General features: G+C 37.8%; 2 protein-coding genes across 5 annotated transcripts; both read right to left on the bottom strand.

Moving 5' to 3' along the window:
* Positions 1-29,138: 29,138 nt before the first annotated feature.
* Positions 29,139-55,751, bottom strand: LOC115988118 (putative disease resistance protein RGA4). Of its 4 annotated transcripts, none has more exons than XM_031111758.1 (7): positions 51,880-55,751; positions 51,660-51,793; positions 51,475-51,541; positions 51,097-51,258; positions 34,932-35,004; positions 33,238-33,318; positions 29,139-29,708 (listed from the first exon to the last, which is right to left on the bottom strand). In XM_031111758.1, exon 1 carries the CDS (start codon positions 55,591-55,593, stop codon positions 51,883-51,885), a length of 3,711 nt encoding a protein of 1,236 aa, XP_030967618.1. In that variant the 5' UTR covers positions 55,594-55,751; the 3' UTR covers positions 29,139-29,708; positions 33,238-33,318; positions 34,932-35,004; positions 51,097-51,258; positions 51,475-51,541; positions 51,660-51,793; positions 51,880-51,882. The 4 variants fall into 4 exon arrangements, with proteins under 4 accessions (XP_030967618.1, XP_030967617.1, XP_030967620.1 ...); XM_031111757.1 differs by lacking the exon at positions 29,139-29,708 and adding an exon at positions 31,723-31,889; XM_031111760.1 differs by lacking the exon at positions 29,139-29,708 and adding an exon at positions 31,723-31,889 and having other exon boundaries at positions 33,238-33,300.
* Positions 47,318-49,494, bottom strand: LOC115985621. Its single transcript, XM_031108547.1, has 3 exons — positions 48,702-49,494; positions 47,971-48,623; positions 47,318-47,884 (listed from the first exon to the last, which is right to left on the bottom strand). Exons 1-3 carry the CDS (start codon positions 49,492-49,494, stop codon positions 47,318-47,320), a joined length of 2,013 nt encoding a protein of 670 aa, XP_030964407.1.
* Positions 55,752-72,089: the final 16,338 nt, after the last annotated feature.

The raw sequence follows: 72,089 nt of genomic DNA, 5'->3' as shown, positions 1-72,089 counted from the left end.
AACCTGTGGATGTTTGATGACAGTAGAGGTGGCCAAGAAATGGTGGAGCTAACAACAACGATGGAGGATTATAGGGAAAAAAAAAAAACAAAAACTTAGGTGAAGTCGGTGATGGGTAGCACCAGCAGAGGGAAGAGTCGGTGATGGGTGGGAGAGAAGGACTGTGGTGGACTAAGTTTTGAAGAAAATACTGATAGTGTGAGAGTGAGAGAGATAGGTAGAGCATCGGGCTGAGAGACATGACAAAATGTAAAATGTTTTACCAATATTTCAAGTGTAAAATATTTTACACAAATTTGCCTTGGTTATTTTGTTGACTGAAAGTATTTTATTGCAAAACAAACACTGTAAAATGTGAAAATATTTTACTTCAAAACAAATGGAGCGTTAATTGCACTAACTTCAACTTAAAGAGGGAAGGTGGTGTTTACCTTTTGGGAGCAAGCAAACACTAACTCACTTCTCCAATTCCCAGCTATTATAGCCATAGAAGAATAATAAGGGCCAACAATGCCATCCACATTGATTTTAATAGATAAACAATTTGGAGGGACCCAATTTTGAGGACCACGCACCAACAAGGAAGCTGGGAAATCCTAATTCTTGTTAAGGATAAGTCATCAATAACGAAATCATTGATATTTATTTGTTGTGTGTAACCAAACGATAGTGGGTTATTATGCTTAATAAAAATTGAAAAACAGAAAAGACAATTGTGGTGGGCCTTTTGTGTTGTTGGGCTTTGATCTCTTCTATTGTACCACGACCGTGATTTTGAGGTAGTAGAGTTGGGACCGGCCTAAGTGAAACACACCTTAGGCCAATTTGCACACAAGTTGAGCCATCCTAGTATAGACGTGCCTTGGCAGGAGTCTTGAGTGTATGGTGTGCCCATGGTAGAAGCAATTGTTACAGACATTATAGCAAGGAATACAATATGGCAGAATAACTATAACACTTGACAAATGATACTGGCACCTAAATAAAAGGACAAAGAAATCTAGTAAGGTTATGGCAGAATAATACAACTGCAAATAACAATGTTATAGCAAGTAGTTCAATAATAAGGTAACAAGCTAATCGTTTAGCAATCACAAGAGTAAAACTCGTCTGCTAGAGAAATGGGCTTAGCTTCTCAGCAAATACAAGTCCAAAATGGGAGCCAATCTCCAATGTAAGTAACCTCAAAGTAGGCTTCTGCCATAGAGATTACACACTTTGGAAAAAGGACCAAGATGGCTTGAACTTTAACTCTTAAACTCTCAGAAAATGGGTTTGTCAAGAGGGAGAGAAATGGGTAGCGTATTGATGCATGCCTCTATTCCTACCACTCTTGCTTTTCTCTGGTTCTGTGTGTTTTCCTTTTCTTCTCTCTTTTTCTTCCTTGTTCTACCTCTACTTCTTTTCGTGATGGATCCCCCCTCCCCCCTTTTCACTATTCACAGCTATCACCTTTTATACTATCTTTCATGACAAGATTTACCATTTTTACCCTTCAACGGCTTTTGGCTCATTGTGGGCGTCCTTCCAAGGCTACCCATTGGCTTGTCGGCTACCCAACCACTACTATTGCACTGTGTTGCTTGCACCACTCCTCATTCCTAGACAAAAATGGCTTGTCATGTTTCTTACCTCTCTCTATTTTCACTACTTTCATCTGAATAAGGGTTAAACCTCTCCTTCATCTACCTCTATGGCATGCATCAAGTGGTTCCCACTTATACTTACTTCTTTTAGGTGATATGCCATCCTAGTAGGACACCTCTCCCAAAAGAAGTTTGAGCGGGAACCCCAAGATAGACCCCCCATTTCTCCCTACCACTAGACCACACCCTTTGATACCCTTGACCTGTGACCCACCTCTCATGTATGTGCTTAGGCCCTGTGTGTATGCTTCACTTCCATCTGAATCTGTTCCTTTTCTAGCCTTCACGTCTTTGCTGTTGCCTCTGTGTTTGTCTGATTCTACTATACATTCTGGTGGGTGTTTAACTCTTGTGGCATGAAGGACATATGGGTTTTTGGGCTCATATTCTCTGTCTTTCATCTCTTCTTCAGACTAGGCATTACTTGGGCAAGAGTTATCATCTTCTTGTCGAGCCCATATTCTCCTTTCTTGCGTTTGTGGCCCTCTTGGCCATTGCTCCTACCATGTCATTCCACTGTGCCTGGTATAGCTTTTTCCTCCTTTTGCTTCATGTTCTATCATGGACTCGTGGTCAACACCCTTTCTTGTAAGTTTTCTGCTCAAGGCTTCTCAGGCCTACCTTTCACTTCTTTACCTCTCTTTGGCTTTGTTGGCCAACATTCCTGCTATGCCAACCCATTTCATTACGACATTCTTCAGGCTTCCCCGGCCCATTTACTACCTCTTTATCTCTATTACTCCCATGGGCTTTTTGCTAAATCCTTTGGGCTTCCTCGGTCTAATTACCACATATTCACTTCTCATTACTACTTGGACTTATTGGGTTTTAGGCCAGCCCATTGAGTTTACTAACTCATTTCTTGGGCTTCTTCGGACCATTTATTCTCTCTCTACTTCTTACAAGTCCGATGGGCTTAGTACTTCATTCCTTGGGCTTTCTCGGCCCACTTACTCCATCTTTACCTCTTTTCATTCTTGTGGGCTTGTTGGCCATCAATCCTGCCATTCCCGCCTACTGAGGCTTGCTTTACTATTTTCTCTTCTCACTTTCTTCATATTGTTGGGCTTCTTCTATTGTTGGGTCCTCTGTCAAAAGTGGGCATCAACATTCAGCCCCCTGATCATGTGGATTGCTCTTGCAATTCATATGTGAATGCTTATTATTTGTTTACTATTATCTTCTTCTTCCTTTTCTTCTTTTTTCTTTTCTCTTATTTCGTGGGTTTTTTAAACAGTGGACCCTGCCTTGTTTCCTTTCCCGCCATGAACAGATTTGTCTCTTCGAATTTCCCAATTTAGCAATAATTTTGGAACACTACTTCCGCTTCATTAATATGATGCCTCTTTTGACAGCTGACCCGTTGCTCCCTTTCACGCCACTTTTATTGTCCTTAACCTTTTTATTTTTCTTTTCCTCATCATTCCCTCATAACCTTTTCTTTTCTTTTCCCGTCACCATAAAACCTCGTTACCCATTTTCTCCATTCAAGTCATCTGTCATGTCGTTGGCAAAAGGTGATGGTTATTCACACCATAAAGGGAAATAGGTTGCCGCTAACGATCCGCCTACCAAAATTGTGGGTGCAGTGGCTCCCTATTCCGAATTGGACCACTCCGAAAAGGAGGAAGGGGGTCGCTATCCGGGTAGTAAGTGTCCTCCTTTCATTGACCCATGGTACGGAACTCATATCCATTTCCTCGTAGTACTCGGTGACTATTCGCCTCTACCGTCGGGTCGTATGTGGCTTTCTGTTTACCGTCGTGACATGGAGATTTCTTGGGCCCCTTTGGCTTCCATCATTCCCGACCTTGATATCTGCAAAGGAAGTTCACTACTCATGCCCATTCTCTTCAAATTCGAGTCGAGCACGTCTTTGGGTTGGAAAGAGTGGGTAGACACAGAGTTGTTCGATGTGGGTTTTATGACAGCATTACAGCAGGCCAGTGTGTTGAAGGCCATCATTTCATCCTAGTGTTTGTCCAACTATTGGGATTTTTTCAACCTCCACCATTTAGTCCGCTGGTGGTGTAGCGCCAATCATACCTTCTTCCTTTCTTGCGACGAGATCACTGTAACCTTGGAGGATGTGGCAAATCTACTATTGCTACCCATTCTTGGTGATATGAACCCGAACGATATCGAGCTTTCCGCCAAGGAGGAGGCCGTGGAGGCCAAGTTGAGGAAAGGGATGAGCGGGAATGCAAAGTTGTCTCATAGGGTTAGGGCTTTCTCCAAGGCTCCTACCGCCATCTACCACACAGCCTTCGTCACTATAGACACTCGATTTTGCACCCATAATTTAATCTTAGAAGATGGCTAGAATGACCGTTCATATACTCGAAAAAATTATAGTTGCATTACATGTATTAATTCATTCATTTCATATCAAAAAAATGATCTTGAGATTCTAACAGTTACGACAATATGTCTGATTCCCAAATCAAACCATTGGATTGAAAGATATCACATGATCAAGTTTTCATGGTCTGCATGTATTTTGTTTGAGTGGAACTGATCACATGTGATTAATTTAAATTAATTCTTATTGGTTAAACAATTAAAATTAATTAAATAATTCTGTGATTGGTTGTTGGTTTTTGTCAAAAATAAGCCTACTTGCATGGAAATAAAATAGATAATCAGATAATAAGACATTGTTGATAATTAGGTCTTTTTAGAATATTTATCTATCAGATAATTATTTACTTTAAAGACCTGATTATCAAGAAAAAGGGGTTAATTTTTAGAATATGAATTAAAAATGCATCTAGGTGCAATTCCCAACTAAAAAAAAAAAAAAAAAAAGAGTCAAAATCGAACCAAAATTGAAAAGGGGGCTCACCTAAGAGGGCCAGTCGACACTTCCCAAGTGCCAATTGGCCCAAATTCGTGGTTCAGCCCAGGAACCTTCTGATTAAGATAAAACCTATCTTTTTTGAATTTTTAGAGATAAGAATGCTTTCCAATTCGTATCTGATCTCATTCAGCTGATTTTTTAAGCATCCCAACCTCTATAAATAGAGGAAAAAGATCATAAATGAGGGCCTTCTCTTTTCTGACTTCTTTGCTTCCCTTACGTTCAAGACGTTCTGGAAGTTTTGCCTTTAAGAACTTATTTTTTGTAAGTGAAATGTTTTAGATCTCAAAGAGGTGAAAATTTCTTTGATTTCTAAAATATTCTCCCAATGAAGGTCATATTCATGCAAGTAGGTATTTAATTTCATTCTTGTATTTGTTTTTTTTCTTTTCTCTTAATTGATATGTTGTGTTGTTCATTGCATGGTTTTTGTTTAACATGTGTTTGATTTCATTATGATCTTGTTTACAATTCATATATGCCATGTTCACATGTTTGGTTGGGATTTTCTCTAATTGATTAACATGTTCGTGATTTAATTTTTTTTTTTAAATTCAAGATCTGCAATTAATCACCAAAGCTTTTTCTAAATTAAAAAAAAAAAAAAAAAAAAAAAAACAAAACAATAAAAAAACATATATGTATTTTCATTAAATACAGATCTGAAATTTTTTCTAAAATAGTTTTCTTCTTAAATAAAAACTGCAGATTTTGAATTTTCAAAGAATGAATTAATTGTTAGGTTAAGGTTTATTTTATTTTATTTTATTTTTTTATAAATTTTAAAATGTCATTCCATAAATATGTGATGCATGCATAATAGATTCGAATTATGAATATGGATCCTCTTTTAAAAATCCCATTTTTTTCTCTCTTATAAAATAGATCTAATTTTTATTCAATCAAATCTGATCTTTTTTTTCTCTTATAAAACAGATCTGATTTTTTAATCAATCAAATCTGATTTTTTTTTTCTCTTATAAAATAGATCTGATTTTTATTGACCAAATCTCATCTTTTTCTCTTATAAAACAGATATGATTTTTAATCAATCATATCTCATTTTTTTTTCTCTCCTATAAAAAAGATCTGATTTTAATCAATCAAATATCTTTTTTCTTTTTCTTTTTTCTCTTATAAAACAAATCTAATTTTTATTAACCCAATCACATTTTTATCTCTACAAAACAAATCTAATTTTTATTAATCAAATTTCATTTTTCTTAACCTTCAAAAAACAAATCTGATTTTTCTTTTTCTTTTTTTCTTTGAGAAGAGGGCATATTCATAACACAAATTTGTTTAAATTAATTTTGTCAAGTAAGTGTTTGTTACATGTATTATAGCATATCATTCAATATCATACAAAAGGGTATATGATGGTCATTTAGAGTCTAGAAAACCAGACTCTGTCTGGGCGGAATGGGTGTCTAACACCTTCCCATTCTATAACCTAGCCCCCAAACTTAGGTTTTTGGATAGTAGACTAGTGTTTTATCTTTTGTTTTGGTAGATTGTAACTAGAATCAAAACTTTGTAATTTTTACATAGATTGTATTTAGGACCAAAACCTTGTAAAGTTATTCTACCAAGTTGTGTTCGTATAATCAATTAATAAATTTGAGGTCCAAGTTGTATTTGTATAATCAATTAATAAATTTGAGGTATTTTTGGATATGTAAGTTGCATTTTATTTTTTCTTATTTTTTTATAAAAAAATAAACAGCGACTCCACACAATTACCCCAAAAGAGAGGTGCCCTAAGCACCCGAATCTCTTTTTGAGAGCACCCCTCAAGTAGTGCGGTCTCTCACAATGGCGGCTCCACTGAGGATGTCGAGGGCTAAGCTTCGTGTTAGACTTTAGGTGGCCAATTATATACCCTTGTTTTTTTTTTTTTTTTTTTGGTATGATGTTTTTGTTTGGTTTGTTGTTTGTGTCTTGTAATGTTTGTATGATATTTTGTTTGAACTTGCCATGTTGATTGTTAAAAGCTTTCCCTAACTGTCATAGTGTGTACCATCAAAATAACAAATATGTATGTACCTATCTCAACATGTGGTGGTAATAACCATGGATCACTGGTCTTCATTAGATTCGGGTACTCAGTGGTGAACTCACCAACTCATAGCCCAAAGTCACTGGATCATTTCTTGTTGACTACAAAGGATAGACCATGCCATTTTGACCAACGTAATGTTCATCACATTACAAGTTGGGAGGTGTAACATCCTAGCTATGGGGAACAATGAAACAACAAACCCACCCTACAATGTAATGACTTAGAACCTATCCTTAGGCCAGTCCATGTTAATATTGCATTGCATCTTGTGTGTATTTGTTTGGTTGATAGATTGACATAGATGGGGACTTAACTTTGTTTGAACCAACCAAGCCTTTTCTTAGGGGAGAATTTGGTCAAGATTAGAGGGAAGACACCAAAGAGAATCCAAGAATGACAGTCAAGCTAGCATTTCAAGTTCTAAGCTTATCACGGTACTGAAACCCGTGAGCATAGAAGGCACTCCGCAGTTACAACATCTCAATCCTGTGTTTGACTTATAAGACAGCCTAAGCCACTAGAAGTCAAAAGACTATCACCATGGCAAAAGGGGACGAGCATCCAAACACTGAAGAGTCGATTAACACTCAAGAGTTACTAAACACCATGGTAGTAAGCCAAATTTAGTTGAGAGAAGACATGAACCTTATTGTATAGCAGTTTCAGAACTTGAAAGGTAGCCAAGAAGAGAATAAGACCGATCAAAATCCCCCTATCCTAGAGGGTGAGAAGAAGATTAATGAGAGGATAAATAAGATGGAGGAGATGATCAAAAGGGCCAACAAGATGGAAGACCTCATGGAATACCAATCCCTTTTGCTTTTCCCGGATGTGAAATTACCTCCCAAGTTCAAGATGTCGACCTTGGACAAGTTCAACAGTATAGGCTGCCCCAAATCCCACCTAAAGATGTACATGAGGGCCAGGCAACCCCTAGGGACCACTAAAGAAATTTTAGCACAAATGTTCCAAAACACCTTAACTGGAGCCGCCCTCAATTGGTTCCTCAATGTTGAAGACAATAGAGTAAGGAACTAGAAAGATATTTGCAGGGAATTTCACAATCAATACAATTATAATATAGAAGTGGATGTGACGACAAGAGATTTGGAGACCACTAAACAAGAGTCGAAAGAGTCCTTCTCTACCTTCATTACCAAGTGAAGGTCCAAAGCTACACAGATGATGAATAGGCCGAATGAAGAAGAGCAATTAACATTGGTTGTAAAAAATTGTTACCTATATGCTGTAAATATTTGTTTACTCAGTACTTTCCAAATTTTAAGGCTTTAATTGCTGCTAGTACCCAAATTGAGGATGCAATAAATAATGACACCATAAGAAATAAAGATACACCGAGGTTTAAAAAGAATTTAGGGTCTAGTTCTAAAACTGTAGAAGTCTCTAATATATATAAAAATGATCCCCACCAACTTATTACCCTAGTGAAAATATCACAAGGACCGCCTCCAAAGCCTAGGAGGGAATTTCATGAGCTGTATATGCCAATAAGTCAAGTATTTGAAAAACTAAAAGTAAAGGGGTTACTAAAAATCTTAGACCCAAGACCAATCCCAAACCCATTACCTACAAGATTTGATGTGAGTAAAAGGTGTGCCTACCATCAAGGCCCAGGCCACAACATTGACAAGTGTTTTAGCCTTCGTCATGCAATTCAAGATTTAATAGACACTAAGGTGATTGCATCGCCTACAAGGCCTAGTATCACCAATAATCCCTTAACTAACCACAATTTTGGGAGAGGATCGAGGATTAATTGCTTGATGACTGAAGAGGAAAGAGAAAAGGACCCGTTTGAATTAATTTATGACCTACCCGAGTACTTTATGATGACATAGGAAGAGTTAATGGGTATGACATCCACTGCAGGGTATGATATATGGAGTGAAGACGTTGCAGAAATCCCAAATTACCCAACATCCACATAAGGTGGAAATACTTCAAACCCCAACCTAATTACCCAACATCCATAAATGGGGGGGAGACACTTCAATCCCCAATCAAATTACCCAAAACCCGCAAATAGGGGGAGACACTTTAAACCCCAAATAGACAACCCAACACCCACCAATGGGGGGAGACACTTCAAACCCCAAATAGTCGACCCAACACCCACAAATGGGGGGAGACACTTCAAAACCCTAAGATACTAAATTAAATGACCTTGCTCACAACATAAGAGGGGGGAGACACTTCAAACCCCCACATCTAGAGACTAACAACCCGATAGAGGCCTTGAACAAGTTTACCTTACAAACACCCACTAAAGAGGATGAGGTCCTTAAGTAATTGCAGAAGACTCAAGCCAATATATCTTTATGGGGTTTACTCATGGCCTCATACAAGCATCGCCAAAATCTGGTAGACCTTCTTAATAAAATTCAAGTCCCTACAACCACTACTTCTCAAGATTTGAATGCTATGATTGGGTCTATAAGTATGGAACTCACTATTTCCTACTTTGACAAAGATTTGACGAAGAAAAGGAAGCACCACAATGACCCATTGCACATTACTATAGATGCCAAAGGCAAGAGGATCCCAATGGTCCTAATTGATGGCGGAAGTGCCTTAAATGTGTGTCCTTTAAAGGCCACAAGTTGCCTGGGTCTAAGCATTGAGGATTTTGTGCCAACTAATCATCATGTCAAAGCATACGACAATAGTAAAAGAGAGATCTTGGGAACCGTGATGCTGGAGCTCACTATAGGGCCAATGATCAAGAAAGTAGAATTCCAAGTGTAGAATATAGCTTCGTGCTTTAATATACTCCTTGGGTGACCATGGATCCATGATACAGAGGCCGTACCATCATCCCTATACCAAAAGGTTCGGTTTTCGTATGAAGGAGCCATAGTTACCATATATGGTGATACTTTGATCGTACCAAAGCCCATTTTTGGCATCAATTCTAAGAAGGAGCCATTAACCTTGGATGGCTTTGAGATTGAGAAGCCTGGTTTTGGAAGAAGAGAAGAAGAGGTAGAAAATATTCCCATGGACTTTGCTCCCTACAGCAATAATAATGTGGTTGCAATAATGAGGAAAATGAATTATCTTCCAGGGATGAACTTAGGGAAAACTGTGAAAGAGGCAACTGCTCAAGTTCCAATAATTCCTATTGCCACACCACCTCTTGGGGTAGGTTATAAACCTACTGATGATGACTTGTTAGAAATGGATGTGAGAAGAATGGCCCATGCAAAGGCCAAAGTATGGGGACCTCCTTGTCCCTCAGAACCCCTAAAGCCTTACACTCCCACATTGAACGAAAAATTTGTCAAAGTTGGAGATAGTCAATGCTATTGGAGATTTCCTGAATTGAGATACGATCCTGAGTTAAAGATAATGGAGCTTAGGTTTGAGTTATACTTTGATTGTGACAACAAGCTCCTAGAACCGAAGAAGGAAGACACAAATTAGGTCCCAACTGATTGGGCTAATTACATGGATCCTGATGCAATGACCATGCTTTTAGGAGATGCCATCTGCAATATAGAAGAAGAAGAGTACTAGGAGGCTTGCCAACATGTATTGAAAAGCCCATATGAAGCAAGAACAAATGATGAAGATGAGGAAGGGGAGAAGCCCTAAGTGATGAGGATAAAGGTAGACACAATAAGAGTAACAACAGTGATAATGATAGTGACAACAGTAGTAGTGAAGACTATGATAGCTAATATAGTGGCAATGATAGGGGAGAACCCCCTAGTGATAGAGAGGATGAAGTTGTTGGATCTTTCTATGAAGACCATTTTGATGATGATGTGGGCTACTATGACGGAGATCTGGAGGATGATGCAAAAGCTGAGGATGTAGATATAAAGGATGATGTAGAAGCTGAAGATGAGTATGTAGAAGAATGTATAGATTACGATGAATACCCCTATGGGCGGCCCTTGGATTGGACCTACATTATTGATGTCAATATAAGATCAGGCCCTCAATATGACAAGCATGGTAGAGAGATTCCTGAGTTAGGGTCATTCCATAATTCAGAACTTGGCTCACTGACCCCATACACTGAGGAAGAAGATGACATACATGCTAGGTTGGCAACATTAGATAGAAAGCTAATGATTCACAGTTTCAGAAACTTAACTCTAAAGAACCTTGAAGATGAAGATGAAGATGAAGATGAGAGAATAGAAGGGAATGAATCAAAAGCAAGATCTATTTGGGGAACGAATGGACAGTATAGAGTGCCTAGATGCTTATATGTCTTACAAGCCCATAGATATGGAGGTTGATGATGAAAGCACAGATTATATGGATGAAGACCCCATAGTATTGATGCTAAGGGAAGAAGGAACTCACTGGAAGCCATCTGCCATTATTGAAGCCATAACTGAGTTGAAGAATTGGGCATGGGAGGGAGCCTCCCACCCCATGGAAGACTCTAGAAAGGATCAAGACCGATGAGTTAATCACTCCTACCAAAAAAATTATCTCTATTCCTATTGAGTTTGTTTCTGCTAGTATTGTTGTTCCTGTTGAGTTTATTTGTGATCGTGTGGAGTCAGTTCCTGTTGAGTCTGTTAAGAACTTTATTCTTTATAATGTGATTTCTAATTCTGCTTATTTGTTGGCTTTGAATGTTTTTATTTCAAAAATTGGTAAAGAAACATTTAATAATAAGGAATTAAAACAAGGGCATGTAGAACCTATAAAAGAAGAAACCCAACTTGTTAAACTGGGAACTGATGATGAACCTAAGATGGTACAAATGGGCAACACCTTAACCTCCTCTGAGAAAGATGCATTAGTCACACTACTAAAAGAATTCAAGGGGGTATTTTCATGGTCGTACGAAGATATGCTTGGGATTGATACAAATATAGTGCAACATTGTATTCTAACAGATCCAACCATGAAGCCGATCAAGTAGAAGTTGAGAAGAATGAAGCTAGAGTGGACTCTTGAGATCAAAGAAGAAGTTGAGAAGCAATACAATGTGGGATTTCTAAGGGTGGTCAACTACCCAGAATGGTTAGCTAATGTGGTTTCAGTATCGAAGAAAGATGGGAAGGTGAGAATGTGTGTAGACTTTCGAGATCTTAATAAGGCTAGCCCGAATGATGATTTTCCCTTACCTCATATTGATATCCTGGTTGATAACACAGCAGGACATGCCTTGCTTTCATTTATGGATGGCTTTCCAGGATACAATCAGATAAAGATGGCTCCAGAAGATATGGAGAAAACCTCCTTCATAACTCCATGAGGGATGTATTGCTACGAGGTCATGCCATTCGACCTTAATATTGCTGGTAATACTTACCAACATGTAGCCACTACTCTGTTGCATGATTTGATACACAAAGTAGTGGAAGTGTATGTGGATGACATGATAGTATAGTCCAAAGACTATGAAGGGCACATACCAGCTTTATGGAAGTTCTTTGAAAGAATATGATTTTATAAGTAGCAGTTGAATCCAAATAAGTGCACTTTTGGCTTAACATCTGGAAAATTGTTGGGGTTTATAGTAAGTCAGAGGGGAATTGAAGTAGATCCTAACAAGATCAAGGTGATTGTGGAGATGAAGCCTACAAGGACTGAAAAGGAGATTTGAGAATATTTAGGGAGGATACAATACATCAATGGATTCATAGCCCAACTCACCATGACATGTGAGCCACTTTCTAATTGCTCAAGAAAGAAGTTCCCATAGTATGGAATGAACAATGCCAAGAACCTTTTGAGAAGATTAAAAGTTATTTGATGAAGCCACCAATACTGGTTCCATCGGTACCTAAAAAGTCGTTATTGTTATATCTCACAACTACGGATACAGCAAAAGGGGTTTGGCTTGCTCAATACCTAGAGGAGTCTAGAAAAGAGAATGCGATTTATTATATTAGTAAGAAAATGTTGGCTTATAAAAAGTAGTATTCACCACTTGAGAAAACATATGTAGCACTCGTATGGGCAACTCGAAAACTCAGACATTTCATGCTTGCTTTCAAGGTCTTGTTGATTGCAAGAATGGACCCTTTGAAATATCTAATGGAGAAGCTTGTGCAAGATGAGAAGATAGCTAAATGGGTTCTACTTTTATTAGAAATTGATATTAAATATATGACTCAGAAAGCAGTAAAGGGAAGAGCGATTGCTGATCACTTAGCCCACTATTCTCCTAATTTCTCAAAAAGGGACACGTATCCCATTTTTCGGTAGGCTCAACTTTCCTGCCACTAATAATGCTACTGAATATGAAGCTTGCATTATGAGGTTACAAGCAGCCCTAGGTCTTGGAATAAGAAGAGTTGGAAGTATATGGTGATTCAGCCTTTATAATTTCTCAAATTTAGAATAGATGGAAGATGGAGGAAGAAAAGTTGATGCCTTATCATGAATGTCTTCAGAAGTTGGCATCAAAATTCGATAAGATTCAATACTAGTATGTGCCAAGAATGCAGATCAGATTGTGGATGCTTTAGCAACAATGACATCCATGATGGATGGACCTAACGAAGATGAGGCCCGACCAATAGTGGTGGAACAAAAAGAAGAGCCAACCTATTGTATGTCAATAGAAGGAAATGAGAAAGGGAAAGGTGAATGGTATTCAGGCATCCTACAATATCTCAAGGATGGGACGTACCCAAAGTTTGTAAACAAGAATGACCAATTGACTATCAGAAGGTTGTCAACTAATTACAATATTTGTGGTGAGAGGCTTTACAAAAGATCATATGATGGAATTCATCTCCTTTGCGTGACTGCCAAGGAAGCACAGCAAGTAATTGAGAAGGTTCATAAGTTAAGTTATGGGCCACATATGAATGCACACATGTTGTCACGAAAGATAATGAGACAAGGTTATTACTGGACTACTATGGAAGTAGATTATGTGATTCATGTTTGAAAATGCCATCAGTGCCAAGTCCATGGAGATCTGAAGCACATGCTAGCTATGCCATTACATAACATGACTTCACCCTGGCCGTTCTTTACATGGGGAATAGATATTATTGGGAAGATTCACCCAACAGCAACCAATGGCCATGATTTTATACTTGTTGCTATTGATTATTTCACTAAATGGGTGGAAGCTGCCTCATATAAGGTTTTGAACTAGAAGAAAGTTGCTCAGTTTATTCACACTAATATCATTTGTAGATATGGGGTACCGCATGAAATTATTTCAAACAATGGCCTGCATTTCAAGGGAGAAACAAAAAAGCTACTTCAACAGTTCAACATTCAATACCACAAATCCTCACCCTATTGTCCTCAAACCAATGGAGCAGTTGAGGCTACAAACAAGAAAATAGGGAGAATTTTGAAGAAGAGCAAGAAGAACTACATGGATTGGCATCTACAGTTACCCTATGCACTTTGGGGGTATAGGACATCAATTCGATCCTCCACAGGAGCCACTCCTTACTTATTGGTGTATGGGACGGAAGTAGTCCTTCCCATTGAAATGGATATTAATTCATTGAGAACAGTATTGGAGAGTGAAATCCATGAAGTAGATTGGTTGCAAAGTAGATTTGACCAATTATGCATGATGGATGAGAAGAGACTCAAGGCCTTGTATCACATTCAAGGTTATCAAAGGAGACTTAGGAAAGCTTTTGACAAGATAGTAAGAACTAGAAATTTGAAGTTGGGAGCTTTAGTGCTGAAAGAGATCCGAGCCTCGGTTCAAGAAACAAACGAGAAGTTCAAGCAAAATTAGGTAGGTCCATATATTATCAAGTAGATATACTCTAAGGGAGCAGTAAGGTTGATGGACTTAGATGCAAACCCTTTCATTGAGCCAACCAATATGGATCAATTGAAGAAATACCACATCTGAGGTGGTAGTTTGAAAACACCACATCTGAAGTGGTTGCAAATTATATTACTTCCCTTCCTAGGTTCGACTAAAAACAACAAAAAAAAAAAAAAAAAAAACAAAAAAGCTAGCTAGGCTGAAAACCCAAAAGGGCAATCTAGACAAAATTTAGGGTATTAAAAAAAAAAAAATTAAAGAGGTAGGTTGAAAACCCAAAAGAGTGATCTATGCAAAAGAAGAGTAAAAAAAAGAGAGTGAGAGAGCCTGCTAGGTTGAAAACACGAAAGGGTGGCCTAGACAAAAGTTAAGGCAAATAAAATGAACTATGTGATGACCTGATTCTTCTGCCAATGAGGTACATAGGCAACCATATATTGGTCCAGTCACAATTTCCCCAAACCCACCATTTACCCATCAAGCACAAAAAAAATAATAAATTGTTGCCTAAAATTTAACCATTCCATTAAACCATGCCATTACACAAAATTCAAAACCTAAACCCTAAACTAAACCCTAAAAAGCCAAACCCTAAACAAAACCCTAAACCCGAAAGTTTTAAATAATTCCTAAACCTAAGAGTTTCACATCAACCTTTAAAATAAACATGTTCAAAGCCAAAAAATAAGAAGAACATTTTTTCTTCAATCTTCTCTTCTTTGGCTGTTCTTTGGTTCCATCTGCGGTAGCTACTTTGTCATCTTTGTCCCCCCTTTTGAACTCATAATTGTTAGCCTCGTGTTTCTCTTGGTTGTTTTTAAGAAATATTTTTCTCACAGAAGCCATGTCTACCTCCTTATCTGCAATTTTGTTCACCAGTCAGCTAGAATATTCCATGGTCATCTGTTGAAAGTGAGCCTTAACAAAAGATTGATCCACTCAATCAGCCATGTCCAAGCCTAACTGCATGTTCCTCACAGAAGTAGGATTTGTGTCCACAGGAGTGAAAGGTTTTCGTCCTCTTCCATTAGGCATTCCCTACTTATATTAGAATTTTCTCAAAAGTCTATCAATCTTATAGAAAGTTACCTTCCTTAATCCAATTATGAAGATGTGATCTGATCCCAGGGACCGCAATAAAGGAGGTGGACACTTCCACCAATAACAATTCCACCGAATTGAGACTTTGGATTTATTGTTCAGAAATTTTACCTAATTGCTTTCAGTCTGACACTCCGTTTTAAGAACAACCCTACTGAGAAAATTGCTAGGACCATAATTAGCAACAATAGGTGTAGCAATCATGTCCAGTCTTTCCATTAACCATATCTGCAAAGTTAAGGGACTTCCAAGAAATTGTTGTGACTCTCCACCATGAAATACATAATCCAGTCTTAAAAGAGTTTCTACCAAGATCAGAGAAGAAGGATTGTCACCATCCTTAACTTGACTCACAATGCCTATGACTCGAGCATCCACTTCCAGAGCAAAACAAAAATGCTGCCATGAAGCAAAGAGCTAAGCCAAAATTCTTTTGCATGTTGTCAAACACTCCATAAGTACGCTAGTTAATAAGTCTTGAAACAACTACGTGAAGATTGATCATGTTTCCATCAACCATGCTATTGGTAATTGAAGTAAAGAAAATTCGTGGCTTGGCCCGGGAACCTTCTGATTAAGATAAAACCTATTTCTTTTCTAATTTTTAGAGATAAGGACACGTTCCAATTCGTATCTGATCTCATTCAGCTTATTTTTTAAGCATCCCAACCTCTATAAATAGAGGAAAAAGATCAGAGATAAGGGCCTTCTCTTTTCTGACTTCTTTGCTCCCTTTACGTTAAAGACGTTCTAGAATTTTTGGCTTTAAGAACTTCTTTTTTGTAAGTGAAATATTTTAGATCTCAAAGAGGTGAAAATTTCTTTGATCTCTAAAATATTCTCCCATTGAAGGTCACATTCATGCAAGTAGGTATTTGATTTTGTTCTTGTATTTGTTTTTCTTTTCTCTTAATTGATATGTTGTGTTGTTCATTGGATGGTTTTTGTTTAACATGTGTTTGATTTCATTATGATCATGTTTACAATTCATATATGCCATTTTCACATGTTTGGTTGGGATTTTCTCTAATTGATTACATGTTCGTGATTTAATTTTTCTTTAAATTCAAGATCTGCAATTAATCACCAAAGCTTTTTCTAAAAAATAAGGAAAAAAAAAATAGATCTATATTTCCATTAAATACAGATCTGAAATTTTTTTTTTGAAATAGTTTTCTTCTTAAATAAAAACTGCAGATTTTTAATTTTCAAAGAATGAATTAATAGTTAGGTTAAGGTTTTGATTTTGTTTGTTTGTTTTTTATTTTATTTTATTTTATTTTATGTCATTTCATAAATATGTGATGCATGCATAAAAGATTCGAATTATGAATATGGATCCTCTTTTAAAAATCCCATTTTTTTTCTCTCTTATAAAACAGATTTGATTTTTAATTAATCAAATCTCATTTTTCTTCTCTTATAAAATAGATTTGATTTTTACTAACCAAATCTCATGTTTTTCTCTTATAAAACAAATCTTATTTTTAATCAATCAAATCTCATTTTTATCTCTTATAAAACAGATTTGATTTTTAATCAATCAAATCTCTCTCTCTCTCTCTCTCTCTCTCTCTTTATTTTTATTTTTATTTTTTTTATCTCTTATAAAACAGATTCAATTTTTATTAACCCAATCCCATTTTTATCCCTACAAAACGAATCTGATTTTTATTAATCAAATTTCATTTTTCTTAACCTTCAAAAAACAGATCTGATTTTTCTTTTCTTTTTTCTTTAAGAAGAGGGCATATTCATAAGACGAATTTGTTTAAAATAGTTTTGTCAAGTGTTTGTTACATGTATTATAGCATATCATTCAACATCATACAAAAGGGTATATAATGTTCATTTGGAGTCTAGAAGACCAAACTTCTTTTGGATGGAATGGGTGCTTAACACCTTCCTATTTCATAACCTAGCCCCTAAACTTAGGTTTTTGGATAGTAGACTAGTGTTTTATCTTTTGTTTTGGTAGATTGTAACTAGGATCAAAACTTTGTAATTTTTACATAGATTGTATTAAGGACCAAGGCCATGTAAATTTATTTTTCCAAGTTGTATTTGTATAATCAATTAATAAATTTGAGGTATTTTTGGACATGTAAGTTGCATTTTTTTTTTTTTTTTTTTTTTTAAGTAAGGTGGCGATTCCACAATTACCCCAAAAGAGGGGAGCCCTAAGCACCCAAATCTCTTTTTGAGAGCACCCCTCAAGCAATGCAGTCTCTCACAGTCGCGTTTTGGCTTTGTAAGTTCATCTTTGGTTCTCATCCCCATTTTGCTGTGAAAACTCTTTACTTTCAGTTAGCCATAAAGGTTTCTGCTGAAGTGAGTCTGCCATTGGCTCCTATGTTTCTGAGTCATTTGTATGTATAGCTAGATATTCTACAAGGTGATGAGAGGCAGGCAGGTCCTTACCATTTAGTTACTACCTCCGCCCACAACACCATATTGCAGCACCTACTGTAGGATTGTTGTACTAGGCATTTGGCTAAATGCAAGTCAGTTCGTTTTGCCAAAGAGAAGTACCAGTCTTGTTCAAAAGTGATTACTGATTTCTATGGCCGTTTTGCTTCTGATTTTCCATTGGCTTACTATTGGGTTGGGATGAAATCGTTTGGGTATCTTGCTGTTGAGTTCTTTGATAAGGGAGTTGGCTTTTCTTAGAGAGCTTATAGGAATTTGGACAGTGGATTCACTTGTGCTAATTCGGCCATGGACACTTTTACGGCCTTTGTTGGGACCACCATCTCGTTGATTGCTTTTGATGAGGAGGGGATCACATAGTTGTCAACCACCAATGCTGGGTGGTTGCCTTACCTAGTTGATGAGGGAATCCATTATGTTCATTATTCTACCAACAGAGTGAGGAGGCAGCTTCCAATGCTAGGTGGGTTGCCTTACCTAGTTGATGAGGGAATCCACTATGTTCATTATTCTGCCAACAGAGTGAGGAGGCAGTTTGGGCTTGATTAGGACATACCCGATGATTTTACTGCCATCTTAGAGTCTACCACCTCTGTTCAGCTTTTCTTGCACCCTAGTGCTTTTGAATTTTAGAGCAAGCATTTCACAGCAGTCACTATTTCGAGCTCTTAGAGAAAGGGTCTTTGTACTGCTCAGATGCACAGATATTGGTAGGTTGTGATGACTTTTTTGGCCTAGAGTTGCTTGGCGACCGTGGGTTTTCCCTCATCCCTCCTAAAGGTCTTCATGTTGTTATTTCTGCCAACCCGCAATTGTTACTTCCCACCAAGTCTATGGTGGCATATGCTAGGAAGCAGAGTAGGTCTACTATATTTGAGTGGCAAGAGAAGGAGAAGGGATGGTACTTTTATGCTGGTGAGTTTCCCCTGGGTTGGGAGAAGAAGGTGAAGGTGGTGAACCTTCCTAAACCTGTGAAGAAAGGCTCGATGTCTCGGACCGCTAAGTCTAAGTCTGCCAAGAAAAGTGATGACTCTTCTGAGACTTGTTCTGATCTTGTTCCATATAAGGAAGGCATTCCCCCTATTGGCAACATAATTCTTAAGAGCTCTCCTCCTCCTTCTACTCGTACCCATTCTAGTAGGTATTCTACTGCAGGCAAGCCCAAGCCTTCTGCTCCAAGGCCATCCGTGGATGCTCCTCCTTCTAGTAGGACCTATGGCAGTAAAAGAAAAACATCTCCACCAGCACCATCTGCCACTACCGAGTAAGTATGTCATCTATAAATTCTATCCCTTCTTCATCTCAGTTATTTATAGGGCTTTCCTGTGGCTAACTCTTCATACGTATATTTATTAGATATTTTCTTTTTTCTCCTCCATTGGCAGTCTAAGAAAAATGAGGACACTTCGGCCACTTACCCTATACTACTTGATGAGCTCGGGTTTGAGGTATACTCCTTTCATTTTGCCTTATTTGCACATGCATCTTCATTTTCAGTCATTATCACATATTGTCTTATACTTTCTCTCTCTCCCTTTTCTTTTTTTGCATGTTTATTTATTCCTTATCTGCTTTAACACTCTTCCTTTAGGTTGAACTCGAACCCCTCTATATTATCACCCTACAAGTGAGGAGGTTCCTGCTTCTACTAGCACACCCATTGAGGGTTTCTTTGATGGGGCAGATGTTATGGCTAAGGCCATGGATTTTGCTTCTACTATGGCTGCACAGGGAGCTCCTGTTGAGGCTCTAGTCCCTCCATCTGAGCCCATTCCTACCGAGGAGAGTACCAGGCTGAGGGGGTTGTTAGTGGTGAGTCCGCTCCCATTCCTACTGAGATCCCTACTCCTAAAAAGGAAGTTACTCTCACAAGCACATCCCAAACTGAAAGTACTTCTCCTGCTACTCCTCTTGTCAAATCTGCCAATGATCCCTTCGTTGCCCTTTCCCAAGCCGTGAATGATGGTTCTTCTTTGGTGGTCACCCCATCTTCTATCCCTAGCTCTGCCACCCGAGGACTTGATACAGACTTGTCTTCAGATGAAGGGTCGCAGAAGGTCTTTAAGGACTTCGAGGATGAACCCGTCATGAAGACACGAGTTTCTAACTCTAACGAGGACAGTGATGGTGATGAATAGGAGACCGAGGCTATGGGTATGTGCCCTCTATCCTTATTAGGTCTTTTTTTTTCTTCTCTTCCTGCTATTTCTCAACATATCCCTTTATTCACTTTGCATGCTACCCTTATAGTCACAGACATACTCAAGGAGCCTAAGACTATAATAGACCCCACGATGCCCATAACCCATGTTTCATGACTTCTGGGTACTTGAAGAGTGTGTCACCCATTTGGAGGCAGCCTATAGTAGTCGCGGAGACTTCATGCAGGGCTTCCTCTTTGGTCGTTCTACAAAGGAACACTTCCTCAAGTTGTTGGGAAGTGTGATGAACGACATTGAGCATAACTTCATTGACCCCGTGTTTGCAAAGAGAATCTTGTAGTGGAGGGCTACAATTTAGAAGTTGATCAAAGTTGAGTTTGCTGCAGAGTTTCTGTTGGACTACCTGTGAGAGTTTGCTCGGGCCCTCTTCATGAAGAAGGTCCAACTTGTTGTGGACGCCATTGATGCTTGCATCATGAGTTTGAAGAAGGAGGTGGCAAACTTAGAGGCACGCTGCAAGCGTCTTCTCTCTAGCGATACTGGCTCTAATCGCTTCGAGGATCAGACTCTTATTTTAGGCCTTTGATTGGACCTTTATCTATTATATAGCTTTATTTCCTTCCCAATGTTTATTTCTTTCCCCCTTTTCTCTACATAGTACACTTTATTTCTCTAGCACCTATTTGATAAGTCTAGTATGACTTATATATTTTGGGTTTGTAATCTATTATGCTACATTTGCTACAACTACCATTATGCCATATTCTACTAATAATTCATGATTTTCATTACTTTTATACTTTTGCTTTCAATCATGAATTACAAGCAAAACATGCTACAATACTTTCTTATGACACTATCCCTTACAAGGATGGCCACTTGGAGGAAAAAATGAAAAAAAAAAAAAAAAAAAAAAAAAAAAAAGGTAGGAAAGAACAAGGATAATTACATAATATTTCCTATGCATAATAGCGTTTCAACCGTTTGCCATTAATAGGGTCCAACAAATCTTTTCCATCCATTTGGGCCAAACGATAATACCTACTTGCATGTGTTTTCCTTACCACGAAGGGTCCTTCCCATTTTAGTGAGAATTTAAATGGTCCTACCATACCTCACTTGACATGGTCTGCTGTCCTCAATACAAGTTGTCCTTCTATAAACATTCTTTCTTTGATTGTCCTGTCATAAGTTTCGATGATCCTTTGCCTATATCTACAACTACATTCTTGGGCTTTCTCCCTCTTTTCATCCAATCCTTCTAGGTCCTACCTTTCTGCTGTGAAGACTTCATCCTCATATTCCTTCCTTCGCGCTTGCATGACCCTTAAAAAAGGCATCATCACTTCTGCTGGGCCCATCACTTCTATCTCATACATTAAGGAGAAGGGAAAGAATCCTATGGCATATTTAGGTAAGCCTTAGTAAGCCCAAGGCGCGTTTGGCAGATGCGTTGCCCAACCTTCGCTATACTCCTGACTCATCTTACTGATGATCTTCATGAGAGTTTTGTTTGTTGCTTCCGACTGCCCATTCCCTTACGGGTAATAAGGCGATGACCGGTGATACTTCACTTGATAGAATTCCAACATCTTCCTCACCTCTCTATTGACAAATGGAGTACTATTGTTGCTTATGATTCTGTGAGGTGCCCCAACCAGAAAATTATGTTTTCTTTAGTGAAATTTGCCACAGCTTCTCTAGTGGCTTTGTAGAGTGGTACGGCTTCTGCCCACTTAGTGAAATATTTTATGGCCACGAGGATCCATATGTACCCGTGGGAAGGTGGGTTGACTGGTTCTACCAAATCGAGCCCCCAAGTGTGAAAGGGCCATGGAGTGACCTTGCTGTGTAAGCTTGTGGGTGAGTGTGGATCAAGTTGGTCTGCAATTGGCAACTGTGGCATTTTTTCATGAATTTTGCTACATCCTTCTTCATAGTGGACCAATAATAACCCATCTATAATGTACATCGATAAAGCTTCTTTCTTTCATGCTTTTTGCATTCTCATGCATGCACTTCCTTCAACATATTGCCCGCTTCTCCTGGACCCAAAAAACACAATGGATCCCCATCATATCCCCTTCTGAAAAGAACTCCCTCGTGTAGGAAGTAGCGGGTTACCAGCTTCTTGAGCTTATACATTTCTCCATGCTTTTATGGCAGGACACCTTCTGTCAAGTATTCTATGAACGGGCTTCTCCAATCTTCCATGGTAAACACAACAAAGCTCTCTTCCCTATCTACAGCCAAGTGGCAAGCTTCACACTGGGTTTGGATCAGGTCTACATCCTTGCCCATGCTTGGCCAATAAAAACCCGCTCTTTGCAATTTGTGGTACAAACTGATCTTGCCGCAGAACCCACAAGTTTTGCTATGCACTTCTTTCAATTTTCTTTGGGCCTCTTCACACCCCACACATCTTGACAAAATTCCTCCTAGCATTCTTCGATACAGCTCCCCTTTCATCAAGACATAGTCCTTTAACGTCTTTAATTCTGCCACGTCTTCTTCCTTTATCAGAGCTTCCTTGATAGGGACCCTCTAATCCTCCTTGTATGTCTGCTTGTCCTGAAGCCTTTCCTAGATTATTCCAATGATGGACTCCTTTCGCATGTTAATCTCAACTATGGCATTACTCCCTTTAAAGGCTATCTGTGAGCCCAACGTAGCTAATGGATTCGCATATCGATTTTCACTCCTCTATTTCAAATGTGGAAAACTCTTCCTCCATTTTTTGGGCCAATGTTCTATATAGGGCTGGACTTGGTTCCTTTAAAGAAAAACTCCCCTTAGCTTGTCAGACCACTAGATTGGAGTCGCCTATCACCTTTAAGTGCTTAATTCCCAACTCCAGGGTTGTTGTCAACCTCGTCAGGTAGGCCTTGTATTCTGCCATATTATTAGAACACAGAAATTCTAACTTAAATGAGAGTGTCACGGTCTCTTTACCATCGTGATAAAGGACCACTCTTGGGCCTCCTGAGTTTGTTGTAAAGGAACCATCAAACTTCATAACCCACTGTTCTTCAGCCATTTCTGTTGTAGCCACTTCTCCTGGTACCTTATCATCTAGAGGGAATTCCTCCTCTCCTGGAAATTGAGCCAATAGTTCTGCTATGGCCTGGCTTTTTACCGCTTTAGGCATTCCTACTTTCAGGTCATATTGTGATAATTGTAATAACCACTAAGATATTCTGCCGGATAGAATGGGTTGTCGCAGGAGAGCTTTAATCACGTGGGATTTCATCATTAAGTGTACCTCATAAGCCAAGAAGTAATGGCGCAACCTTTGCGATGCATAAACGATTGCCAAGCATACTCTTTTCACTTGGAGATAACGAGTCTCTGCATCCTTTAGAGTGCGGCTTACATAGTAAACTGGTTGTTCTACGCCGCCTCCGTCTTCCTAAGCTATCAAAGCTCTAATGGCAGACGAGCTTAAGGCCAATTAAAGCAACAATGGTTTTCTGCGAACTGGCGCTTGTACCATGGGAAGGTTCATCATAATCTGCTGTAGCTTTCGAAAAGTCGTCTGTTGTACTTCCCCCCACTTGAAGCTTTGTCCTTTCTTTAATATCTTTGTGAAAGCTGAAGTGATCAAAGCTAAACCAGGGATAAACCTCTTGATGAAGGAGACTTTGCCTAGGAAGCTCTTCAACTCCTTAACTGTTGCTGGTGGCTTCATGGTCGCTATTGCCACTGCCTTGGCTGGATCTAAATCTATCCCTCTGCTATGGACCAAGAACCCCAGAAATTTCCCAGCAAACACTCCAAAGGCGCATTTTAATGGATTCATTCTCAGCTTGAAAAGTCTACACCTTTCGAATACCTTCCTCAACATTTTAACATGATCTTCTCGCTTTCTCGATTTCACCACTGTGTCATCCACAGTCTTCCAATTCTTGGTGCATCATGTCATGAAATATAGCGATCACTATGCGCTGATAAGTTGCGCCCGCGTTTTTTAACCTGGAGGGCATTACTGTATAGTAAAAATTCCAAATAGGCATTCTAAAAGCAGTCTTTTCTACATCTTTTGGTGCCATCCGAATCTGATTGTACTCATTGAACTTGTCCATGAGAGAAAACATAGCATTTCCTGCGGTAAAATCTATTAGCAAGTCCATGTTGGGCAATGGAAACTCATCTTTGGGGCAGACCTGGTTAAGATTTCTGAAATCAACACAGCATCGTATCTGCCCATTTTTCTTTTTCACAAGAAAAAAGTTGGACAACCATTGCAGGTGTTGGATTGGTTTGATGAAATTGGCCGCTAATAACTTTTGCACCTCTTTCACTATCTGTTTCTCTATTTCAGTGTGAAACACCCTAGCAAGCTGAGCCATTGGCTTAGCCTTAGGATCCACGTTAAGCATATGTACTACTAGCCTTAGGTCTAACCTAGGCATCTTGCTATATTCCCATGCAAAAATATCTCTGAATTCTTTTAACAGTAAGATTAATTCTGCCTTTTCTTCTTCCAACAACTTTGAGCTTATTGAAATTGGTCTCGGTTTTTATGAGTCAGTGCCCAAGTCAACCTCTTCTAGCTTTTCTTCTGCCATCACTTGCATGTCCTTTTCTGCCATAATCTACTTTTCACTTTCCACGTCACTGTCTTCTTCTAAACCATCCTGGGCCACATAGTATACTAGGCTCTTATGCTGTGGCCCTTCTCTAGGACCCTCTTGCATATTGTAGGTGGGCCCCGCACACCTTCATAATTTATACACTATCTTGCCGTCAGGTATTCGGACTTGACACATTGTGTCGTACTGTCTGGCTCCAAAGTTGGTGCTTCTTTTCTCTTCTTCTTTCACATTAGCAACTCTTTTAAGTCAAGCTCTAGGTCATCCTAGATGTCCTCCCATTTGGGGGACAAAAGTGCCTTGCGGTTTGGATACTGAGCTTTCTCCAGACAGGGCCTATTTGTCGTAAAACATGGTCTCGACCAAATGGACTTCCGCCTACTTGAATGGGGATGGGTTTACTGCACTCCATATCATCCTACCATTCAATCTCCCTTTCACGCACTATAAGTGGATGGAATTAGGCGGTGTTTATGTACCCATGGTCTTCCTAACAGTACATGATAAAAAACTTCTGTCTTTACTACATGGAAGAGGGCTAAAGAGGCTATCAGGCCCACCTTCAGCCATAGCTGTATATGACCCACAATATACTCATCTCTCCCTTTAAACCTTGTTACTTCCATTGGGCATCCTTGAATCTTGTTTTCTAGAATTCCGACTGCTTGCCACATGCTGAATGGGGTGAGATTCACTGAACCACCTATATCAACCAAGGCTCTCTTAATGGGGGTTTGGTTTATGGAGGCTGCTAAGTAAAGGGGCCTCTTGTGGTCTGAGTACCTCACCTATATGTCTTCATCGCTAAAAGTAATCTCATTGGTGTGTTGTAGGAAAGCTTTGTTGACTCTGGCTTCTAGAGTGAGACACTCCGCTCCTACTCTAGAGGCAATGCCTACCAAAGCCTCTGTGACCATCCTCCTTTCGTTTACCATGAGCTCCAGTTAGTTAAACAAATTCTTAAACAGCAAGCTCTTCTGTAAGGTAGTCATGGCTGCGGCAGGCAAAGCCAGCCTTTCTTCTTCATCCTCTCCTAAATCTGTGCAAATGATAACTACTATTACCCCCTTCCCCTTATGATTGGGGAATGGGTTTCTGTGCACTTCTAGTTGGAACAACTCAAGGGTCCCCTCTCTGATTCTGCAGTGCACTAGCCTGCAGTGTGCCCAGCATTCTGCCGTGGCGTGCTGCACATAATTATGCAGACGGTAGAAATGTAGGTCCCTCCATTCTTCTTCAGTGCGTTCACTAGAGACTTGATTGGGTTTGAAAAATCCATCTGCAATCCATTTGTTCAGGAACACATCCAACTCCTTTGGCATGTATGGTATTGGCGGGGGGTTCTCGTATTCCCTTCCTTCTGATTTCCTTTTCTTCTCGCTAGTGGACAATATAATGGCCTGCGGTATGGATCTTCGTTCCTTGGGCTTGTCAAAGCTAGGTTTGACCGATTGAGTAGTCTTCCTGGCCTTTTGTAATAGTTGTGCAGACTGTGAAATTTCTATGTTTTCCAAGACAACTCTATATTCCATGATCATATTACCCAAGCACATTTCCACTAGTGTCTTCTCTTCACAGTGGTCATAGCAATCGAGGGCTATGTCCCTAAACCTGTTGATGTATTCCATCAAGTCTTCACTGTTTTTTAGCTTAGTACCTTGCAAAGTTGCAAGCATTACCGTCTCTTCTCTATAGAAATACTTGGCGTAGAACATGTCTACCATGGCACCCCATGTTGGGATTGATCTTGGCTTCAAGCCAGTGTACCGGGTATATGCCCGATCACATAAAGACTTTGAAAATTCTTGAAGGCAAAGGTCCTCGTCTACTGCGTAAGGACCCAGAATATCAATAAACTTACTAACAAGCTCGATGGCACTACCCCTTCTACCATCATACTATACAAAGGTTCGTTGTTCGTATCTCTCAGGATACAGCTTGTTGAGTATCCTTAGTGGATATGGAGGTCTTCGTGCATAGAATCTCTCTTTGGGCGTCATGACCCTCTCTTGCTCTAAAAGTGCTGCAACGTTGGCCATCGTAATGAAACACTAGTCTATGTTCTGCGAGCCACCGCCCATAGGGGTTTCTTCCTTGTCTGCCACATGCTCTAGGTCATGTTAGTTTCCTTTATCCTTAGTCTTGTCTGCCTTTAGCTAGCAAATTTCCTCCATCAGCTACTACTAGGAGTGTTGTACGGACTGCAATACTTCAATGAAGAAGTTAGTATTGTCAGCGAGAATCCTTTGTTGCTGTTGTGGTTAAGCCCCTACTCCCAGTTAGCACCCTCCACTTGATTGGGCAAGTGCGGCATGGCTGGCCTTGATTCTGCCTGCAATGGCACGGCACTTATATTTCACGTCATCTTTGATTTTGGGGGCATAACTTACGAGGGATCTACTTGCTTTCCCTGTTTGTTTCCTAACTCCCTAATGAAGTCGACAATTTAAATGTGGTGGGCCTTTTGGGTTGTTGGGCTTTGATCTCTTCTATTGCACCATAGCCCGTGATTCCGAGGTAGTAGAGTTGGGCCAACCTAAGTGAAACACACCTTAGGCCAATTTGCACACAAGTTGGGCCATCACAATACAGACGCGCCTTGGCAGGAGTTTTGAGTGTACAGCGTGCCCATAGTAGGAGTAACTGTTACAGACAATACAACAAGGAATATAATATGGTAGAATAACTATAACACTTAACAAATGATACTAACGCCTAGCTAAAAGGACAAAGAAATCTAGCAAGGTTATGGCATAATAATACAACTGTAAATAACAATGTTGCAACAAGCAGTTCAGTAATAAGGTAACAAGCTAATCGTTCGACAATCACAAGAGTAAAACTCGTCTGCCAAAGAAATGGGCTTAACTTCTTAACAAACACAAGTCCAAAAAGGGAGCTGATCTCTAATATGAGTAATCTCAAAGTAAGCTTCTGTCATAGAGATTACACACTTTGGAAAAAGGACCTAGATAGCTTAAACTTAAACTCTCAGAGAGTGGGTCTATCAAGACGAAGAGAAATTGGTAGCCAACTGATGCATGCCCTTATTCCTACTACTCATGCTTTTCTCTAGTTCTTTATGTTTTCCTTTTCTTTTCTCTCTTTTTTTTTTCCTTGTTCTACCTTTACTTCTTTTCGTGATGGATCCCCCCCCCCCTCTCTCTCTCCCTCTTTCACTATTCACAGCTATAACCTTTTATGTTGTCTGCCATGACAAGATTTATCATTTTTACCCCTCGACCGCTTTTGGCTCGTTGTAGGTGTCCTTCCAAGACTGCCCACTGGCCTGCCAACTGCCCCACCACTACTATTGCATTGTGTTGGTTGCACCACTCCTCATTCCTAGACAAAAATGGCTTGTCTTGTTTCTTACCTCTCTCTATTTTCACTACTTTCATCTAGATAAGGGTTAAACCTCTCCCCCACCTACCTCTATGGCATGCATCAAGTGGTTCCCACTCATACTTACTTCTTTTAGATGAGATGTCATCCTAGCAAGACATCTCTCCCTAAATAAGTTTAACCGAGAACCCCAAGATAGACCCTATTTTCTCCTTACCACCAGACCACACCCTCTGATACCCTTAACCCGCGACCCATCTCCCATGTATTGGCTGGGTACAAGTAAGTGGTGCCTGGGCCTTGTGTGAATGCTCCACTTCCATTTGAATCAGTTCCTTTTCTAGCCTTCACGCCTTTGTTGTGGCCTTTGTGTTTGTTTGATTTTGCTATACGTTTTGATGGGTGTTTAACTCTTGCAGCGTGAAGGACATATGGGCTTTTGGGCTCATATTCTCTATCTTTCATCTCTTCTTCGAACTGGGCATTACTTGGGTAAAAGTCATCATCTTCTTGCCGAGCCCATATTCTCCTTTTTCGCATCCATAGGCCTCTTGGCCATTGCTCCTACCATGTCATTCCATCGTGCTTGCTATAGCTTTGTCCTCCTTTGCTTCATGTTTTGTCTTGGGCTCATGGTCAGCCCCCTTTCTTGTAAATTTTCTGCTCAAGGCTTCTCAAGCCCACCTTTCACTTCTTTACTTCTCTTGGAATTTGTTGGCTAACATTCCTGCTGTACCAGCCCATTTCATTATGTTATTCTTCGAGCTTCCCCAACCTATTTACTACCTCTCTTTCCCCAACATTCACTTCTCATTACTACTTCGCTTATTAGCTTTTAGGCTAGCCCATTGAGTTTACTAACTTATTTCCTAGACTTCCTCAACCCATTTACTCTCTCTCTACTTCTTACTAATCCCGTGGGCTTACTACTTCATTTCTTGGGCTTCTTCGACCCACTTACTCCCTCTTCTTCTTTTCAAATTTTGTGGGCCTGCTAGCCATCAATCTTGCCATTCTGGCCTGCTAAGGCTTACTTTACTATTTTCTCTTCTCACTTTCTTCATATTGTTGGGCTTCTTCTACTGTTAAGCCCTCTATCAAAAGTGGGCATCAACAATAATCACATAGGGGAACACAAATATTTGCATGGTTTAGCCATAAGCCTACATTCACGAGCAGTGTTAAGGAGAAAGTTTTACTACAAAAATAGGACCAATTACAAAGATAGTATAAAGTTGCTATCACAAAACCGAAACACCAATACACCCAAAGAACACTCTCACCAAAAGCATGTAACAAGAGAAATCTATAATTTCTCTTAAACAAACCACCACTTGAACTCTTCTTTTCTTTCTTTTTTTCTTTCTTTTTTTTTTTCTTTTTTTTTTTTCAACTCAGTTACTCTATTTTTTGTCACAACAATTAACAAGACCGCATGTATATAAGAGTTTAGGTTTGCAACATGAACCAATAAGGTTGGCTAATCTTTGCGTGGAGAGGAAGTGTAGTGGCGCACACCATTTGAAACCAAGTACACGGCAACATTGCTTAAACAATGTCAAGCCACCAACTCAACAATCATCATCATCATCGTTGATAATACCATTAAATAAATGATACCATTCATCACATCACTCTTCAAAAACACTTGATAGCTCATTCCATTGGAGAAGATCTTCCGGTCCTCATTTCTAAAATCCACATTATCTTACATTAAAAGCATGACTGCAGATGATCTACATGACTTGTACTAACGTAGAGAACTGCATAAAAATAGATATCCCAATCATTGTCTGTCAAATAAAATATGGTATGGACCCAAAAAAGAAATTTGAATAATAACAGTAAAAAAAAAACAATACAATTCTTAATTAATGATATTTCTACGAATGAAAGCATCACCGTAGTTAATTTTCAATTGCCCTTTGACATTTTCTTGTGTTTGCACCATTGCCATGTCCATATACCCATCCAGACATTTAAGAATACTTGCACAAAAAGATTAAAAGGCATCATAAATGCCTGTAAATGTATGTTTTCATCGTCCATTCCTAACAAATTGAAGTGGGGTGCAGGAAGCACCATTCAGATGTTTATCTACAAAGAGTAATTCTAAAATTCACCACTCACCTTTTATAGCCAAGTGATATTTCTTTAAATTCCAAGGATGCACCCTATTTAAAAGACTGGCCAGAATTTCTATTTCACCCCTTCCCCCTTCCTTTGGTTTGTATCTTGACAGAAAAATTTATCTAGATATCATGATTTTTATATGTTTTTCCTCTTCAAAACACTAAGTAATGTGATCTGAAGTACTTGATCCCCATTTAGAAATTGTTATTAATTTATCAAACAATGAGTAGTCAACATATGTACACTATGTTGCAGGTATGCATTTTAGATAAAGGAAGGAGATCTCTATATGTACACTATGTAACATACGAAGATTATGTCGGCAAAAAAATTAATAACAAGGAAATCCATAAATTTAAATCAATCATGCATTAAAAATCATTCTGCTATTAAAGCAAAAAATAATTATCGGCTTGCAAAATGAAGGTTATACTAGTAAATGGCAAAGAAGCCCTTTAGAAAATGGCAACCAATCCCTTTCCAGAGGAGAGGAGCTGAATACAATTAAAATTTTTTAATGAGACATAGCTAATGCCTATAACCATATCATTGGGAAAATACCTGGGAAGCATGGACGCGGCGCTAGAGGAGCCGCACCCACATTCGACATGGCGCGACTCGGCGACGCGCGAGGGATGCCATTGCCCGCGTGTCAGGCCATGTCCTGCCACGTGTTTTTTTTCTTTTTTTTCACCACCCCACAAACGCGGCTCAGACTAAGCCGATTCGTGCTGAATCGGGCTAATTCGCGCCAACTCGGGTCGTATTGGTCGAAATCGCCGAAATGGTCGATTCAGGCCGAAACGGCCGATTCAGGATAGTGCATTTTGACCGTTTGAACTTAATCACAAACCCAAAATTATCTCAATTATCAAAACGCACTTAAGCAACATTCTTCACTTCAATCTTCAGCTCTCTCTCACTCTCTGTGCTCTGTCTCCCCTATCGACTCTCTGCTCTTCGTCTCCCCTCTCTCACAAACGCACTCAAGCTCACCTCGTTCTGGTTTCCTGAAGAACAATCCCAGCTCATCGCAGACAATGCAGAATTGTAGATCAGGCTTCTTCTTCTCTGTTTCCTCTTTACCCTTTTGTTCTTCATTTTTGAGTCTTCTGACTTTCATCTGCTCCTCTTAGTTTCTCTGCTTTGTCTCTTTTATCTTTCTTTTTGTGAGCTTAGTCAATAGTCACGTGACAAAGCATTGGAAAGTAGCAAAGAGAGTTTGACCTTTGAAATTCTCCGACTTTTTTATTAAGTCTAACCCTTCCCCAAACATAAATGTACTTCTTCTTTTTTTTTTTTCATTATCTAGGTACATTCTATATTACTGTTTTAAACTTTTAATATTCTAAAAAGTGATCGTTGTTATTAACTTATTATTATAATTATAATTTAGCTAGATATTTAGGCGTAATATTGATATACTAGTTGAAACATAGACTTATAATTTTAATATTTTCAATAAATTATATAAGAAATATATGTATATAAATAAAATAAAATAAAATAAAAAACTAGTAATATTGATTTTTTATTTGGTATATGTTTATATAATGTGAAAAGGTATGCTTAGCAATATATTAAAAATATAAATAAAAATACTTTTAATAATTTTTTAATTGTCGCACTCCGCTGCACCCGCACCCGCACTCGCACCCTACTTTTTCAAAAATTGCCGAGTCCCATACCCACACCCACTCCCGAATCCGGAAACGCATCCGTGCTTCATAGGAAAATACTATTGCAAAAAAGGAGGATAATATATAATGCAGACAAACTCCATGAGCAATCTTAGACCATTTTGTGCAATCCTACATGACATCAAATTGGGAAATTGAAATAACATTAGCATTTGTAATTTAGTGAGCCAATGTGCCACTTCCAACATGGGTAGATTATGTTGCTTCTTGCAAATGTATAGCTCATGTAGAAATGAAAGTTTTCTAGTTACCATATAAGATTGTTTATTCAATTCAATGATGTTCAAACATGTTAGTGTAGTGAGTGGAAAAAGATGAAGCAAAGATTTTCTTCCATGTGAGATTCTAATTGTGTTGTTGGTAACAAACTAAAGGGTGGTGAAAGGTTTCAAGATGTGTTTCGATTGACAAAGCTCCAATCACCAAATAGTTGGATAATCACCAATACCTTTTTATATATTTGTACATGTACAAAATTTAGCAATAAACAACTTTCTAAGTGTACGACATACTAGGACCCAGGGGCGTAGCCAGAAATTTTTGGTTGGGGGGGCCGAGGTAATATTATCATATTGATTTGCAATTCAAGAAAAATACAAAGTATGACATATATACATATATACATATCTTCTTGTGTTAGTTTTAGAAAAAAACATTATATCTAACCAAAATTAGACTACATTTACAAGAAATAATATTTATAGAAATTAAATATAACAAAGTCACTATAAGCAACCATAAAATAAATAGCAGTTAAATTCAACCAAATTAGACTATATGGTCAAAAATAAATTCAAAATCAATTTCATTCATCCCAACTAAATTCAAAATCAATTCCATTCCTACTAATAGTCTAATACTATACCCTCATAGTCTCTCTACTCTCTCATAGTTTCTCTACTCTCTAATGATAATTCCTACACTAGTACAACATATGTCTTTGAATAGCTATGGGATATGGCCTCACACAAGAAAAAAAATGTGGTATATGGCTGACATGTCTTAGAGAAGTAAAGGAAAAGTCAAAAAGATAAAAAGTAGGAATTTGGAGTAGGGCATTTTTATGGCTACGTATTGGAGGAGGGGCCAAGTTTTTCTCATAGGGGGGCCAGCTCTTAAATGAAAAACTGTGAGACCATTTTTTTCCTACTATTATAGAGGTTTCAAAAAATTCTGGGGGGGCCATGGCCCCCCAAAGCATAACATGGCTCCGCCCAATGGACAACAAATCTCAAGATAGATCTATGATAAATAACAAACTATTTGGAGATCTGTTGAAAATGACAAAAAAAATTCCAAGTTTGATTGAACATTTTCTATATAAGATTTGTAAAATACCAGTCACGTGCTTGTATTATAATGTTTTTTAGGAAAATGAATTATTAAAAAAAAACTGAGTTTCTCATGCATTATACCATGTTGAAGAGAATAAACTTAAAGGCTCAGCTAAAAGAAGTACCTGAACATGTTTCCCACACTAATGAATTTCAACACTTCTCCCAATTGAAATGTAACAATAGCCCTGTAGAGACATTATGCCCTGATGTGATGAACGACTTAGTAAAAATGAGTATATTAGCAATGAAATCCAAGATCACTTATGAGTTACGAATAGCATATGAGAAGTCATGTTTTATTGTTGGCTTAATTTAGTGACAAAAGTTTGTTTGTAATGTTTTTAATGTTGATGTATTGTTTCCTGAGTTTTCATTTAATTTGTGCTTGGGTTAATATAGCATATTTCAGCATATATATGGTTTTTTTTTTTTTTTTTTCCTTCTTCTTCAAAGAAAGACATATATTTGGTATTTGATATTTAAAGAAAAGAGAAAAGATTTAGACTTCAAGTTGGGAGGGACTTATCACTTGCTTTTTATGATATCTCTATCGCTTGAATAAGAGCAATCCAGGGATACTACTATACTAGGGACCATTTTCCTTGGCATATCCTTCTTTTAAATGAGGGAAATAAGAAATCAGTAGCATATTGTAAGGGAGCATATCAGCTTCTTGAAATCTTAAGTATTTCGGGCAGCACTTGAAGATAATTTTCCTTTTTCTCTATTTGGGACAAAATATGAGGGCCTTTTGTTAAATATAGAACTTATTAAATTTTAAAAAAGCTAAAAAGATGTTTAACACTACTTAATTAACATAGAAGGCCTTAACTAGAATAAATGTAAAACACAAGATCCACTAAAAAATAGGAAGGATTTAGAAGAGATTATTGCAACTAACAAATACGCCAATGTATTAATATCCAATATTCAGGAAAATCTATAGGAAACCAGCAAGAAGTTTATTCCTGCATATTGAAAAATGAAAATGAGAAAGAACTATTAAAAAACAATCTTGATTATGGATTTTATTAGCTATATATCAAATTTGAAGCTCTTTTTCTATGGGATTTTGTTTGTATGGTATCTATTGGGTTATGTCATATAAATTTATTGAGTTGTTGGCTTCTTGGCAAGGCAAGTTTGGAAGATATAGAAATATAGATTTCTAGAGCTTTGTGTCACATTTTTCGTTTTAGTATTTATGGCTGGAACACAATGCTAGATGATTTCAGGATTGTGAATGGTTTATCCTTGATATAAAGTCTTTTTTCTTCCGTACTCTCCTTGAATGGAGCTTAGTTTTACCTTCATTTTCTTGTTTGTCCATCCTTGTTCTAGTTGATCATTGTAATCTGTGCTCTTAATTTCTGCTATTGTAGTACATTTCCAGTGCATTTGGGTTGACTATTGCTTTAATAAAAAGTTCTTACGTTATTTATTAAAAAAGGAAAAGAAATATTAACAATCTCAATGGGGAAATTTTTCTTTGATTTTAGAAATTTAAAAAAAAAAAAAAGAGGCACTGGGATTGTATTATTTATAAGTAATTATCTCAATTGTTGAAATATGAGAAAAATTAGATTCATAAGTTCTTGATCCTGAAAACCCATAGATTAATAGTCTCTAAACCTTAGACATGAAAATCATTCCAGGAAACTAGAAGGACAAAACCGAGGGGTAAAAAAGATGATAACTGCATAAGACGAGAGAACTTACAGAAAAAGATGAGCTGATGGGAGAATAATTGCATAAACAATATAATGGTTAAGAATAAGAAAGACAATAAAAGAGGAGAAGATTTGAGAGGACTTACCAACTTTCATCAGCTCCCAACTATAATATATTATTTCTCTAGCCAGAAAGAATAGATAAATTTCCTTAAGTGCCTACAACACATGACAATAGAATAATTTTTATGATAGAATAAGAAAAATACTGAAAAAGGAAAAGACTCAGGAAAATTGAATGGTGAGATTAGGAGTCAATAATGTGTAATTGGTAAATTTAAAGGTATGCTCAAAACAAAGAAGTTGCCATCTATCACTTGCTTGAAGCATGTGCTGGATCTTGCTTTTTCCAAAACCAAGACAATAGTCATCAAAGTCTATCAAGTATCGATACTAAGGTTGCGTTTGTTTTGATGGTGAAGGAAATCAGGAAAATGTTTTACACCCTTGAGGGTGTTTGGGTGCGCAAAGAAAATTGGGTCAAACGGAAAATCATTTCCGTTGACCGTAAAATATGCCCTCTAACCCTGTAAAACCATTTCCATTTGTATTTTACCTTCAAATCAATTCCGCCCCAGGAAGACAGAAAAGAGAGAGAAACAGCAAGGAAGAGAGATCGCACACTAGCACCGGCGAGCTCGCGCCACCTAAAGCACCACCGAGATCGCACACCAGCACCAGCGAGTCGCACCCCAGCACTGATGAGATCGCACACCAGCACCGGCTTGTCGTACCCCAGCACCGGCGCACCGACGAGATTGCACACCACCATGAGCTCCGATCCACATCCAAGCTACCCAGAGAAACATAACCCAATCCCCATTTTGGCAAACCCACACCCACCTTGCCCGATCCACACCCACCCGATCTCGCACCGCCTGAAGCACCACCGAGATCGCACCCCAACACCGACGAGATCGCACCCATGACCCACCCATGCCCGATCTCTCTCTTTCTCGATCTACCTCTCCCTTTCCCTCACTTGTTGATCACTCTTTCTTCCTCCTTCTCTCCGTTTGACCAAGTTTTTGAATTGTGGAAATGTTTTGTTCTGATTTTTGTTTGGTTTTGTTTTGATTTTTGTTTGTTTTAAGTTTATATATTGAAATTTCCTATTATAAAATTTGTTTGGTAGTTGAGAAAATGGGTGAGAAAATGTGAGAAACTAGTAGAAAAATAGCATTTTCAAAATGTAACCAAACACATGAAAACATTTTCTAGAACAATTTTCATAATGCAGCCAAACACTTGAAAATATTTTCCTTTCCCGAAAATATTTTACACCTGAAAATATTTTACACTTGGAAAATATTTTACATTCAACCAAATGCAGCCTAAGGTAGTTCAAACTATTTATGTCAATACTGATCATAAGTGCCAAAACTTAATTGGAGACAGAATTTTTATATGTTCTAATAGCTAGTGATATGTACAAGCGGTTTTTAGTGAAATTTTTTTATAACTATTTTTAATGAAATTTTTTGATGAAATTCAAAAGTAAAAAGGCTAACTATAGATGTCTACCTCATAATCTAGTAAAGTGTTGAAGTCACCAACATAGATGCTTTAAGTTAAGAAACCTTAACAAATTAACATTTGATATGAAAGGTGGAGAAATTGTTAGGAATACCATATACATAGATAGAAGATGGAAGCAACGTCCGTGAAAGCGTTGGAAAAACCTAAGCCTCACCTAATGCATTGCTGATAGTGTTTCCAAGTACAGTGTAGCGATCAACACTTGCAAATACATATACAATATGGCTCCAGATGACCTAAAAACAGATATTTCTATGGAAAAAAAAAATCAAAAAGAAAGAAAACTCTAAGAGAATCAAATTAATCAACGTAGTTTCAATGTAATCTTCAAGGCAATCTTAATTAATGGTAATATGGCTTATACTATATCATAATTTGATCCCAAAAAATAAAATATGGAATCAGGGTCTCATTCAATTTGATTTGAATCTCAAGACGCCCTTCCTTATGGAATACAATAAACAAGACTTTTAATTTCGTGTAAACTCTAATAACGACAGAATAAATATTATCTATCATTGATGAATTTTTTCAAGTTTGAAAACTAACTTCAAGGACTTTTAAGCTCATGTAAAACTGTAGGACAAAACAAATAATGAATTTCATTGATTATTTTTAAAGTTTGAAAACTCAAATTAACTAATTTATTAAAAGAAAAAACAACTTCAAATTAATTCACAACATCAACAAACTATTATGGAGTTTGAAATTCTCAACTCACCTAACGACAATCTTAGAATTCAGTCATACATTTGGAATTTCTTCTCATAGATTCGAGATATACCTAACGGTGAACCTTCAAAATTTACAAATACAAAGAACCCTAAGTACCGCAAATTGATAACTTAAAACCTTGAGAGTAACAAGTAATCAGAATTTCATATATAAAATATCACACAAAGTAAGAGGGTGTCAAACCCACAACCTCACCCTCCCCTTAGAACTTATATAAGGAGAGGAAGTGCCAGTTGAGCTATAGCTCATTGGCTATCCAATGTTTCAATGAGTAAGACACTAGGTAGAACCATTATGATATGATTTCTATTAGCATCCACCATAACCAAAGACATAGAAATCATTGGCAAGAATCAGAACTTACCCATGCTTGGACCATGAGCTGTGCTTCTTGGCTTTTTCAAAATCATGACAGAAGTCATTAGAATCAATCAACACCATCGTTGCTTAAACTACTTATGTCAATAATGATCATAGTCATGAGTTATGAAACCGTATTGTATTATAAATATCAAATAATAGCCAATCGTTTTAGTTTATAGAGAGAGGACCATTACCTTATATGCAAATGATTAGGATCTATCCTATGAACGTTTGTATAATCAAAAGCATCTAGTATTATGTTCACCTATTTGGTAAGACAATAATTTAAAGCTTCACAAGAAGAAAACCCTATTATAGATGGAAAAACTTAATTGGAGGTAGTTTTCTTAAATGCATTAATAGAGATATGCACAAGTGATTTTTAGTAAATGATTTTTATGAAATCAATAAATAAAAATGCCAACTCTAGATTTTTACCTCATACTTGAGTTAACTGCTAAAGTCACTGGCATAGAGGCTTCAAGTTTAGGAAACCATAACAAAAGTACATTTGATTTGAAAGGCAAAAATATGTCAGGAATTCATATACATTGATAAGAGATGGTACTTGACCTAAAAATGGAATTTTCCAAGAAAAAATTGAAAAGATAGATAACTCAAAATAGAATAAAATCAATATAGTTTCAATGCCGTCTTCAAGAAATCCTAAATACTAGTAATATGGTTTACTCAATATTATATTTGATCTCAACAAAGAAAAATAATAATGCAATTAAGGTCTCATTCAATTTGATTGGAATCTCAAGATGCTCTTCCCTATAGAGTACAGTAATCACAACTTTTAAGTTCATGAACAACTCTAATTTGAACTAAATAAATAATGTATGTCATTGATTATTTTTTAAGTTTGAAAACTAACTTTAAATTAAGTAACTTACTTATTACAAGAAAAATAACTTCAGATTAATTCACAATATGAAAATAACTATTTTGGAGTTTAGAATTCTAAGTTCACTTAATGACAAACTTAGAATTCGTAGTTTTACATTCATCATTTCTTCCCATAAGTTCCAAATATATCAAAGGGTGAACCTTCAAAATTAATATAGATACAAAGAACCCTAATTACTTTTTTATTAAAAAAAAAAGTTTTATTAACAAAGAAACCTAGTTACTACATACTTTTTTTTATTTGACCAAGTAAAAAAAACCCATTACTACAAACTTGATAAATTAAATATTTATATATAGTAACAAGTTTACTAGAATTTTATATATAAGCCTAATTGAAAATAAATTCAGAGAGGTAATTGTGCAAACAAGAAAATATAGGCGGTGTTTGGTGAGTGTTTCTAAACAATAATTTTCAGTTTTTAAACAACATTTCACATATTTCCATACACTTTTTTACCCATACGTATTTTCACAAAAGTTTTTAAACAATTTTCAGTTTTTAAACACAGGCACCAAACGAGCCCATATTTTTTCTTAGTTTAGTAATATTTGAAGATCTACATATGCCATGCAACAAGATATGATGCACCAAATGTGAAATATTTAAGAGAAAATACTGAATTTTTATTATTTCAAGCTTAGCATATGATTCAAACATCTTTTTGAATATTTGGAACAAGGGCAATCTTGTACCATTTTATGCTTCAGTGCACCTTTAATTGGGAAATGGTGGATAATTAGCATGTTGAAGTACACCTCTGATCGGGAATTAAGGATAACCAGAATCAATAAATGGTATATAAAATTACAAACAACTAATTTAGTAAATAGCATACGAAATTGTAGTGAGATTAAAAAAGAAAAAGAAAAGTAAGGCATCTTAATAGGCTATTTTTGTTGGAAGAGAGAAATTAGAAGAGGAGATGGTGTTAACTCACAAATTTTAATGAAAAACTTTCATTGCAATCAATTTAAGCTTCCATCTTTTTTGATATTTGGACTACAACCAATCTTCTAGTACTAGGACACTCTTGTTCCTTCCATATCTCTTCCAAAGTGAATGGTAAAAAATCCATCTTTGATTGTATTCTTAGCCTTCGCATGGATATAAATTGAAATAAATCAACCACTCTAGAAAACTTCAAATTAGCTTTCCGTAGAAAGGGATTACATGCCTATTGCTTTGCTGGGAGATTTCGTTGTTGGCATAACAGTTTTGGTAACCAAAAGAAGATTTGGCTCCAAAACGGATGATCTGTAAAGTATCCTTGACATTGGAAAAGAAAGGCCTACTGAATCAAAAACTACAAGTGGCTAGCTCACAAGAATGTCCAAGTGCTACTTGTGGATTACAAATTTAAAAATATTTTTTAATGATGAAATGATATCACAACTTATAAATTACATATATTAGAGTATGAAGATTGAAAAGATGCAATGATATCGAAGCTTACAAACTAACCTTAAAATTTTACAGGTCAAGGAATCTGTTATTATTGGGGAAAGAAAACAAAATTGTCCCTATCCTTACTACCTTGCCATTTTGGATGTAAAGGGTCTACTTTTCAATATGAAATGTTATTGACTTGCAAGGGCACCTGATTTCTTTTCCTAGTCCTTTCCTTATACACTCATACAGAATATGCTAAATGTTGATTTGGAAGAATTGATAATGTGAGTGACTTTTTAAAGATATTCATTGTGATGGAAGGATGCATTTATATTGACAAATTAATTCACCAATAAGAACATAAGTGCTTGGTCGTTAGTGATCTTCCATTTACATTTTCCTTTTAGCTTTAATTTTGCTAACTTCTTTGAAAAGAGCCGACAATTATAAGTGAAGATGATGAAATATGTATCCTGACGGGCCTACCTTAATGGGCCTGACGGATAGGAACTGTTGGGCCTATGTAGAGATGATCCTATACGCTTTGAAGGCCCATCGCTGAGGGATACATGAGGGCCCATGATCCGAAATCCCTATCACCTAGAAAAGCCCTAAAAAGGAAAATCCTTGCTCACCACGCTTTGGGGGAATTTGTATCAGAATCCCACATTGGAAAGATCTGGAGGTCAAGAAGAAAGGTCAACTTTCCACCACTATAGTCCCACATTGGAAAGATCTAGAGGTCAAGAAGAAAAGCCAACTCTCCACCACTATAAAAGGACTAACATTCCCGCAAATCGAGGTACGGTTTATTAACCCTCTTTAACGCTCCAGATTGAAAAGGCGAATTCTGACTTGACCTTCGGAGAGTGTTTGGCTGGCCCCACACCGGTGCTCTCTAAAGGTTTTCTTTGATCATTTTTCTGTCGTGCAGGTTCAATTTTGAGTCGCGAGTACGGTGTGACCTATTGGTGATAATTTTGAACATCATCAGTTGGCGCCGTCTGTGGGAAACGTGTAGCGCTTCATCGCTTCCTAGACAAAAGAGTTACATGGTACTCACTCGCTCAATGGCAACCACGAATGACGTTCAAGAAGAAGCCCCTACGACTGCCCTTGAGAAACAGGTCAGGACGCTTGCCACAGCCGTAGAGCGCCTAACCAAACAAAACCACGACCTAGAAGAGCAGCTGAACCAAAAGAATGCGGCGGTCAATAACCAAGGAGCGGATCAAGAAGGGACCAGCGCTGAAAGGAGAGATCAGGACGGACAACAGGAGAGTAACGCACCGAGCAGACCAGTACGACGGGACATTAACATCCCAACCCCGACGGATACGGCTCCACAATCCATCATCGTGGAAATGCAGGCGATTAAGGAACAGATGGATGTAATGATGAACGCTCTCAAGGGTCGAGTGTCAAGTGATCTTGACGACCTTGTCAACCGGACTGACTCGCCCTTCACGACAACCGTCAACTCCTTCCTCCTGCCGAATAAGTTCCGCATGCCAAGTATGGATAGTTATGACGGAGTCAAGGATCCTCTAGATCACCTAGAGACCTTCAAGACCCTGATGCATCTTCAGGGAGTGGCAGACGCGATTATGTGCAGGGCCTTTCCTACAACCCTAAAGGGCGCAGCAAGGATTTGGTTCAGCCGACTAGCACCCAACTCCATCAGCACCTTCAAGGAACTAAGTGCTCAATTTACTACGCACTTCATCGGAGGACATCGATATAGAAAATCCACGGCTTGCTTAATGAACATCAAGTAGCGAGAGGAGGAGACGTTGCGGGCCTACATATCACGCTTCAATAAGGAAGCGCTCTCGATCGACGAAGCCGACGACAAGATATTGGTAGCAGCATTCACGAATGGGCTGAAGAGGGGTAAGTTTTTGTTCTCCCTATACAAAAACGACCCCAAGACCATGTCGGAGGTGCTTTACAGGGCCACCAAATATATGAACGCTGAGGACGCACTATTATCGCGAGAAGATAGACCCAAGAAAAGAGACAGACAAGAGGATCCCCGACAGGACCAGGGGCGGAAGAAAGGAAGGATGGGAGACTGAAGGGAGGACAGACGTCCAAAACCCATGGGCGGAAGGTTCACAAGTTTCACCCCGCTAACCGCGCCGATTGACCAAGTCCTAATGTAGATTAAGGACGAGGGGTCCCTAACGTTCCCAGGAAAGCTGAAGAGTGATCCCAGCAAAAGGTCCAGAGACAAATATTGCCGTTTTCATCGTGACCACGGCCACGACACGGCCGATTGCTACGACTTGAAGCAGCAGATCGAAGCCATTATCCGACAAGGGAAGCTGCAGAAGTTCGTCAACAAGGGGAGAACGGATCAACCCCCACAAGAACAACACCCCCGCCGAAATGGCGCGCGACCAAGACCCCCATTAGGAGACATAAGAATGATAATCGGAGGAAATGCTGCGGCCGGATCGTCAAAAAAGGCTCGCAAAACATACCTTCGGATGGTACAGAATGTCCAGTTGACGGGCAGAGTGCCAAGAATAGCAAACAGAGAAAGCCCCGTTGTTGGGTTCACGGAAGAGGACGCGCAGCGCCTACACCATCCACACGACGATGCCATCGTCGTCAGCATGCGGACAGGAGATTACAACGTGCACCGAGTGTTGATCGACAACGGCAGCTCGGCCGATATCTTGTATTATCCAGCATTCCAGCAAATGAGGATTGACAGGGAACAGCTAATACCGACGAACGCCCCGCTCGTTGGTTTCGGAGGAAGTAGGGTATTCCCTTTGGACGCGGTAACGTTACCGGTGACAGTAGGAGATTACCCCCAACAAGTCACCAGGAACGTAACATTCTTGGTGGTCGATTGCTCGTCCGCCTACAATGCTATTCTTGGACGACCTACGCTCAACTCGTGGAAGGCGGTAACGTCAACTTACCACCTAATGGTCAAGTTCCCAACGGAGTATGGGGTAGGAGAGCTACGCGGAAGTCAAGTTGCCGCACGAGAATGCTACGTAGCAATGATGGACATGCAAGACCAAATCCAGGCCTTGAACATAGAAGAGCATCGAACGATGGCAGAACCCATAGAGAAGTTGGAGGAGATAACTCTTGACAGTGCCAACTCGGACAGAACAACCAAGATCGGAACGCTTGCCAAACCCGCAATCCGTCAAGAGCTCGTAGCTTTCTTGAGGAGCAATAAGGATGTGTTCGCCTGGAGCCATGACGACATGCCGGGTATCGATCCCTCGATCATGGTACACAAATTGAATGTATTGCCCTCATTTCCACCCGTCCGACAAAAGAAGAGAGCGTTCGCGCCGGAACGAGACCAAGCAATAGCGGAAGAGGTCCACAAACTCCAAGAGGCAAGTTTCATCAGGGAAGTCTACTATCCCGATTGGCTGGCGAATGTGGTAATGGTGAAGAAAGCAAGCGGCAAGTGGCGGATGTGCATGGATTTCACCGATCTTAACAAAGCTTGCCCCAAAGATAGCTATCCCCTCCCAAGGATCGACGTCCTAGTAGACTCGACAGCTCAACACCAACTACTAAGCTTCATGGACGCTTTCTCGGGTTATAACCAGATCCGCATGCACGAGGCCGATCAGGAGAAGACTTCGTTCGTAACCAGCCAAGGTCTATTCTGTTACGAAGTAATGCCATTCGGCCTGAAGAATGCGGGGACAACATACCAGAGGCTAATGAACAAGATGTTCGCGCAGCAAATCGGGAGAAATGTCCAAGTCTATGTCGACGACATGCTGGTGAAAAGCCGGAAGGAGGAAGACCACCTGGAAGATCTTAAGGAAACATTCGGTACGCTTCGATCATATAAAATGAAACTCAATCCGGGAAAGTGGGCATTCGGCGTAACGGCAGGCAAATTCCTAGGGTTCATGGTTTCACAGAGGGGGATTGAGGTTAATCCGGATAAAATCCGAGCCATAATAGAGATGGCCCCCCCGCGAAATGTGAAGGAAATACAAAGCCTTAACAGCAAGATAGCGGCATTAAGTAGATTTGTGTCGAGAGCCACGGACAAGTGCTTACCCTTCTTTCGCACATTAAAGAAATCCTTCGAGTGGACGGACGAGTGTCAGCGAGCTTTCGGGGAATTAAAGGCATACCTATCTTCAGCACCCCTATTGAGTCCCTCGCAACCTGGAGAAGAACTTTTCCTCTACTTGGCTGTCTCCTCTGTCGCCGTCAGCGCGGCCTTAATTAGAGAAGAGGACAATGCACAGAAGCCTGTATACTACGCCAGCTGGGCGCTCCGCGGTGCCGAAGAAAGATATCAACCTATGAAGAAACTCGCCTTTGCATTGGTCACGGGTGCTCGCAAGCTCAAACCCTACTTTCAAGCCCACACCGTGAACGTAATGACCGACAAGCCCTTACGAAGGGCACTGAGTAATCCTGAAGCCGCAGGCCGACTGACGCTGTGGGCAATAGAATTGAGTGAATTTGATATCAAGTACCGTCCACGGGTGGCCATTAAAGGACAAGCTGTAGCCGACTTCATAGTAGAGTTTACGCTTGACGAGGACAAGGGGGCAGAGGAACCCCCCCAGTGGAGCGTCTACACCGACGGATCATCCAATCGGCGAATTGGAGGGGCCGACATAGTCTTGCTATCGCCTGAAGGAGACAAGATCGAATGTATGGTCCGTCTCGACTTCCCCATAACCAACAATAAAGTAGAATACGAAGCGGTTGCGGCGGGGCTCGACCTAGCCAAAGCCGCCGGAGCTGAAAGGGTGGTCGTCTATTGCGACTCTCAAGTCGTGACTAATCAAGTAAACGGAGATTATGAATGCAAGGGGGAAAGGTTGAAAAGATATCTTGATCAAATAAGGGCGAGAGTCAACGGGCTAACAGCGATGGTCGTCCAAATCCCCAGAGGAGAAAATGAGCTCGCCGATCGACTGGCCAAAACCACTTTTGCAGAACATATGACGACACTGGGTAATGTACTTTCCTTTGTTCAACTCTTTCCACTAATAGACCCCGACAACATGCAGGAGATACGCTCCGAAAGAAACTGGACTACACAGATAGCTTCATACCTGAAGGACGAGTTACTGCCAGAAGAGAAGGAGGCAGCAAGAAAGCTAAAAGTCCGAGCGGCTAGGTTCGTCTTGATAAAAGACATTCTTTACAAGAGAGGTTTCTCCCGCCTTTATCTAAGATGCCTCGGGGTTGAAGAGGCAGACTACGTAATGAGGGAAGTACACGAGGGGATATGCGGGAACCATTCTGGATCGCGGTCGTTGGTGCACAAATTGGTACGAGTTGGGTATTACTGGCCAATCATGCAGAAGGATGCCGAGTCGTACATTAAAAGCTGCGACAAATGCCAGAGGTTCAGCAATTTTATAGGACAGCCAGCTGAGGAGCTGACCCCTATAACGGCCCCATGGCCATTCGCTCAGTGGGGTCTAGATATCATGGGACCTTTCCCGACGGCGGTAAGGCAGCTAAAGTTCTTAGTAGTGGGTATTGACTACTTCACAAAATGGGTAGAAGCGGAAGCCTTGGCCACCATTACAGAAAAGAACATTAGAAGTTTTGTCTGGCGGTGCATTGTATGCAGATTCGGTATTCCTAGAGTCCTTGTCTCAGATAACGGGAGGCAGTTCGACAACGGCCACTTCCGGGACTTCTGCACACAACTAGGAATAAAAAACCACTACTCATCACCTGCCCATCCTCAGGCTAATGGCCAAGTTGAAGTCACGAACCGATCCCTGTTAAAGATCATCAAGACTCGGCTTGAAGGGGCAAAAAGCATATGGCCCGAAGAATTACCGAGCATACTGTGGGCATACAGGACAACGGCGAGGACTCCAACGGGAGAGATGCCATTCCGACTGACATACGGAACCGAGGCGGTCATCCCAGCAGAGGTTGGGCTCACAAGTTACAGGGTTCACAACCACGACGAAAGCAGGAACGACGAATCTATAAGGCTACAGCTGGATATGATAGATGAGCTAAGGTCGGTGGCAGAGCAAAGGATCGCTAGATACCAGGATCGCATGGCCAGACATTACAACTCCCGGGTCCGACACAGAAACTTCCAAGTAGGAGACCTCGTACTCAGGAGGGTCATTGGTGCAACTAGAGATCCTACACAGGGAAAACTCGGCCCCAACTGGGAAGAACCTTATAGAATCACGGCGTGGAAAAGGAAAGGAACATACCACCTGGAGACAACAGATGGACAGAAGCTACCGCATCCATGGAATGCCGAGCATTTGAGAAAATACTACCAGTAATAATAACACGGCGAAGGGCAACCAAGTTTCCTTTTTGGCTTTTTAAGTTTTTCGCAAGTTTTTCTTTTAACTGTTTTTCTATTTGCTACAATCTTGTCGTGCCTTTTTTAAGCCCAAGGGGGCAGGCACTTTTCCTTTACGCATCTTTATAATTAAATACTATTATGATCTTCTACTCGGATGTCATTACAATTGTCCACAAAGTTAACGAAAGCTAACTAAAAGTCCACAAGATGGACGAATACAAAATAAGGTCCACAAAGTGGACGGATCACCCCAAAACGGGGAAGAATCTTACAAGTCCATAAAGTGGACGATATAGCCGCCACAAAGTGGACGGATCACCCCAAAACGGGGAAGAATCTTACAAGTCCATAAAGTGGACGGTATAGCCGCCACAAAGTGGACGGATCACCCCAAAACGGGGAAGAATTTTACAAGTCCATAAAGTGCACGGTATAGCCGCCACAAAGTGGACGGATCACCCAAAAAGGTGAACAATTTTACAAGTCCATAAAGTGGACGGTATAGCAGCCACAAAGTGGACGGATCACCCAAAACGGGGAAGAGTTTTACAAGTCCATAAAGTGGATGGATCACCCAAAAAGGTGAACAATTTTACAAATTCATAAAGTGGACGGTATAGCCGTCACGAAGTGGACGGATACAAAATAAAGTCCACAAGATGGACGGATCACCATACAAGGTAATCACATGAAGTCCACAAGATGGACGGATACAAAATAAAGTCCACAAGATGGACGGATCACCATACAAGGTGACCACATGAAGTCCACGAAATGGACGAACACAATGAAGTCCACAAGATGGACGGACAATTTTACGCTAAAACAGAATCCATCAGGTAGACGGGTCATCCTAGAATAACGACAACTGGAAGTCCAAGAAATGGACGGATGTAACATAAACACAGCCACAAGAGGACGGAGCATTCTACAGTGCCCAAAGAATAAAATTCCAAGGATCAAAAACATGCCGGATCCAGGAAGTAATTAACAAGCTGAACAAATGCAAATAAGCCAAGCAATGACAGAATTCCGAAGCAAAATTAGAAAATTCAAACATTCAGCATATAAAATAAAGTGCACGGATGCATTTGACAAAAAATAGGCCATTAAAAGGCAATGTTTACATGTATCATCGACAACGGATGAGAATTGTTCACAAAAGTAAAAAAAAAAAAAATATATATATATATATATATAAATAGAAATAAATCTATCTACTAAGCTTTATCCGCATTATCGACGGACTGAGGAACTGTTTCTGTGACGGGCTTAGCTTGATCAACTGTTGCTGGTGCCGACTTCCCATCACCAAGGGCATCATCGACAGCAAAAAGGTCGTCTGTATCCTCTGAGTCAGCAGGAACGACGGATGTTTGAACTGGATCCTCAACTTTGAACTTCGAAGTGTCCAAGTCTGGATAAGCTTGTTTCACCTGACGGAGAGCATCCATGAAGCCCTGATGGAAAGAATCGCCCAGCTCGGTAATTAAGGCGTCGGAGTCACGGTATTCACGAACTGCCGCATCCTTAGCCTGACGGACTTCGTTCTTCAGCTCTTCTATCTCCTTATCCTTACTCTCCAGAGCTTTCTTTGCCTCCTCCGTCACCTTTTCAAGGCTCTTCCTTGCCTTCTCCGAAAGTTCAAGCTTCTTCTCTATCTTGGGTTTCCAGTTTCGAAACTGAAGAAGTTCTTCCTCCGTCTGCTCCGCTTTGGCCCGTACACGATCCAAAGCCGTTTCATGGCTGAGGCACCGTCCCATCAGCCCCTTCATCATGACCATTGCCTAGAAAATAATGACGATAGTTATGGAACAAGCAACGGGCAAAGAGGATTTAATTTGCATTTAAAAAAGCAGACGGGCTGTCTTACCTGTGTAACCGCAAACAGGCCCGTCTCACCCATGGCCTCCGTCGAGTGATTGCCTAAGTCTTCATAATCTTCCGCCGACATGATGGAAGAAATCTGTTCTAAGGCATGCTTAGAATCCTCTCGAAGAAGGACGGGCGGTTTCTCTTGATCCTTCGACGGGCCCTTCATTAGTCCCTTGCCAACCCCGTGCATGATTGGAGTGGCCGTCTTCGGAGGCTCCGCCATAAGTCCCACGACGGGTTCTAGGGACACTCTGGCCTTCTTGGCCTGACGGTCGACTTTAGGCTGAGTCTTCCGCTTAACAGACGGATTGCTTGGACCCGTCACAGGGGCAGCTTCATCATCCGTCTTCTTTGCTGCCTTTGAACGAATCAGAGCCCTTCTCTTAGCGTCGTCCATCTCTGAAACATGGACGGGAGAGTTAGTAAACAAAATAAATTCACAGTTTTTAAGATATAGGGCGACGAGCTTACGCCTCCTTGTCTTTGCTTCGTACTTGACGGCTGCTGCTGTCGGTTCTGGTCCGTCACAATACCAGTGAATGGTCTTAAGTGTCACCAGCTTCGCCCAGGTCCTTTCCTCCGGCTTAGTCTTCGAGAAAATTTTCTCAAGGAAAGCAAATTCTTTTATATCAATTTGGGGGCGACGTCTAACTACAAAAGAAGATAGAGGACGGTTAGATTATATTATATTCAACAAAAATAAGTCGAAGTTTTAAGGACGATCCATACTAGACGGGTGTAATATCCCCCAAGTAGTGTCGACGGGCATGAAATCCGTGTCCCCTGGACGACCCATCCAACCGTCGCCCTCTAGGAAGAAGTACCTTCTCTTCCAGTCCCTATTTGAGTCCGGCGTATCATAGATTACTTTCAACAACGGACTCCTGGGGACGAAGCTATATATCCCCTTAGATTTATCAATTTCGTCCGGACGGTAACAGTGTAGGAATTCCCTAACTGTCAATCTCTTTTTCCCGTCGGACATAGCGCCGTACAATATCTCCATCGCTATAAAAACTCTCCAAGCATTAGGGGAAATCTGATTCACGGATAACCCCAGTTGACAGAGGAGCTCACGATGAAGCGAACTCAATGGGAACCTGAGTCCGGCCTTCAACATTTGCTCGTATATCCCGACTCCCTCCACGCCGTCATAATAACACTTCTCCGATTTGTAGGGAAGGCGGATGGTCACATTTTCCGGAATTTGGTAATTATCCCTAAGTGTCTTAAAATGATTTTCTTTTATGACGGACGTGAAGAAATTCACCGTCCACTCCGGTACCATGACGAACTCCCTGAGCCCATCAGCACCAATGACGGATCTAACGATCTGTTTCTCACCGTCATCAGGTCCCTCGTCTTGATCAACCACCTCCAGATCCTCATATGTTGAGGACGAGGAGGAGGAGGACGGACTCCTATCCTCTGTACTATCTTGTTCTCGATGACCGGACGGATATACTTCCTCGTAATCCAACCCGTCACGAGCAACCGATCGATTACTCGACGCACTAGACATTTCCTACATGAAACGACAAGAGCCTAAGACTCTGACGGTCTATGTGTCTATAACAAGCGTCGATTGTAAGGAAAATTAAAACAATGTTGGCTTAAAGAAGAACACTTACCAATTTTACCAACGAATTGACGAAGAATGGCACTGACGGTTAAAGCAATTGAACGGATCAGCTGGACGTGACGGATGCGCTCTGACAGGAGTGACGGATGTGCTCTGACAAGCTAATTTCCTCTGAAAGTGTAGAAATGAGAGGCATTACTCCCTTATTTATAAGTGGGATGCACGAAAGTCGAAGCGTCGCCTCGATCCGGGATAAGACCCAATCAGTTTACGACACGTGCCATCATCATTAATGACGTTCGTACAGCCTGTCTATAGCTAGCTTGACCAACGGATCTCTCGTTCGCACCGTCATCCTTGCTTGCATGAAACCGTCAACCCGTTGCAGCTATAAACTTAAAACCTCCTCCTTATCTTATGGTTCTCAACCCGTCATAAAAAATCCGTCACGCCATTACGTTTGGATCGTCACCCCATTGGTCCTTCAACCTAAAAAATGACGGACCCATGGGGTGAAGGGGGCAACTGAAGATGATGAAATATGTATCCTAACGGGCCTTCCTTAATGGGCCTGACGGATAGGAACTGTTGGGCCTATGTAGAGATGATCCTATACGCTTTGAAGGCCCATCGCTGAGGGATACATGAGGGCCCATGATCCGAAATCCCTATCACCTAGAAAAGCCCTAAAAAGGAAAATCCTTGCTCACCACGCTTTGGGGGAATTTGTATCAGAATCCCACATTGGAAAGATCTGGAGGTCAAGAAGAAAGGTCAACTCTCCACCACTATAGTCCCACATTGGAAAGATCTAGAGGTCAAGAAGAAAAGCCAACTCTCCACCACTATAAAAGGACTAACATTCCCGCAAATCGAGGTACGGTTTATTAACCCTCTTTAATGCTCCAGATTGAAAAGGCGAATTCTGACTTGACCTTCGGAGAGTGTTTGGCTGGCTCCACACCGGTGCTCTCTAAAGGTTTTCTTTGATCATTTTTCTGTCGTGCAGGTTCAATTTTGAGTCGCGAGTACGGTGTGACCTATTGGTGATAATTTTGAACATCATCAATAAGCATAGTGCTATTATTTTGAACTACAATTAAGAAGCTAGATTTCAAGAAAATTGAGCAATTACTGGATCAATTGTTCAAAAAAGTAGGACAAAAATCTGATCATTAGCTGACAGTAGCAGCTCTTTTCCAGGACACTTGACTGACAATTTTTTTTTTGTTTTTTTTTTTTTTTTTTAAGAAGAAAAACATGATTCTCCTACACTTTGTTAGGTTTTTAATTTTGAGAAGTAGCTGAAGAATTTGAACTTATTTGTGCACAGGTAGCTCTCAATTCTCCCAGTAGAAAAACAAATACCAAATAACCCTACAGACACATCATGCCCAATTTTTGCGAATAACTTCAAGAAAGTGGATATGTCATGAAAGACAAGCTGTCGCTGATCATTGAGTATTTGAAACTCAAAAAAAAAAAAAAACAAATAAATAAATAATAATAATAATAATAATAGTAAAAGAGAGATAGACTCACAAGTGGAAGTCTGTTGTTGGATGATCTAACATTCTATTTTCATTTAATATTGACAAACTTGGACCAGCGAGCTCTTTTTCCCGTGGCACGTCCTTACCTTCAATGGCGACAGTAAAATATCTGCAGTTTCCACCATATGTATGCTAATAAATGAATGGCTATCTAAAAACAGAGGGAAAAAATTTGAGGTTAGTGGTGACTTGGCAAGTTAGATTGTTAAATGTATTGCATTATAGATCTCATAAAGGCTTGTCCCAATTGAGTAACAGCCTAGTACCAACTCTAATCATACCAAATTAATTTTATAAGAAAACTATTGATTAACAATTTTTTTTTTTTTCTTTTTTGTTTTATTGAGTAAAACTTGAGAAAACTTACCGGCTCTTATGAACTACTGTTAGCTCTGACAGTTGAGAATGGATTAGTTGATTGATTTTGCCTCCAGCTATACACAATAGAGATGTAAAAATAAGGATGAAAACGAGAAATAGCAAGAATTTGGGGCAGAAATGAGATTATCATAGAAAAGAAGAAAAGATGATATAAGGTATAAGTAAACTTACAACTCAAGTTGCTTCCTCTTTAATAACATTAAAGCTGTGGACAAATCTGCGCAGCTACCTTTTGGTATTAAATAATTCCATGAGATTAATTACTTCTTCTCGTAATTAAGTGCAATTAAGAATATAGGGGAAAACTGAAGAAAGAAAAAGGAAGAAATTAGGGGCAATTAAGAAATTGGGAAAACTGAAGAAAGATGATTTGAGGTATGTGTAAACTTACCGCTCAATCTCTAAATCTGACATCTTGAATATGGGCAATTTTGGACCACTCTGCCCCGCTACCTCTTGCACATCTTTCCTTTAATTTGGGACATTTAATAATCAACAATGATTCTAATTTAGTGAGGTGTTGCATGGCTTGTGATGTGGGCAGATACATCAGCTTCTTGCAGAGTCGAAGTTTCAATATTTGAAGAGAAGAAAAGTTGCACAACCACTCAGGCAAAGCTTCCAGTCCATCAAAGCTGCCAATGCACAGATGTTTAAGGTAAGTGAAGCATTGTATTTCATCCGGGAGAGAGTTAAGTTTCTCCCACCCAACCAATATTAGTCTATCAAGAGACGTGTGCAAGTGTTGGATGGAACTGAGACTGGGGAACGCATCCAACTCTTCACAAAACCTACCAATCATCAAAGACTTTAAGCCGGTGACGCATTTTAACTCATCTGGCAGAGACGTTAACTTTTTGCAACCGACAATGCATAGATGGGTGAGAGAATGTAATTCTCTTAGATCTGGAATTGATTTCAGATTAGAACAATCAAAAATTTGTAAATCCACAAGAGAATGCAATTCTCTTAGTTCTGGAATTGATATCAGATTTGGACACTCTATAATCAATTTTGAAAGAGACGTGCAGGATTGTAACCCAATTGGTAGAACCTCATCACCACATGATATCGTCAAACTTCGGAGACGGGACCCTGCTCCTTGTAGACTTGGAAAGGATCTCAAATTAGGACAATCACTTACTTCAAATGTCTCAAGAGAAGGAAAGGTTACATCTCCTATTATGATTGATTGGAGAGAGGTTGCATCCTCATGCGGCGAGATGGACACCAAATCAAAACAATTATCTATGTATATAGACATGAGACTCCTATTATTCTGGAATAACTGCTCTCGCAAACAAACAAGTTCTGAAATATACGAAATTCCGAGGGAGGCGAGTGTGGAAAGCTTGCTAATAATCCTTTCAAATGCCGTGCTTTTGATACCAGAAATCCGTAACTCCTTAAGAGTTGGAAAATGATATGGAGCACTTGTCAATTGGCCACATGATTTAATGGTCAACTCCTCAAGGCAAGGAAACACCGTTTCTATTGTTGTCAACTCCAACACGTCCTTCCATTCCACTAGGTTGGGCAACTTCGCCAAAACAAGTGTCTTCAAAGCTGGGAACACCACTTTTCTACAACTACCACCTCCACTATTACTTGATCTCTCACCACTATAATTAATGTAAAATTCTGTTCCTATGCATGTCACATTATCCATTCCCTCTATTTCAAGAACCTTGAGATGAAGTAAATGCCCAAGTGTAGGAATCTTGTTGCACTTGTCACAGTTTTTAAAACGAATTTCCAACAAGTGGTCCAAAAGAAACCCATCACTATAGTTATCACGTGCCAATATCCACGAAGGCAACTTCTCACCCCTAAAATTTTTTATATCTAAGCTTTTCAAATGCTGGTGAGGTCGAAGGCCTTCCAGTACATCCTCATCATTATTGTTGCCTTCTCTTTCACTACTCCAATGGAATCCCAATTTGTGCACTCCTGTCTTTCCCATTAAATTTGCAGTTTTGGCTTCTTCTTTATCTCTCACATGCTCCAGATTGTAGATACATAATCCTCCTCTGAGTTGGCTTAAGCATCCCACTTCTTTAATTCGATGACCTTCATCTTGACCAATGACAAAGAAAGACAATGTTTGAAGGCAAGTCAAATTGCCTATATTGATTGGCAATTGTTTTATGTACTTATGGCTAATGTTAATATGTCTCAAGTTAGTCAAATTTTGTAGATCATTTGGGAGCTCTTCAAGAAGATGACAATACTTGATTATTAGAGTCTGTAAGTTGTAGAGCTTGGTAACAGAATTAGGTAATGCTTTGATGTTGGTTCGCTCGATGCAGAGAAGCCTCAAATGTCTAAACTCACCAATTGACTTGGGCAACTCGTCTACATGTCGTCCAAATAAAGTTAGACCACGTACACATTTTACAACGAGTAAATTGTTGCCAAGATTAGCATGAATAGAAAAAATTGTGCGCAATCTACCCATGTCATTGTTAGACAGTGAGATTGTTGGTGTTGTTTGGCCATTGTATATAAGAGATAAACGTCGAATATGAGACATATCAATGTCACCCCCCAGTATGCCCTCTACATGCAAGGTTTCCCATTTTGAAATTGAGAGGGCAAGATCGTGTACAAGATCATGCATCTTGCAACTTATAATATCACCATATTTGTCCCTTTCTATATCTTGGAATAAGGAATTCCCCAATAAAATATCGAAATACTCAAAACCAATATCCTCCACTGAAAAATGTCTTTGAGACGGTTGAAGGAACCCTTCAGCCATCCAATGTTGAACTAGTTCTTCCTTTCCCATGGCATAATCTTTAGGAAAAATTGCACAATATGTGAAACACTTCTTTAGAGATGGTGGATGAAGATGATCGAAGCTTAATTTTAGTATTGATAAGATACATTCGTTTTCATCTTGGGAATTCCAAACCATACTCTTTTGAATTTTCAACCATTCACTTTCCTCAATCTTCCAAGACATCGAGCCTCCTATAACCTTTGCAACTAATGGAATCCCATGACATCTTTTAGCTATCTCCCTTCCAATATCCTCCAATTCTTGTGTTAATGGAATTCTTTCTTTTGTAGATACTCTGTTCTTGATTATTTCCCAACATTCTTTGTTTAATAAGTTTTTCATGTTATGTTTGGGAAGTGTTCGCATGATTTCTGCTACTTTGTCACTACGGGTTGTTACAATAATATTATTTCCAATATTTGGATTAATTCCTAACAAACTCTCCTTTAAAGTATCCCATTCATGAGAATCCTCATTCCATACATCATCAAGTACAAGAAGATATCTTTTACCTTGTAACTTTTCTTTAAGGCTTTCATATATTGCATTCTTATTCTCTAATGTACATGAGCTATGGGTAAGAGATTCAAGAATCTGGCTCAAGATCCTTTTATTACTGAAATTATCAGAGACACATACCCATATTTTTTCATCAAAATGTTTCTGTACTAGCTCATTATTATACACTTGTTTTGCTAAAGTTGTCTTTCCCAAACCTGCCATTCCTACAATTGGAATGACCGAGAGTTGTTGACTGACTGCATTAAGCAACAACTTTACTATTTCTGAGGCATCATGTTCCCTTCCCACAACTTCTGAAGGATCAAGAGAGGAGTCTGTCTCTCGCTCTCGGTTTGGGATCATCTCAAGATTTGCATTTATTGGTCCTGCTCTAGTAAATTCATATTTATTTGCCTCATCAATAATCGTTCTTAGCGATTCATGAATATTCTTAACTTTGTTGGCCATCTTGAAACGGAATGCAATGGGGTTTGAAGCGGAAAAGAAGAAGCATACCTTTCTCTTCATTTGGTTTCGGATCTCTACCTTTCTCCGGAGAATCTCATAAGCAAGGTCATCCAGCACATCATCAGCATCATAAGAAACGTCTTTAAGCCTCCGCAGCCAAAGCCTCACTTGCTCTTCCCTTACTTGCCTTCTCTCTGCATCAGCCAGCACAGCTTGAATCGTGGTTAACGAATCACGAAGCCTTTTCAGATCCTCCTTGAAGCCCCATGCAAGGCCGATCTGCTCAGTAGCAAGTGAAATCAGCTTGCCTACGATTTCCTCAGCAACAACACTCAGGATATTCTCAGCCATCTTTGGTTTGGTTCTGTGATAACAAGCTCTCAGGATATTCACAGAAATAAGCTCTCAGTATTTGGAAACAGTAGAAGAATTGTGAATTCAGAGAATAACAGAAACAATAATATCTAAAACGTGGGACTGGGTTCGCTGGGTGAGAAGAAAAAGGAAGAAGTGTGGTGGTTGGGGTAGGTGGACAGTCATGTTATAGTGATAGAGTCATACAACACTTACATTGACATAAATATTTTTTTTTTTTGCTGAAACATTGACATAAATATAATAGATGAATAATTCTTTTAATATATAACATCACCTATAATATATATATATATATAAACACACAATAATAATAAATGAACTTTAGTATAACTTTGTTATTTTAAGTTGTGAATTATTTTTAAATTTTTTTAAAAGATGTTGCCTTACCATGTTGACAAGTCAAGAGTTACTGCCGTTAGATTCAGTAGTGTATGAAATGGTCTTGATTTCAGAACTCTCAACCCTTGCGACAGTTGTGATGAAACCTACTTCAAAAATGCATAGGATGAGCACAATCATGACAGCTATCTCCTTGGCGACCACAAAAATTGGTGGCTATTTGCCAATTTTGTATTGATTGGTGTCTGTAGACAACATTTTTGCTACGCTTCAACATCAGCCATTAACTTTATTGGATTAACTCAGGGATGCAGTCTATGGCACATTACCATTAACTTTAATTCTTTACAAGGCTATAAACATTTGTCACCTCTGATTCTGTTGATTTGTTAGATAGATCTTGAAATACATGTATTTTTAATCTTTAGTAATATCTTTACAACATAGCTAATATATTCAGTCTTTTTTTTTTTTTTTTTTGGTTCCAGGGGGTCATTAAAAAACTTAAACTAAACAAAATTTAATAATAAAAAAAAAAGAATTTGAATATATTGAATTCTCGAAGAAAAAAAAAATACAAATATATGAAGTTTTATAATTTTCTTTTGAGTTTTCATATTTTAAAATTATTACAAGATAGTTTATTATCAATTGTCAATGTTAGTAAGTGTGACTATTTTATTTTATTAAGTTTGTACAACATTTTTAATTTTTATGAAGTTGTCATTATTTATTTAACATTTTTTTTATAAAAAAATATTTTAAATTAAATGACAAAACTCAACCCATTGTCACTATATTAAATTGGCGCACACGTCCACATTCATCCATACATAAATAATACATTAAGTATCTACATAACTAATAAAATGCTTAAACAATTACTAATTTTACTATTTTTGGTTCTTGAATCACTAACTTTATAACAAAAAGTTATTATAACTTGATAATAATATAGACACATGTAACAAACCCTCCGTGTTTTCTAACTATTAAATTATATTATATTTGTAGTACACAACACACATTCACATACATCACAATTCACACAAATAACATAATAAAAAATAACACACACAATTAGTATTAGACACACACTCACACATATATAATATAAATATATAATAAAGAGAGACACCTACGACTTACAAACATTCTCTTTTTACTTTTAGAGAGACCTGTGATCTATGTTGTTGTTTGATTTTGGGTTGGGCTAATATGTGGTTAGGGTGTGCAAAATTTAAGTCAGAGTGTACAAACATATCTTCAGGGGTAAATTATACTAGTAAAAAAAATTTATATATGCAATTTAAAAAAAAAAAATCAAGTTAGGGGGTTCAATTGAACCCCTTGAGCATAAAGTAACACCGGCCATGTATCAAAGCCTTGACTTATTCTGGTCTGGTGGTTGACGTATGAGACGGTAGCAATTTCGGTGACAGAAAACTTAGCAAGTATTACGTGACGTACAGCTAGCACTCACAAATATCTTTGTTAGGGTGCTGTCGTTGGAGCATAGAAACAATAGAAATAACTGTCATGGAAACAAAACTCACAAGCAACCTATTGGTAAGCAAATTTCATATAGGCCTTATAAAAGAATTGCAAGTTTTAATGGTTATTTTTATAAAGAAGATTTTCTTGATTGGTTACTTGATCTAGATGATTTATTTGACTTTGAGAATATTTATTATGAGAGAAAGTTGGGCTTGCTTTGTATAAACTTAGTGAGTATGCTTTACGTTGGTGGGAACAAGTACAATCTGATAGAATCCGACAAGGTAAAGACAAAATTTGCTCATGGCCAAGGAAGAAAAAGATGCTTGCTATCAAATTTTATCCTTTGTATTGTGAAGAAATCTTGTCGTATACAATATATGATTATTATTGGCCAAGAAATTCACACTTGAATTATTTTAAAGAGCCATATATTCCACCATTAAGAGAAGAATTACATGTTGAAGAAAATACTTTTCTTGAAGAATATGTAGAAGTCAAAGAAGAAAATACAGAGATTTTTGAGGAAATTAATGAAGGCTTTGTTATAGAAGAAGAACCTGAAATCAAGATTATGGAGGGGATTAATAAAGACCCTATTATAGAGAAAGATCTTGAGGTCGAGATCGTAGAGACCATTAAAGAAGGAATTATATAAGAAGTTGTCAACGATCTTGATGAAATCAAGTTAGATGATTCAACGTTGAAGCTCCTATTATTTTGGTGGGAGAGGCCGAAACAAAGTTTATTGATTTTATTGGGGTGGAAAAATTTGATTTGATCATTGACTCTTATTTGATGAATATTTTCAATTGCATGAAGATCAAGGGACAAGAAATTCAAGTTACCCAATTGATGACTTTCAAGTTTGGTAAGAATACAAGGAAGATGAAGTATTCAAAGTATTCGTTCTCTTGTCACAGAAGATTTCAAATTTCAACCATCAACTCAAGGACGAGTTTGTTTCAAGTGGAGGGATCTAATGTAGGACAGAATCTACAATTTAATTTTTATAATTATTTAAATTTTGATATTTTTACTTAAAAAAGGTTATTTTAGGTTTAGATGATTTATTTCCTTGTTTTTAGGTGTTTTTATTGTTTTTTAGGTTAAATTTGATTCCTATTATGGTTAGGTATTAATTAGGAGTTATTTTAAAATATATTTTCTTGTTTTTCAAGTTTCATGGGGCCCTTAAATAGGCTCCTAAGTCTGTACACATTTTTTTAACAATTATTCAATCAATAAAATTCAGACTTTTGTCTTTTTATTTTCAAGTAGGTTTCGGACCCTTCTCCTTGTGGATTCAAGGAACCCTCATGTGTTCTGCATCTTGATGCTTTCGCATCCCACACTAGCTAATGAAAACAGAAGGAAAGTAGAGATATTCAACGAGAATAAACCCTTTTCCTGTTTTTAATACTAGTCTAATTGTTAAGAGTTTTACTTGTTGCTGATGATGGCATGAGGAATAAGGGTACTTAGGCAGCATTGGGCCAATCACTTGGTTTCATGTTTTCTCAACATACTCATGGCTCCTCATGCTAGACTAGCGATGCTCCTAAGGGCTCTTTAAGGGGGACCTACCTAGTCTCCTTACTCAAGTTGGTTTGATGAGCAGGATGAGGGGACAACATGTGGAGACACCTTGCTCCACATGATGCCCCAAGGCCATAGCAGAAGAGGGCCATGGTGGGTAGAGATGGATTTTGGATGACGGGCAGCAGTAGGTGGTGCTGACCTTATGTAGTAGTGCATGACATTGGTGGCTTAGTTGCTGGGTTCTTGTGTATGGGCTTGGTGGCTTGAGTGCAAGGTAGGGCTGGGCTACTGTGATGATCAAATGTTGTGTGCAAAGCATTGGGCTAGTGGGGGATGGATGAATACATGGACAAGTGCTAGTGGGCTGATGGCAGTTACTTTGTGTGTTGCATGTGGGCATGCTATGTGGGCTGTAGTGCTGATGGGAGGCCTTGAGCATGGGCCAAGCCTCCCAAAATGTGTGAAAACATGTTGTGTGGGCTGCTGGAGGATGGGTAGAGGATCCATGGTCTGCTAAGACATGGGCTGTGCATGTGCAATGGCAATTACCAAGTAGTTCTTAACTTTCCTGATGATCAGACCTGCTGTGTAAGGGCTGGAAATGTGGAGAGTAGACCAAGTTAACATCAGTTGAAGGTGTCCTAAGTCAGAACACAAGTGGCAGATTGTCCAAGACCTAGGTAGTAACTGTCATAGTAGTTAATTCTGTGTATTTAATCCTAAGGTTGTTAGGGGTGTCAACGGCGAAGTGTATTTGGGCTTGGAAATTTTTTTTGTAATTCTCTAGGCTTGTAAAAGGGTTTCCTTTGTATTTGAGATTAAGTAATAAAGGTTGGGGGTGGGTTCCCTATAAATATTGTGTGTGCTATGTGTGTATACGTCCCTATATAATCTATTCTAAATGTTATTGCAATATGTGTGTGGTGTTGGCCGAGACTAAGTCAAGGACTTAGAGCCATCACAGGTAGAAAATTGAGTGAAAAATTTGACCATGTGACACTAATATACCTAGCAATAATTATGTTGATGTATTCATTTAACTCTTAAAGTACGTGAACGTGGCCCTCAAGACAATTGTGCCTGAAATATATTCTCATTAATTGGAACATGTTTTTTTGTAGTTGGATCATAAATTAAAAAAATGCTACTACATAAAACTTATAAACTTATGTGTCAACGAATATGATTGGTAAAGTTCAACTAGGTTATAGATGAATATTTTTTTGAATTGCCTTTTTGTAATTATTGACATATTAATTTGTAAATTCAATATAGTAAAAGTTGTAGTACTTGTGGTCGTAGGATTAGTATAAAATTATATGGTTTTAAAAATGGGAACAATCAAAAAACTAAAAACAAGTCCAATTCTTGGTTTTTATTTATTAAACTAACAGTTTTTTCAACCACCTGTTTTCCCAAACTGGTTTTTTGTCCAGCAATTTTTTTTTTTTTTTTTTTTTTTTTTTTGAGAAACAAACATACACACACAAAGGAGAGAGAAAATGGTTCTAATACAAAGGCACATCACAACTCCACTCAAAAGCCATAGTTATATCCAACAATTTGGTACTATATTTCAAACCATTTAAAATTAATCACATATTTTACATTTTTTATACAAATGTATGTATTCAATTTCTAGCTATAGACACTAGTGTAGTGTTAACTGTTAATCTGTTATGTGGTTTAGACTTTAACTTAAGAGACATACATATTTGGAGTTCAATTGAAAATTTAACCAAACCTCTATGCAAACTAATGGAATACCTTAAACCGAACAGTACAAGAATTGATATGGGCCGATTTCATCCATCCATCCATCCAAGAGCAAATGATTTGATTCCCAATAGCTAGTCCCCAAAGATATATTCTCATTTCTCATATTAATTTGCTCACATGGTTTTTGATATTACTAACGTGGGTGATAGGATTTTCTATGCTTCTGGAAGCCACCGCCAAGTAATGGTTATGTTTAAGTTTTGTTCTTAATGGCAAATTTGAACAGAAAAAGGACAGAGGAGAGTAAAATAGAGTGACTAGAAATTTGTACGTGTATATATATATATCCCACTGCAATCCCGGCCTCTGAAAAATAAAATCCCGCACAACATTGAATCCCTCCCCCACACGTATCGACTGTCAATAAATCCCAACCACTACAAAGCTCAACAACTGAAACAGTCCCGAGACAAAACTGTTGCCACTGAATGTGCATTTTATAATGAAAATGCAAAAAACAAATTGTTTGGCTTTGCGATTTGTAAGAAATTACTATTTTGAAAATGAAAAAGAATCGTGTTTTATAAGAAAAATGTGAAAAACGAAGTGTTTGGATTTACAATTTGTAAGAAATTGCGATTTTTAAAAATGCAAAAGAATCGCATTTAGATTTCAAAGCTCGTAGCTACTTGGTTGAAAACGCTGGTTTTGACGGAAAATGAAACGAAATTTTTAGCTGTGATTTATCGTAAATAAATCCACCAATCTCTACAATAACATTGCTAGAATCAGTGAAAAAGAGAAGGCTCGAAAAAGAGAAGTCTCATATGGATGTGTATGATGCAGATATGGATTCTGATTTTGAAAACTGGGAAGAAGAAGAAGAAGAAGAAGGTGAAGGTGAGGTTGCAATTGCTGATTACTCGTCAACACAAGACGAGATAGATGGCAATGGCAATGGGATCAATCCAATGGGTTAGTGCACCAAAGATGCAGATTTGCAATTGGTTGGAAGCGAGTGAAGGTAGATCTCGTGTCGCCCACGACGGCGTCCTCCTCATCCGCTGTCTCCCGTTGCACGTCCTTTACCGAAGCCTCACTCAAAGCCACTGCAGATCTCCTCCTGCTCCACCACGCTCAACCATGGTTATTGGAAATTATAGATTGAGATTTGTGTGTGTGTGACTCTGAGAGAGAATGAGATAAAAGGACAGGTGAGGGAAAATAAGAAAGTGCTTAGTATTGGGATTTTTTTTTGCTAAACACTTGGTATTGGGATTTGATTTCATATCGTGGTGTTGCTGGGTGTTGGGTGTTGTTAGTTATTGTGTTTGGAAAATAAGAAAGTGTAAGAATTCAAAGAAAATAAAGGAAAGTGAGGATTTTTTTTTAGTAAAAAATTATTATTTTTTCTTTTAATTAATCTTTTCAGAAATTGTGTCTCACATGGATTTTGTTATTATTAAAATGCTTATGTAGCTTTTCAATATTTAACTATTTGGTGAAAATTTTGTGAAACTGTTGTGTCAATAGCACTACTCTTAAAATATTTAATTTTATAAGAAATAAAAAAATATTTTAAATTTTTACTCGTTTGTTAAAAAAAAAAAAAAAAATTCTCGAACATTGGCTTACTTTAGCATTAACAACGGAATAAAGTTGTTTTTCGTTACACTTTTTTTTATCGATAAAAAATTACACTAATTTCTGTTTGGTCAAGAAAACAAAATGTTTGAATACCAATTAATATCGGTGTACCGTTTCGGAATTATCACTAATTTATATATATATATATATATATATATATATAAAACAATAATAAACTTCAAGCTTAGCTAACAAATCAAAAACAACAATGATTCAGCCAAATACTAATTATAATAATACTGATCAAAATAATAATAATAATAATATAAACTATTTTCTTTTAGATCAATGGCACATCATGGCATTGATATGTGGGACTCAATAGTTGAAATTTGAAGTTGAAACTGACGTTCACGTGGGTTAAGGCAATAGAATGACAGACGCCCAAAAAAAAGGAGGAAAAATAAAAAAGAAATAGAAAAGTTAAAATGAACTAAAATAGAAGACAGAACAGAAGGCATCTGGGTGAGAGAGCGAAGACAAAGAAAAAGGAGAGAGGAGGAGCTCGCCGAAACCTGGGAATGATAACTTATAACTGTCAACATGGAGCAGAAATGGTGGCGATAACGTTGACGTGAGCAGCAGTAAGTTACTAAGAGCATCTCTAATGGTGCAAAAAACTCTCTATAATAGAGAGTGAGAGCAAAAAAAGAGGCTCCAACAGCCTCTCTATCCCTCATTTTTTTTTTTTGCTAATAAACATTAGCTCATCAGGTCTGATGAACTACTGTTCATTCTTCAAAACTTTTTTTCTATTATAATAATTAGGTGTTGAATAAAAAAATGTTAGAAGATGTATAGTTGTTAAAAAAATAATAAATAATGAATAAAGAAATAATATTTAAATGAAATAAAGAATGAGATAGAGAGTCTGTTAGAAAGTGTATTTAAAAAAGTGGATAGATAAAGGTAAAAGTCACTGTTTATTCTCCAAACAGTACAAAAATTTGCTGAGTCTGCTGGAGATGCTCTAAGAGAGGGCTTTTTACATTTGTGTTTTATTAAATGTATGATTAGTTATTTAACAATAATGCCTAATTAGTTATTTAATTTTATTTGTTTATGCATTTAATTGTTATTGTCTTACAAATGTATAAACTATTAATAAGTTTTTAGAATATTGTAAAATATAGTTGTATCGTATACTAAATTATATGGAAGTGGTATGCAAAGAAAAAAAAAATTTAGTCATTTTATTTTTTACTTCCCAACCCACAATAAATTCCTAACTCCGCCAATGCTAATTTCCCTAAAAAAAAAATCCTAGAACCATCACTATCAACCACAATTAGAACATGACATGTATCCCGTCATGTGCAATGCACATAACTCAATTAATTAGTTGGATTAAGTGAGTTATATACATTGCACATTGTAGAACACATATTATGTTCTTATTGGTGGTTGAAACATATTTGGAGTCAAACTTTATTTGTATAGACGTATACAAGTAAGTGTAAAATAGATTTGAAAAAAAGTAAAATGAATTGGAAACATCTTTCCCCGAGTCTTTTGGCTGAATATTGCTAAATTTGAAATTTATTTGCGTTATAGGTACTGTTCCAACTTATTTAGAGAAACAAGGAAAGAGAGTGAATTTCGGCACCGTTGCCGAAATTCAACAAAAGTATGAGAGAGAAAGAGGAAAAGCGGGAGAGAGAAAATTTTGAATTTTAGAAATGGTGTTACTGAAATTCCTGCTACCCAAATTGCCTGCCCGAGTGTGTCCAGTGTGCTCGAAGTGCGAAGTGCTCAAAAAAAGAAAAAACCAATTGCGGCAATGCCATTGTCGAAATAGGGAAAAAAAAAATTGTGGCAATGCCATTGTCGAAAATGGGAAGGAAAAAAAAAGTGGTGGCCGAAATCTGGGGAGGAATTAAAAAAAAAAAGTGTTACGTCCACAATATTTTTACAATATTTTCACAACAAATAACAAGTGATTAGTTATTATTAGTTCAAATTTGAATTTAATACTGAGATTACTTTTTTAATCCAACAATAACAACCTGCCACTTAAAAATTGTTGTAAAAATATTGTAAAAATTGTGTACACTTATCATTTCTTTTAAAAAAAAAATGGAATGGAATTGTGGCAATGGCATTGCTGAAATAAGTGAAATTTTTTTTGACAATTGTGGCAATGCCATTGCCGAAAATGGGAGGGGAAAAAAAATAGTGGTTGCCAAAATCTGGAGAGGAATTAAAAAAAAAGTGTTACATTCATAATATTTTTACAATATTTTCACAACAAATAACAAGTGATTAGTTATTATTAGTTCAAATTTGAATTTAATACTGAGATTACTTTTTTAATCCAACAATAACAACCTGCCACTTAAAAATTGTTGTAAAAATATTGTAAAAATTGTGTACACTTATCATTTCTTTTAAAAAAAAAATGGAATGGAATTGTGGCAATGGCATTGCTGAAATAAGTGAAATTTTTTTTGACAATTGTGGCAATGCCATTGCCGAAAATGGGAGGGGAAAAAAAATAGTGGTTGCCAAAATCTGGAGAGGAATTAAAAAAAAAGTGTTACATTCATAATATTTTTACAATATTTTCACAACAAATAACAAGTGATTAGTTATTATTAGTTCAAATTTGAATTTAATACTGAGATTACTTTTTTAATCCAACAATAACAACCTGCCACTTAAAAATTGTTGTAAAAAATAATTGTGCACTTATCATTTCTTTTAAAAAAAAATAAAGAACGGAATTGTGGCAATGGCAATTTTTTTTTTTTTTTTTTTTTTTTTTTTTTTTTTTTTTTTGCAATTGTGGCAATGCCATTACCGAAAATGTGAGGGGAAAAAATGGAATGGAATTGTGGCAATGGCATTGCCAAAACTTTTTTTTTTTTGGGCAATTGTGGCAATGCCATTGCCGAAAATGGGAGGGGAAAAAAAATGGAATGGAATTGTGGCAATGGCATTGCCGAAATGGGAGAAAAACTTTGTGAGGGGAAAAAATTGGAATGGAATTGTGGCAATGGCATTGTCGAAATAGGTGAAAATTATTTTTGGCAATTGTGGCAATGCCATTGCCGAAAATGTGAGGAAAAAAAAAGGAAGGGAATTGTGGCAATGGTATTGCCGAAATAGGTGAAATTTTTTTTTGGTAATTATGGCAATGCCATTACCGAAAATGGGAGGGAAAAAAAATTGGAATGGAATTGTGGCAATGGCATTGCCGAAATAGGTGAAATTTTTTTTGGCAATTGTGGCAACGCCATTGCCGAAAATGGGAGGAAAAAAAAAATTGTGGTTGCCGAAATCTAGGGAGGAATTTAAAAAAAAAAAAGTGTTACATTCAAAGTATTTTTATAACATTTTCACAACAAATCACGGGTGATTAGTTATTATTAGTTCAAATTTGAATTTAACACTGAGATTACTTTTTTAATCTAACAATAACAACCTGCCACTTAAAATTTGTTATAAAAATATTATAAAAATTGTGTGCACTTATCATTTCTTAAAAAAAAAAAAAAAAAAGAATTGAATTGTGGCAATGGTATTGCCGAAATAGGTGAAATTTTTTTTTGACAATTGTGGCAATGCCATTGCCGAAAATGGGAGGAAAAAAAATGGAATGGAATTGTGGCAATGGGATTGCTGAAATAGGATTGCCGAAATAGGTGAATTTTTTTTTTGGCAATTGTGGCAATGCCATTGTCGAAAATGGGAAGGAAAAAAAAAATAGTGGTTGCCAAAATCTGGGGAGGAATTAAAAAAAAAAGGTATTACGTTCACAATATTTTTACAACATTTTCACAACAAATCACAGGTGATTAGTTATTATTAGTTCAAATTTGAATTTAACACTGGGATTACTTTTTTAATCCAATAATCACAACCTGCCACTTAAAATTTGTTGTAAAAATTGTGTGCACTTATCATTTCTCAAAAAAAAAAATTTGTGGAATGGATTTGTGGCAATGGCATTGCCGAAATAGGAGGGAAAAAAAATTGTTCCAATTGGTTTGTGGCAACGCCATTGCCGAAATAGAGGGGAAAAAAATGTGGCAATGAATTTGTGGCAATGGCATTGTCGAAATAGGAGAAAAAAAATTGGTTGCAATTGGTTTGTGGCAATGGCATTGCCGAAATAGAGGAAAAAAAAATGGCAATTGGTTTGTGGTAATGGCATTGCTGAAATAGAGGAGAGAGATATAAAAAAAAATACACATATTCTTATTCTTATTCTTATTCTTTCTTTCAGTATTTTTTTGACCGAAACAGTTTGGTTTGTCATGTTCTTTTATGGTAAAAGTACCCTACGAAACAGATAAGGATAGATTCAAGTACAATGAGTACATTGAATCTTATTCTAAAGTGCACACTGTAAACAAAAAAAAGTACATAGATTCTTATTAAAAAAAATTGATTGATGTGCACGCTGTAAACAAGCAAAACAAAGAAAGTATATAAATTCTTACATTAGAAAAGAAAAAAAGATTAGTATGCACACTGTAAACCCAAAAAAGCAAAGAAAGTACATAGATTCTTACAATACGAAAGAAAAAATTGATTGATGTGCACGCTATAAACAAAAAAAAAAAAAAAAAAAAAAAAAAAAAAAAATACATATTTACATGCGCACTGTGAACCAAAAAAAAAAAAAAAACACAAAGAGTCAATCAATTAATCACCTCAACTCCTCATCTCATCTAGTTTGTGGCAATGGCATTGCCAAAATAGAGGAGAGAGATATAAAAAAAAGTATGGATATTCTTATTCTTTCAGTATTTTTTTGACCGAAGCAGTTTGGTTTGTCATGTTCTTTTATGGTAAAAGCACCCTATAAGGATAGATTCAAGTACAATGAGTACATTGATTCTTATTCTAAAGTACACACTGTAAACAAAAACAAAAAAAGTACATAGATTCTTATAGAAGAAAAAAATTATTAATATGCATGCTGTAAACAAAAAAACAAAGGAAGTATATAGATTCTTACAATAGGAAAGAAAAAAATAATGGATGTGCACATTGTAAACCTAAAAATCCAAAGAAAGTACATAAATTCTTACAATACGGAAGAAAAAAATGATTGATGTGCATGCTGTAAACCAAAAAGAACAAAGAAATTGAGATTTTTGCAAAGATTCTTTGTAGTGAATATACGTTTATAGTTAAGTAATTTATTTGTACCGAAGTGTCCTATTTGTGTTGTGTTGTATTTAGTCAATTGTGTATCTTATTATACAGTATAAAATCTAAGAATTTAACTAATATGAAACTTGCATCCTATTTAAACAGCACTAATGTCACTGAAATTTCCACGGTTCTTATTTTCTACTCTTTTTCTCCTATAAATTCCATCAACCTTCTTCTCCACTCTTATTCCCCTCATGATTTTACCAACCATTTTCAAATCATGAGTGCCATACATTCTACAAACAACTATAAGTAACAACACTTGCAAATATCTATCCGTTCGTTATCTCTTAGAAGGTGAGTTATATTTCTTAAGTAGTTACTTTTATTTTTATAATATTCATGTTGATATGTTTTAGGGGCATAGCTAAGCATGAAAATCTTGTTTTTGTTAAATTATTTGTTCATGCAAATCTTGTTTTTGTATTATGTGTTTTGCAACATGAACTGATTTGTATGGTATGTTTTAAATTATTTGTCCACGAATTCTTGCCTAGATTTCAAAATTGACATATATTTCCTTAAAGAAATACTTAGTTTGTTAGCTTATAATATACATGTATGCTATAAGAAAACCAAAAAAAAAAAGGTTAGTATATGTTCATAAACCTTAATAAAAAATAATATAATACTATTATTATCAGTGAATATTTTTAATGGATTACCTTCTTGTATTGCATTGTAATGGTTCTGTAGTGTTAATTTATTAATACTATTATTATGTTTTAGTGTAGATGGCAAAAAAATTGTTCATTTTTCTCATCCATTCTGGTGGAATAATTAAACATGGAGAAAATAGGGCTTATTACTAAAGGTCACCTCCTTCTATGCTTCCATTAAGCCAGGGTGTTACGTTTGAGATTTATGTGATGGAGTAGCATCCACGCTTCATATAAACAAAGAAGATTCAAAATTGACTATTTGGTATAGATTTCCTTTTCAATGTCATCCACATCCTGTGACTTACTAGCAAGTTTTGGTAGAAGATGATAATAGTGTCAATGCAATATTCGATATGTTAGACCGCCAATATGAATTTGCAGGTGCAGAGTTATACGTGGGTGTAGAGCCTATAAGAAGCCATCGAGATGTTTTTCCCATTCGATATGCCAACGAAAGACCAAGTGCATCATTTAGTTATTCACATGGCAGGCACTTCCATGATCCATATGCCACTCATACTGGTCATTATTCTCAAGATGCGGCTCATTCCCCAATCAACATTGGCGGTGTTGACTATCATGCTCCATATACCCATGTTGCAACTGAGGACCAACATGTTCCTTCTCGGCCAATGAACAACGGTGATGCTAACTATGATAATCCAACTGAGCATGTCACACAAGAGACCACTTGTTTTGAGTTTGAAGCTCAGTATGACCAAATTGCCACTCAGAGAGCTACTAATGATCCCAATGATACACATCACATAGTTGGTACTACTAAAAATGCAGTCCATACATTATCAAACCAAAATGCATAGTTGCTTCCATCAAAATATGGTGGAGCATTGAGTGATTGAGACTGATCCATCTCAATGGGGTCAAGGATCGTACTAAGGTAATTAAATCGCAGCAAGTGCATCCGCTCTGATACCAATTGAAAGTTCAATTAGTGTATAAAAACACCAATGAATGTTTAGACCCCCAAAATCAAAATTACCAATTCAAGCTTATAAAGAAATAATATATGCACGGAATATGAATATAAGCTAAACCCAAATTGGTAAAATACTCTAAACCATAATTAATCACAAACACAGCAGCAATTAAATGATAAAGAGTAAAGGAAGAGAGATGCAAACACAAAGATAACACGGCGATGTGTTATTGATGAGGAAACTGAAGTACTCGGTGAAAAACCTCTCCGCTACCCTCCAAGTGGTCAATAATCCACTAGAGAATAACGTTGGGATACATGAATAGTAGAAGATCCTCCAAGCCTAATCTACCCAATGCACCTAAGCCCTCCAAGCTTCTTGCTCTAACAGGATTACGCTGAACCTTGTCTTCTCTAGCTTACCGGATCCCATAATAGCCCATTGCATCAACCAAAATGAATTGGTCCCTTTTGAATTGCTTCCCAAGCACCAAAATACCTCCTCACTAATATGGGTATGGTGAGATAAGGATTTGACTAAATATACCTCTCAAAGATATGTCAATGGAGAGAGTAAGAGTAGAGGAATTTGGAGAATCAAAGGATGAAAATTGTGGATGAGTCAATCTTGTTTTTCTCTAGGATTTCTCTCTCAAAATTCTCTCTAGAAGCTCTCTACATTTCGTGGGTATAAGGTATTTATAGTAGGGTGTATGAGGAATGCGAAAGGTCAGTTTTCAACAAACAGAGCATTCTGGCGACTCGAGCTCGTGACTAGAACGAGTTGCGAGTTTGAGTCGCAAGCTAACTGCCTAGCCAAACTGGAAATTTTGTCTTGTAGTGCTCCAACTGTCGTGACCCTTCAGCTCCCTCTGCGTGCTTCTCACGTGTGCCATTCTAGCGACTTACCAGTCGCGAGATCCTGTCGCAAGACTCCCTTGAATTGCACACTTCTTGAGATTTCTTCACATTCTCTCACACACTACCCTTATATAATTCCCACCTAAATACAGGGTATCTAATTGCTAAATTACAAGCAAATGTGGCACGGAATAAGGCCAACACATGACTGAATAAATTCAACCTTACAGTTTATAAGATTAAAAATTGAAAACCTAGCTAAAAAGGTTAGATTTTAAAAATGTATATAGAATTTTATTTGCTTATAATTATTTTGCTTACTTGAGTGATATATATATATATATATATATATATATAGCATGGGCACCAAATGGAGACTTTGCTAAAGTGATGGGTAATGAGTGTAGCCAGAATACTACTGTGGACATTCATATACAATCAACTTAAGAAAGGGACACTGAAATAACTCAATTGAAGAATGGAGTGGCTACGTTGAAAGAGAAAATTACTCATTCTAAGCAAAGAGAGGAGCGAATGACCCAGATGGATAGTATGCTTCAACAAATGCAAAATCATTATGCTTCATAATTTAGTTCAGTATTAAATTTTAATGTTTTATTTATAAATATATTTGATGTTTACATTTTTTTTGTTATAGTTAGTATTGTTGTGTTATTCAATATGGTTTTTATATGAATTTATAAACTAATCATAATTTTTATTTAGGGTGGTGCTACTTCGAATCAACAATCTCCAACTCCCTAAAGATCATCAATTGCATCCCATCAATAAACTAACTTCTCATAGTAATTTTGGTGGTTTGAGTGTTGTATTTATTAAACAAAGTGGAACTTTGATTATATTATTGACTTGGTTTGGGTGGTTGTTTTTATTCTGTAGGTCAATTTTTTTTTTTTTTTTTGGTTAAGCTCGTGACAATGGTACCATAGATATTTTTTATGTATTTGTAATAAATTCCTCTCTATTTGAACCTATATTGATATTGTGTCAGTTTGAATCTTGTTATTGTAGTATTAATGATCAGCATGTTGATCAATTACAAGCTTGTGTTGTTATTTGTGAGAGACCATGCCCCTAGGCCCAAACCTTTTCAAATGTGGTTTTGGCCACTTGTCCCGCGAAAATGGGGTGGAGTCATGTTGGTTGCCTCTCAAGAGATAGTGTTAAGATTCTATTGTTGTTATTATCTTTCCTAAGTTAAGAGTTTTATAATAGTATCGCCACTTATTTAATTGGAAAAATAAGAAAACCAAATTGAAAAGTGCATCATTCTTATTGATGAATTGAAAATGTACATCTCTTTGATAGTAAACACAAAATTACATGGCTTTGATCCTAGATACAATCTAAAACAAAAGTACATCGCTTTGATTTCTAGTTACAATATTCTAGAAAGAGAAGATTATAAGGATAAATCTAATCTACTAACCATTGATCTAAGAGCTTGTAATATTCTCTTTCAAATCATTCAAGAGTAGATTAATCATATCATATCATTCAAGAGTTGATATCATCCAAAACATTATTAATCTACTAACACCCTAATTCTAAGAGCATGTAAACATGTTATTGAATTGAATAATTGTAATCATGCAAAGACTAAAAGCAACCTAGATCTAAAATGCTAATCAAACAAAAACATGTAAAAAACATAGAAACTAAACATGCTTGAATCTATATAACTAAGACATAAAGCTAAAGAGGAGGTTTAGAAAACTTAAATACATGCACAACACCTTAAAAGAGAGAAGAAATCTGAAATTTTTGGAGCTTCAGAGGGATTTGGCCTCCTTTTTGTGTTGGTGAAAGGGGGTATTTATACTAGGAGTGGGGGAGCTAGGGTTATGTCTCTAGGTAATGTGGGACTTAGGAAAATTAGGCTTTTTGAGCAAAAAAAATGTAAGAATTAAGATCAACATGTGTGGGGCGCAAGTCAAATAGAAAAGGGAAGAAAATCTGGAGGTTCTAACCAAGTGCCAACTTCATCTCAAAACCTCTGGATCTTTTCCTATTTTGTTTCTTCTATTTCCGTTTTCATTATAAACTTAATTTCCTCTGAATTTTGAATTCCTTTTTCT

The sequence above is a fragment of the Quercus lobata genome, chromosome 4 (genome assembly GCF_001633185.2).
Source record: "Quercus lobata isolate SW786 chromosome 4, ValleyOak3.0 Primary Assembly, whole genome shotgun sequence".
In the NCBI taxonomy this organism is placed as follows: domain Eukaryota; kingdom Viridiplantae; phylum Streptophyta; class Magnoliopsida; order Fagales; family Fagaceae; genus Quercus; species Quercus lobata.
This window is presented reverse-complemented; position numbering and strand designations above follow the sequence as displayed.

What these genes read in the sequence shown, in the direction of transcription:
- LOC115985621 (XM_031108547.1), bottom strand. Translation starts at nt 49,494, where the DNA reads ATGTCTAGTGCGTCGAGTAATCGATCGGTTGCTCGTGACGGGTTGGAT. An exon ending in GGGGATATTACACCCGTCTA is followed by an intron (nt 48,624 to 48,701) that starts GTATGGATCGTC and finishes CTTCTTTTGTAG; the next exon opens with TTAGACGTCGCCCCCAAATT. An exon ending in GCCTGTTTGCGGTTACACAG is followed by an intron (nt 47,885 to 47,970) that starts GTAAGACAGCCC and finishes ATTATTTTCTAG; the next exon opens with GCAATGGTCATGATGAAGGG.
- LOC115988118 (XM_031111758.1), bottom strand. Translation starts at nt 55,593, where the DNA reads ATGGCTGAGAATATCCTGAGTGTTGTTGCTGAGGAAATCGTAGGCAAG.